This window comes from Raphanus sativus, chromosome 7 (genome assembly GCF_000801105.2).
Source record: "Raphanus sativus cultivar WK10039 chromosome 7, ASM80110v3, whole genome shotgun sequence".
NCBI lineage: Eukaryota > Viridiplantae > Streptophyta > Magnoliopsida > Brassicales > Brassicaceae > Raphanus > Raphanus sativus.
The window spans coordinates 17,664,358-17,735,683 of NC_079517.1; the positions used below are offsets into that span (position 1 = coordinate 17,664,358).

A 71,326-nucleotide genomic window follows, 5' to 3' on the forward strand; every position below is an offset into this window, starting at 1 on the left:
CTGAAAAATATGGTACCAAACACGCTGTTTGATAGATTAAGAAAACTTGCGTCTTGTCTTCATTGCGTAGCCCTAAAACCCAGGCTATTTATCGTTTACTTATGGTGTGGTTACCTTTTTTTTTGAAACTCTAAATGAGCTCCAAGTTGTGACTTCCTCATTATAATGAACTTTTATAATCCACCAGACCACGTTGTATCTTCAAGGTGTGGTTACTTTCATTTCTGTCAACGTACAAATTGCATATATTAAAAGAAGATACAGCTGCAAGTTTCATATAATACAAGATACAGCCATATATAAGATCAAAGTCAGCCAAACTAATGCGTCATTTTTTGTAAAATATTATGTACATTATATATAAGTATTTTTACTACATATAAGTGAAATATAAAAGACTAGATGCAAGACACCGATCATAGTATTAGGAACAAAAGTTCCACGTTGGCATTGGAAATGATATTTAGTAATATATAAGATAAATGGATCACTTTTTTATCGTTAATTGATTTTAAGTTGGAAGTTCATCTAACTTAACATAATATCAGAGTACGATCCAAATAATCTAATCTGATCTATCATCGATCCAATCTAAAATCGGCCTATCGATCCTTGCCGAAATATTCTGAGATTGACGTTCAAAACCAACATCTCAAAAGAGCGTAATAGGGACAAAAGCCACACATTGAATATTAAAAGAGATATTTAGTAACATATAAGATAAATTGACCACTTCACTAATCACTAATTGGTTTTAACGGTTAGAAACCCATCTAACTTAACACATAGTATTATGAAAAAAAAAACTCCATCACGTCAAAGATCTACCACCAGGTTGATTGAAAAAGCCTGAAGGCTGGTTTTATAGAAAGATATAGAGTATCATTGATATTATTAGCAGATATTGTATATTTATTATATAAGATATTACATATATTTGTATCTACATAGATTAGGAAATATCATTAGTATAAATATGTATGTAGTCCTAACTATTATTCTTATGAGGGTCAATATAATATTCTTCCCATCTTCTACTCTCATCATATTCTCATTATGGTATCAGAGCTAAAATGATCTAACGATCTGCTCCGTTTATGTTTTCTTTTTTTCAAGCTACAGAGCTTTTTTATTTTTTGATTTCAAGCCATTGAGCTTCTATTATATTTTCTGTTAAGTTATATGCTTCAATGATTCATGTTCATGTGAATCTTTGAATCTAAGCCATTGAGTTTTTTGTTATTCAAGTCTATTATAGATCTCTGAATCCAAGCCTAATGCTTCTTATATTCATGGCTCATTTTTATCTTTATAATTCTTAAGCATTGTGGCTTCACTTCCAAAATCAAAGCTTAATGCTTCTTTTTTTTTTTCCTTAAAGCCATGAAGCTTCTTATTATTCAAGTTTCCAAAGACCTCTCAATCTTTTTTTTTCTTTTGAAAAAAAAAAACAAAAAACATTTTCTTTATTTTATATTTCTTGTGTATTGAAAAAAAAAACAAAACATAAAAAAAAAATGATTTTGTTACCAAGCCAAAGTGCTTCCTACCATCATCAACAAGCAAAACATGCATTTCCAACCATCATTCAAGCTTAACGAGCCTCTGAATCTATAAGCCTTTGAGCTTCTATTTTTTTTTTTTTTTGGTTCCCAAGCCAAGGTGCTTCTTCTCCTCCAACTCAGCATTTCATCAGAACGAAATTATGAGTCTCTGCTGCATTTCCAACCATCAACGCTTCTAGAGCGTTTGCGCTCGTCAATAAGATCACAACCACAAAAGTAGGCACGTCGTTATCATCACCGTCCATCCATCTCCTCGCCACTAGCACATCCATCTTCCGCCTTTGATCCAAGTACTCAAATTACCACAAGTCAATCTCAAGCTTGCCATTCCACTACAACTCTATTACCACCTTGGGATTGAGGGGGCATATAGAAAGATATAGAGTATCATTGATATTATTAGCAGATATTGTATATTTATTATATAAGATATTACATATATTTGTATCTACATAGATTAGAAAATATCATAAGTATAAATATGTATGTAGTCCTAACTATTATTCTTATGAGGGTCAATATAATATTCTTCCCATCTTCTACTCTCATCATATTCTCATTAGGTTTAACACCTGAAGCAATAAAAACAAAAGTAATAATAGTAATATATAATAATAAATTTTGGCATCCTGATTCCTGCCTCAGATTTCGAGTCAATAGAAATGTTCTTAAAGGTAAGATAATCCGTATAAATAAAAACACTAAAAAATTAATATCTACGATTACCTTTAAAAGAGATATAGTAATATATATTCTATTATGTTATCATATATATCTATTTTATTAAAGTAAAAGTACCTTTTAGTTTGTTTGGCAACATGAATATCAGAGCTAAAAATTTTAAATGTTGTTTGAACACAAAGATAACATCTATCTTGAATTTATAGAATTAAACTGTTACTATATAATTGGGTCATATTTGTTATTATGAACCATTTTGATAATTAGATTATTTATCGGGTTATTGTAATTACTGGTTTTTTATTATAGTTATTGGAATTTATAATTTGTATATAATACATAGGTAAAAATATATCTCTATCAAACAAGATTTGTTGTCCATTAATACCATAAATATGTCATTATTAATTTAAAATTTACATTTTTTTACATTATGGTTAGAATATCAAATAAACTATAAAAAATTAAACTGTTACTATAGAATTGGATCACATTAATTAATTTGCTATTATTATCTATTTTGATAACTAGATCATTTATTGGACCATTGTAATTATTGGTTATTTATTATGTTTATTGATATTTATAGTCTATATATAATATATAGGTAAAAATATATTTCTCTCAAACAAGATTTGTTGTCCATTAATACGATAAATATGTCAGTATTAGTTTAAAACTACATTTTTCTATATTAGGGTTACAATATCAAATAAACAATGCAATATATATATATATATACTAAGGTATTAGTATTTTTCGTATTATCTATTATATTAAAACAGAAGTCATGACTTCTTTCATGTGTGATTTTTTAATTTGGACCATCACTTAGAAAATTTATTAAATGAATTAATAAGACTAATATTAAATATAAACTTTAAAATACTTTAATCACAATATCTTTTGATATCTTTTCATTTTGAATATACATATATATATATATATATATATATATATATATATATATATTTAAATTGTTTTAACAATCTGTTTTAAAGGATTTTTCACAAGATCTTCATTTTCGAAAATATATTTAAATATTTTTACTAATTTCGAAATTAGTTTGAAATAAATATATAACATATTATATCATATTTTATCTATTATATAATCAATCAATCATATTTAAAGAAAACTATTAGGGAGAATTGCCAAGTGTGACTCAAAACTTGGAGTCAAACCCAAAAGAATACCCCAACTTGGGTCAAAGGCAAAAGTAACCTAAAAGGTTATTGAAATTACAACTATCTCCTTGTGAACAAACAAAAAAAAGGATTTTTTTACGTTTCTACCCCTCGCAAGTCGTCTGTTTAGACGACTTGAAAATAAGTCGTCCAGACGACTTAACTTAAAGTCGACTTAACTTAAAGTCGTCTGGACAGTTATTCTTAAACATAATTTAAAAATTTTGTAAAAAATATTTTGATAAGTGAAAAATTGGAATTATGTAATTAACATATGTCTTAAGAGATATAAATTAATATATAACAAATTTCAATTGTTTTTAGCCCAGATGAGTGAAAGTAGTGAGTCATGATATTCTTTAGTTTATGTTTCATCAACATATGTTGTAGTATTGTATGTGTTCTTAGGGTTAGATTTTGGAAAGCAAAAAAACCGTTTTTGAAAATTTTTAAAATTACCTAAGCGTGTTCATTTCTGTGTATAGTAAATACTATTGAAGTATAATTTGATTTTATAACGTGGTTAGTAAGTTAATTTAGTCATTTTAGTTTAGGAGTTCATTTTAGGGTCTGGGACGACTTAATATTTAGTCTTCTGTGCACAGACGACTAAATATTAGGTCGTCTGATGTACATTATCAGCCAGAATAAGTCGTCTAAACCGGACCAAACCTTAAAGTTTACCAATGTACTTTTAAAGCTAACCGGATTATTTACCCAATATATAAGGTGATTTTTTTTGTTTCATTTTCCGCTAAATTCAGAAACCCTAACAGTTCTCTCTCACCGGCGATATCAAAGGCGATTCGAATTCCCACTATTTCCGAACAAACCATCGTTCTCAACGTCGGCTATCTATCTCACTTTATTCTCACAGTTGTCGCCGCAGCTTCTTCTAACCCTAGCGCCGCCGATTCCTCTAAACCCTAGCGCCCCCGCTTCCACTATTTCCGAACAAACCGTCGCCCTCGCCACCGTGCTCACCAACGTTCTCACCGCCGCTTCCTCTAAACACTAGCTAGCACCGCCGCTTCTTCTAAACCCTAGCGCCGCCGCTTCTTCTCTGTAAACCGTAGCGCCGTTTCTCTGTAAACCCTAACGCCGGTAAGTCATCAATCTCGAGGAAAAAATGAACATAAAATGTTGTCTCTATCAATTTACTCATTCTCACCGTTTCACGTTTATTTTTTCAGATCTATAACCACAATGACGAGTACTCCAACTCCTTCTGCGACTAATCAGGTCTGCTTGAAATTTTTCTACTGGAATACTTGTAAGTAAGTCGTCTGGAAAGTCTTCCAACTGGACTACTTAGTAGACGACTTAAATATAAGTCGTCCATTTGGAAGACTTTTCAGACGACTTAAATATAAGTCGTCAACTAAGTCGTCCAGTTGGACGACTTTCCAGACGACTTATATTAAAGTCGTCTACTAAGTCGTCTGGAGTAACAATTAAGGCGTGATTGATTTAGCTTGTGTTCTGACTTCTATTGTTGTCTTTGATTATTTTGCAGACAAAAAGGATGGATATTCCAGAACTCCCCCGTAGGTTATACACATTAGGGGAAGAGCCAGAACCCCAGCATAGCATTTCGTATCATTCGGATAACAACAGGTTGCATACTGCTCTTAAGGGAGCTCTCACTAACAAAGAATTTGAAGAGCTCAAGGAATCGAGATTGGGAGTTTTCATCAAGTTCAAGGAGCATGGATTTGGTTGGGCTTCAAGGCTGGTTCACCACATGCTATGTTTAAAGCTGGACATTAAGAAGAAGTACGAGATGTGGTCTCTCGTTGGTCCAGAACCTTTGAGGTTTTCACTGTTAGAGTTTGAAATGATCACTGGTCTAAACTGCGAGTACATCGAGGACCTTGAGACACCAAAATGTGAAGTTACCCCAGAGATGGTTTCTTTCTGGGGGATGATGGGAGTTCATCTGGAAGCTGGGCCAACTACTGATCAGATAATAGATGCACTGAATAGATGCGGGGATTGGTCCACGAAAGATCGCAAGCGGCTCGCGTACCTTTCCATCTTCACTGGATTCATTGAAGGGAGAAAGTTTTCAACCGCTACACAAGCTACTCTGGCAAGGCTAGTGATGGATTTAAAACGGTTTGAGAATTATCCATGGGGGAGAGTCGCGTTTAAGGTGCTGATGGACTCTTTGTGGAACAAAGATCTTACTGGCTGTTACACCGTGGATGGGTTTATACAAGTTCTTCATGTCTGGGCGTACACAGCTCTGCCGGGAATGGGTGCTAGTATTGGTAGTCCCAGAGAAAACAGTCCGCTTCCACCGATTCTGGCTTACGAGGGCAGCAGAGGCCGCAGATTCATGAAAACTGCTATATTGAGTCAGGTACCTTTCCATCTTCACTTAATTAAGTTGTCTGGAAAGTCTTCCAGCTGGACGACTTAGTAGACGACTTATTATAAGTCGTCTGGAAGGTCTTTCAGCTGGACGACTTAGTAGACGACTTATAATAAGTCGTCTGGAAAGTCTTCCAGCTGGACGACTTAGTAGACGACTTATTATAAGTCGTCTGGAAGGTCTTCCAGCTGGACGACTTAGTAGACGACTTATAATAAGTCGTCTGGAAGGTCGTCCAGCTGGACGACTTAGTAGATGACTTATAATTAAGTCGTCTATTTAGTATTTTGTTTCAAATATCTAACTCGATTCTTCTTCTATTTACTGCAGACCCGCGTGATCAACTTTGTTGAGAAGGACATTAGTGAAATGTGGCCAAAATGGGACTCTGAGGTTGAGGACGTGCCCACGGAAAACATCATTAAAGTCATGTATGATCGGAGACCGTGGAAGTGGACCATGGATTGCTGGGAAGTCACTGGTACAAAATGTAAGGTTGTGACTCCATCGAAAAGAGCCAAAGAGATGGTTGTGGTGGAGGTGGAGGAGGAGGAGGAGGAAAACAATCAGAGACCTCGGAAGAAAGCTCGTAAAGAGGCTCTTAAAGAAGCTCCTAAAGAGGCTCCTAAAGAGGCTAGAGAAGAGGCTAGTTGGGTGACCAGAGAGGAGTTGGAAAATATGTTCAAGGACGTGATGTCCGATAGATTGGAAGCTGTCATGAAGGACGTAGTTGACATGATGAAAGATGGGTTTAAGAACTGCATCAGGGAGATTAGGAAGATGTCCGATAGATTGGAAGCTGTGGAGAAGAAGGTTGGTGTCACCAATCAGGCTACCCCTACCCCTCAAGCCAAAGAAACCGGGGTTAGTAACAAACAGCCTACCCCTCAAGCCAAAGAAACCGAGGTTAGTAACAAACAGCCTACCCCTCAAGCCAAAGAAACCGGGGTTAGTAACAAACAGCCTACCCCTCAAGCCAAAGAAACCGGGGTTAGTAACAAACAGCCTACCCCTACACCTCAAACCAATCTGCCTACTCCTCAAACCAGACAGCCTACTCCTCAAAAGGATCAGCCTACACTTCAAACCAATCATCCTACTCCTCAAACCAGACAGCCTACTGCTCAAAAGGCAAAGCCTACTCCTCAAAAGAAACAGCCTTCTCCTCAAACGAAACAGCCTACTCCTCAAAAGAAACAACCTTCTCCTCTGTCCAAAGAAGTTAGTATCAACTTACGTTTAAGTCGTCCAGACAACTTACGTTTAAGTCGTCCAGGGTCAACTAGTCGTCCAGACAACTTTTATTTAAGTCGTCCAGGGTTAACTTGTGTGCAACTTTTATTGCAGAGATTGTTGCCGGAGGATACAGCAGATGAAGCGATCTCGGTATATAAGATCTTGCCGGAGGATAAAGCAGATGGTGTCACCTCCAAAGAGATTGTTCCTCTCACTTCCACTGACCAACCGAGCTTCGCTTCCAACGATCAACAACCGAGCTTCGCTTCCACCGATCCAAGCGTTCCAGTTTCAGAACCGAGCCTGGTTGTATTGGACAAAACAGCTTCCACTGCTTCTGTGCATGCAAGGAGTGAACGAACGAAGAAACTTGCTCCCACGCAGATATCTCCTTATACGGCAGAGAGAAAGAAACTCCTTAGAGTGGCAAAGTATAGTCCATTTCCCACACTCAGACCTAAGTTGAAGGAGCTTGCTGATTGGTTGAAAACTGATCCGTAAGTGATTGCTTTACCCATAATAGCTTGATTTAGTCTACCAAAACTGATTGCTTTTTTGTTTGCAGTCATTATTTCACTAAGCAAGAGGACAAACCACGTACATCACCAACTTGGTGGTATCACATCCTCCGGACACCCAAAGGATGGCTGGAAGACGTAGTAAGTCTTTTGCTTATCTTTAAGTCGTCTGGTAACTTGTCTTTGTATAAATTTGTAAATATATAAGTCGTCTGGAAGGTTTTCCAGCTGGACGACTTACCAATAAGTCGTCTGGAAGGTTTTCCAGCTGGACGACTTACAAATAAGTCGTCTAGGAAGAATGCTACCTGGTGGGCCGTCGAGTTTTTATGACGGATCAATGCCTTCATTTTGCCAATCAAACAAGAAGTGTGGGGAGGACATTGATGATATCTATGCGCCAGTGAACTTGGACAACAAACATTGGATTGCTATTTGGATATCGATCCCTAAGAGGCACATAGTCGTCTGGGACAGCATACCTTCATCTAGCGTCCCAGAAGCATGGGATGAGATAATGGAGCCTTTTCTCGAGATGGTCCCTTATCTGCTTGTTGAGTGCGCAGACACCGACGAAGGAAGGGTCAAATACGGGTTGGAGCGATACACATATGAGAGACGGCTGAAAGATGTACCCACGGCCAACAATGGTGATTGTGGCGTGTACGCTCTAAAGTACATTGAATGTCATGCTCTTGGGGTCCCCTTTAGCCCTAAAGACTTTGCTAGGTCCAATGCGAAGGTTATGAGGGATAATATGGCGGTGGTTATATGGACGGAGCTTGTTGATCAGCATTTGAAAGAGAATGAGGATGGTGATATGTTCGTGGGCATGTATGATTAGATTTGTGTATGGCTTTGAACTTGTCTTTGTATAGATTTTCTAACTTGTGTATGATTTGTGTATTTGTATTTGAACTTGTCGTTGTATAGATTTTCTAACTTGTGTATGATTTATTTGAACTTGTCTTTGTATAGATTTGTAAATATATAAGTCGTCTGGTAGGTTTGGACGACTAACAAATAAGTCGTCTGGAAGGTTTTCCAGCTGGACGACTTACAAATAAGTCGTCTGGAAGGTTTTCCAGCTGGACGACTTACAAATAAGTCGTCTGGAAGGTTTTCCAGCTGGACGACTTACAAATAAGTCGTCTGGTAGGTTTGGACGACTTACAAATAAGGTAGTCTAAAAATAGTAGAAGGTAGTCTAAAAATAAAATACACTGGACGACTTAGTAAAAGGTCGTCTAAAAAAATACACTTGAAGGGATAGTAGAAGGTAGTCTAAAAATAAAATACATTGGACGACTTAGTAAAAGGTCGTCTAAAAAAATACACTTGAAGGGATAGTAGAAAGTCTTCTGGACGACTCACAAATAAGGTAGTCTAAAAATAGTAGAAGGTAGTCTAAAAATAAAACACTGGACGACTTAACAATTAGTCGTCTGGACGGGTAATCAAGACTGGACGACTTAAATTTAGGTCGTCTGGACAACTAGTCAACTGGTTGTGTACATTGTGGTTTCGTATGGCCAGTTTCCTTGCAGTTTGAGCATCTCCGTGCCCTGTGTTTCTTCCTGGGTTTGTGTCCTCTCATCCTAGATAGCTCCGACCAAGATTGACATCTTGATTTCTTCTGTCTCCCCGGACCACGCTTTACGTTTGGAGGAAAGCATTCTCGTTCCTCAATATGTTGTGACACGATAGGATATATATTCTCTGAGTATCCTGCATACAGATGATTCTTTGAGTAAAGTGGACATACAAGTGTGGAGATATGCAAACCAGCATGTGTTCCAGCAGCTATAGCATGAGAGCAAGGTATTTTCTCCACTCCATAGACACCACAATCACACTTTACATGTTCCAAATCAACCACACAGTCCATTTTGCCACCTTTGACAAAGAAACGCCATCCATCAATTGGTTCGACCGTCATCGTATCCGCTATCTCTGATCGAACAGCAAGCAAGTATTCAACACCCCGGCTATGTTCAGTTGGGAGACTCAAAGCATCTTGTCTCCTTTTCCAATACCATTTTCCTAACTTCTGCCTTATGAACTCCAGCAGGAACGAAATCGGAAATCCTCTTGCTCGCTTCAGTGCGGAATTAATAGATTCAGCGATGTTGCTTGTTTTTATGTTGAACATGTTCCCCTTACAATAAACCCTTGACCATAGCCTGGCGTCGGCCTTCTCCAAATACGTTGCAAGTTCCGGGTTTGCACTCCGTATCTCAGCCATGTACCGGTCAAAATCGTAAACCGTGTGCGCATAAGCAGCCCCTTTCACCAAGTACATGAGATGTTTCCCTTTAAACTTTTTGACAATGTTATCTTGAAGGTGATAATAACATATTCCTCGGGTTGCCCAAGGAAACACCTTCTCACACGCACTTTTAATGGCCGCGTGCCGGTCGGAGACTATCACCAGAGGCTTGTCATGAGAAATACAACTAGCCAATTTTGTGAAAAACCATTCCCAAGAAGGTTCATCTTCAGCATCCACGATCCCAAAAGCCAATGGGAATATCTGAAAATTGCCATCTTGTGCGGCTGCAACTAACATAACACCTCCATACTTTCCACTTAGGTGAGTTCCATCCACCACAATGACCCTTCTCTGATACTTAAAACCTTTGATAGAAGCTCCAAAAGAGAGAAATAGATACTTAAATCTTTTCTTAGAATCAAGTTCTATAGCCGTGATAGAATCATGATTTGCAATGGAGATTTGCTCGAGATATGAAGGCAGACGCGAATACCCTTCTTCTGCTGATCCTCTCACCAATTTTTGTGCATATAACAGTGCTCTGTATGAAGTGGTGTAATCAAGCGTCATGTCAAACATGTTCCTCATTGCATCAGTGATATGCTGTGGAGTTATCCCATCAATGATTCCAACACGATCAATGAAAAGACTACCAACATACTTTGGAGTACAGTGTCTCCGCTGAGCGATTCGGTCTCCAATTGAGCATAAATGTTTTTCCACATACTTTGTTACCCAAAACGTGTTTATCCCATCTTTCACACTCGCTCTGATCTTCCATCCACAACCGCTAACCCGACATGTTGCCACAAGGAAAGTTTTTGTTGATTTGTATATTCTGAAAGAAAACTTACCCCTCACTGCTGTCAACCGCAGCTCTGAAAGCAGTGCATCCTTGCTAACAAAACTCTGGTTGACATAGATGCTGGTACAATCTGATTTTCCTCCTTCAATAGCATTTGTCTTAGCATATGTCTTTTCAATTTCTTCAAAACAAATATTATCATCATCTTCCTCGTCCTCATCTTGAACATTTTCATAAGGACTGTAATCCCCACCATTCTGATCCGTTTTACCAACAATAGTGTTATCAGCATCCTCCTCCCCATTTTCCTCCTCCCCATTTTCCTCCTCTCCATCTTGATTTTCATCTTCAACAGACTCATTATCACCAACATCTTCAAAACATTCATCAGCTTCATCATTATCACCAACATTTTCTTCCCATTCACCAGCTTCATCATTATCACCAACATCTTCTTCCCATTCACCAGCTTCTTCTCTTTTCTCTGAAACCGTTTCCACCTTGCTGCGGCTTGATACACAAAGACATACTCTATGCGTTTTGAGTATCTCGAGCAAGTTTCGAACTTGTCTATCACTTGTAACATGAATGGGAGAACTGCCTGGAGTCATCATCATTTCTGCTGGTAATGAGTAGCTAATCTCCACAGTCACTGATCTCATGTCCAGGTTATAATCTTCTTGACCCATTGCAACAAGTTCAGCATGTGTTGAATCTTCATTCAATAAAAACAATCTTGCTCCTTTGAGATCATCAACCACAAAATCCCAACGGAAATCTCTCAACAACCATTCTCCATACACTGCATGTAACTTAAAAATCATCTGCAAATATTCAAAATAAAACACATTAGTAAACATAGAGAAAATGAAGAAGTTCAATAAACATTATCGCAGACGACTTAGAATTAAGTCGTCTAAAGAGGTCACTTTTGCAATTGAAAATTAAAAGGGACGACTTAATTCTAAGTCGTCCGGCTTTGTTTGTTAAAAAAAAAAATTCAGACGACTTATATATGTCGTCTACGAGAAACGGGCTAGTTTTGCATTTGACCGAATCGTGTCAGATCTTTGACTATTTCTGGACGACTTATAATTCAGTCGTCTCTGGAAAGTAAAAATTTCAATATTTTATTCAAAGTAGACGACTTATATGTAAGTCGTCCTAGGTTAGTTTTGTAATTGAAAAATAAAACTTGAAATTTAACTTTCTCCAGACGACTTAACTAAAAGTCGTCCAGCTAGACGACTTAATTTAAGGTCGTCCGGGATAAGCAAGGTTTGACCAGAAAATTGGGAAAAATTCTGGACGACTTTGCTTTTCCCGAACGACTTTAAATTAAGTCTTCTGACGAGACGACTTTATATTATGTCGTCTGGTAAAAGTTAAATTATGAAGTTTTATTTTTCAATTACAAAACTAACCTAAGACGACTTACACGTAAGTCGTCTAGTTTAATAAAATATTGAAATTTTAACTTTCCCAGAGACGACTGAATTATAAGTCGTCCAGAAATAGTCAAAGATCTGACACGATTCGGTCAAATGAAAAAATCGTCAAAGTGTTTTTTTTTCAACAAACAAAGCTGGACGACTTAGTTTAAGTCGTCCGTTTGACCAGAAGACTCATCAGTAAGTCTTCTACATACAGATGACTTACTTGTAAGTCTTCTACGCGAATAGATTTTGAAAAAAAATTCAAATTCGTACCTTAAACTAGGTGAGATGACTTCATTTGCACACATGGTCTTCTCCAACCACCCAGAACCTCAAACGAAAGCAACCGTAAGTCAAAACGAAAGAAATATGGCTCTGTCAACCATCGCCCATATTTTGAATCAAAAGCTTGAGTTTTTTGGATGAATATGGAGAGAAAGTGAAAGAAATGTTGTTTTTAGTTCATAACAATTGAAACAGAGAGAGTGTAAAGAGATTTACGTGCATTAAAGGGCATTAAATGCTCCAAACAGTTCGTACAAGGTTGTTCCCACTATTCATGGCAGTGGCAATATTGTAAATACTTGAAGAAGATGAGGTTGAGACAGTAAAGAAGCCATTTTCGAAAAACAAAAAAAAATAAAAAGTTAATGGCATTTTCGTAGATAAAATGTAGGTGTGGGGTTAAAAACTAAAAAAAAAATGAGTCAAAAGAAAATGTTAGTTTTCTGTTTGACTTCAAGTTTTGAGTCACTTTTGCAAACACCCCAAACTATTATGTTAAGATATATATAATAAATTTGTATTAAATTGATAAATTTATATATTTTATATATTTTATTTTTGTAAGTATAAAATATTTATGTTCAAAATAAAAAGTTAAAAACTAATACATTGGTAGACGGGTTAACATTAGCAAACTATATAATACATTTATAAAATCTTATATATTAAAACAGAAGTCATAACCTCAATTCATCTGTGATTTTTTAAAAAATATACACTTATTAAAAATCAGTTATCACTCATTTATTATTAATAATATGGCTTAATAATATATCACTCCATAATATAACCATCGACTCTTATAAAACTGGATTGGTTAACAAACCGATATTTGATTCCTTATTATTATTTGATTCCTTATTAAATATAATCATACTATTTTAATTCTAAACATTTGATTTTCTTTACCTTACCATTAATTCAAATATTTATGTATATAAAATAAAAATTAACATCCGCACGGTTGTGCGGGTAGAAATCTAGTGAAAACTTATAATACAAGTATGAAACTCCTAATCCTAAAGAAAAGATGGCCAATTTAAGAAAACATACATAGAAGATCATCTTCATTGACAAGTACGACAGCACTCCAAGAGTCAATAAAAAAAACTTATATATATATAGAGCTATGTTATAGCTAGGGGGGTTATGTGACCCCACTTCATTTATAGATTTTATTTATTTAGCTGAGTGTTTAATTAAAATCTAATAATTTGGTTATATTTTTCACCATGCCCCACTGGTTTGAGAGAGAAAATTATTTTTGCCCCCTCTGCAAAATATCATCATGGCTCCGCCACTGTATATATATATATACATATACCAGACCAAGATCTCTACTCGTGATAGCACTCCAAGAGTCAATCTATTGGTTCAGGCCACAACACCCTGCATACAAACAAAACGACACCATGCTCACGAAGCATATCATCAAGTGTACCATAAGACAACAAGAATATTTTGTGACAACGCAATCACGAAATAAACATGGCGAAATTTGTGACTAACCTGCAAAAGTATTTTTTTGCCACAATTAGTCACAAATTTTTTTGTATGTATTATAAAATAGTCACGAATAGCCCACAAATTCTTGGTCACTATTTGAAACCCTAAACTATTAATTCATTTTTAATCCCTAAACTATAACAATAGAACCTAAAACTCTAATATTTTCAAACCTTAATGTTGTCGCAAACATTAATTTCATGAAACAAGGGAATTGTTTAAATCACATATGAAAGTTCAAATCATCATATCCATCTTAGCGGATTTAATAACATCATATGTGACGGTAACGATGGCCAACAAACGTGACGTCCAGAAAAGAAAATGGACTTTGAAAAGAAATGTATTTAAAATGATCATTTCTCTCTAGGTCTTGGACTAAAACAACAACGTAAGGAACAGATTTGTTTTGGCCATGTTTTCGCGATATAAGTAAATCCAATTGAATTTTTAAAATAAGGAGCACATGCAACTCTGGAAATGATTTTCATATTCAATATCTTTTAAAAAAAGAAATAAAATATTATCAAATTTTAATATGTTTAAAAAATAATAATAATAGTAATTGCAAAAAAAGTTTCTTTTATAATACCATCAGCAAAATAATAAATCCTAAACCATGAATCCTAACCTAAATCCTTGGTAAATCCTAAACTTTGGATAAATTCTAAATCTTTAGATTTTTGTAAAAAAAAAAAATTTAACACAGTCATCAAAACACTAAACCTTAAACCCTATATACTAAACCCTAAATTTTTTGGTAATCCTAAATTTTTGGGTAAACTCTAATCCATAAAATTTAAGATTTACCCAAGGGTTTAGAGTTTACGCAAGAGTTTAGGTTTAAGATTTATTGTTTAGTGTTTTGCTGATGGTATTAAAAATAATTTTTTAATGTTTTTATTTGTAGTTACTATTATTTTTTCTTTTATTTTTATCTTTTAGTTTTAAAAATATAATATAAATTACAAATATTTTGTTTTCTTTTTTTTAAATACTAAATATGAAATACAAAAAATCATATTTGCTAGTGAACCTACATATTCACTCTATGGGTAAATCAAAGAATTTTTCTATATATACATAGCCGTGGCAACACGGGAAAATCAAATTGGGAAAGTCGGTCTCCATCTTTTCCTTAAAAAGTCAACAGAGAGTGAAAAGAGATGGATAATAATAATCAGGAAGAGGCTTCGATCATCGAAGTTTCAACCCTTACTTGCATAGATCTCGCAAGCTCTGATCTTTATCAATCAGCTGTTTTGCTTAAGCAGGTATTTTGGGTTTTTCCTCGAATATGTTTACATTCGGATCATTATAACTTATGTCGAAACATTGATACGTTGTGGGTGATATTGCTCAAGGCATGTTCGGATAGTGAATTTTTCTATGTCATAAATCATGGTATAAGCGAGGAGTTGAACGACCAGGCTTTCGAGCAGAGCAAGAAGTTCTTCGCCCTTCCCCTGGAAGAGAAGATGAAGGTCTTGAGAAACGACAAGTTTAGAGGCTATGCACCAATATGTGATCAACTCTTAGATCCTAAAACCCAAGTGCGAGGTTTGTCTGATTATCTTTCACTTGATTTGTCTAAGATTATTGTTTTATAATTTCATGGGGTTTTAGGGGATTACAAAGAGGGTTTTACCATTGGAACTGAAGGCCCCAAAAATGGTGCCCATCGTGATAAACCATTATATAGCCCAAACATTTGGCCTAATCCTGGTTAGTTTTTGTCGTATATCTGTTTGTTTATCTGATGTTTTTATTCTTTGAACTCTAAAGTTTTTGGTAGATGTTTTGCCCGGATGGCGGGAGACCATGGGAAATATTATCAAGAAGCATTGTAAGTTTGATCATGTTTATTTCTTTTCTTTAGATTTGTAAATAATAGGTGAATTTTGTTCATTTCCGATTATAAATAATACTCCTTTATATTAAACGAGAGATTAACATTAAAGGTCACTTTTTGAGTTTGTCTTACACCATAAGTCATTTTCAGCTCTTAGAACACTTTCTCTAACTTATCTCATTCTATATCAACTAAACCATAACTAGATAATAATTTTGTAGGATCCACTTTTCATCTCTCTTGCTTTTTTAACTTTTCACTTCTTTTTTTTTTTTGAACACAGCTCTCTCTCTTCTTTTTAATCTTGTTTTTTTTGGGCAATTGATTTCATAAAAAAAACACAATCAACAAGACCAAACTTCATGTTCCATATGCTTTGTAACTCATCCGCCTCGCTCTGGGAAAATATTTTGTGGTGGTTGTGATGCTCGTAATCCGCCGCACTGGCCAGCCACGATCAGCTCAAACAACAATGGCCAAATCTCACCTTTTCACATTTGGTCCTTTAATTATTCATTTATTCTCAATTTGATCCAAACTATCAAATTTGCGGATACACCCATATTAATTGTCTAGAAACTTTTAATTGTTCAATCCGACCCCTTACAATATGCACATATGAATTTAAAGAGCAAAATTAAATGATAAAATCATCAAAATCATTAAGATATGAACAACATACAAATTCATGGGTAACCCTATTGTGGTGTGTACAATTAGGTTGTGTACATTATGAACCGGTGTACACGTGTACATTTAAATATGAATGTAAACCGGGGCTTCTAGCTCAGTTGGTAAAGGGTTCACAGCTGTGAGTTCCGCCACCTGGGTTCGAATCCCGGCCACTGGGGAATTAACATTTCGGCATCGCCAGGGACAGAGAACCGACATGTGGCAACACATGACTAGTCTGGACCACTTCTGTGGGGCCAGGATACCTCTGTATAATTCAAAAAAAAAAATATGAATGTATTCATAAATCTCGTAGTCCAGATGTACATTGGGTCGCACGTACGCCGGTTCATGTTATCATGTTATCCATGGTTTCTTGTACACATCTATTTCTTTTTAATTAGCTGCAACATCAGTAGAAGCATTTTTCTTGGTTTCTTGTCCACATGTACATGTAGTGTTTGTTGATGTAGGAGGCATGAGCTTTGCAACTTGTACACACCTGATAAATCTCAACACGTGTACACACTTGATAAATCACTGTTCACATGTACATCAGTTCACTTGTACACACGTGATAAATCTCAACACACACTTGCACCTTTGACAATTTACACAAATAAAAAAATATTGTTATCTTTGAAAGCTTAAGGTCATACAAAAGGAAAAAGCTTTGTTAGTTCATGATATCTCATGATATCTCATGATTTTAATAAGTTTTAGATTTATATTTTAGCTAATTATGATCATTTTAGATTGCATTTAAGTCATTAGATTGCATTTGCATGCATAATTGCATATCACATGGTTTAAAGTTTACAATTGGAAGTTTTGGGTGGCACTGCAAAGTTATTTCTGCAATTTTCATAGTTCTGAGGTCAAAAAGTAAATATTCGAAAGATGAAAGATCAGGCTTGCAAAAAGGCCAAAAATGGCCATTGGAGCTCACGATGATCTTGAGTCCGGAGCCCGACGATTCCGACGACGAGCACGACCCGATGGAGGAGCTAAACAGAGATACAAGAGCTCACCGTGAAGCTTGGTCCGGTGATTCACGGTGGTGGGGGATTCGTGATTGGTCCCAATGGTTTCCACCACGAGCTGGAGCACGGCTGGTTGAACACGGGCTGAGCTCGAGACTGCGGTGGAGAACTCGCGGCGGAGCACGGCGGAGGAGGAGACGAGTGGATACAGCTTAATATGATGTTTGTGTACATCAATTTTCCAGCTTCTTGTAATCGACCCTTCGTTTTCCATCTCCATTAATTTGATTTATTTTTGACTGAGTCAACTCAGTAGTTATACAGAGGTTTCACTTTGGTCATGGGTTCGAGGTGATAAAAAAAATGAGAAAGAGATCTAAATTAAAAATTGGAAAATAGTTATCTTGAGTCAAATCACATAACTTCGGTTACTCTAGTTAAAGATTATCATGGTTGAGAGTGAACCACAAAAGCTTCTTTCCGTGGGCATCCAACTTGTCTTTAAAAAAAAGTGCTCTGGTATAAAGAAGTGACTTATCTTGATATTAATAACTACTAAAGTGACTCTCAAGGTAAATTTCTCTTATTTTAATAGAGTTTTAAAGTTTTTGCCAAAAATTAAAAAAAATATAAATTTTTATGCAATTTCTTTTGGTTACATAAAATTATTAAATAAAACTAATTCAACCAATAAAAAATATACAGTATTTTGTAATTGGTCAAAAAATTCAAATAATACTAAATTTCACATAAAATTGTGAAAACATTATTTATTTTGAAACAATAAATCTTTAAATATCAGTTAAATTGATACGGAGAGGAGAGAGTAGGTTAGACTATTATTTTATCCGATGAATGTGACATCTCTCTCCCTTGTAAAAATAATTTCATTTACCGTTATAGAATTACATAGGCTGCTTCAGTTTTTTTTTTTTTTTTTTTTGGCTGCTTCAGTTTTGTATTGAGTAAACATGTTATTTCACTATTTTTTCTTTCTTCATCCTTTCTTCCTCCTTGTATATGGGTATGATGATGAAGTAGGGCTATATATATATATATGTTGTGTCTGTGTAATAGATTAGTCATGAAAATAAATTAAGTTTCAGTACATATTTGATATTCCGAACTGCAACATCATGTCAAAATTTATGACTATACATCTTAAATCAATTCACAATAAATAACGAAAAATGGACGATTATGTGATAATTAAAATATACAAGTTGACTTGTATTATTCAATGTGGAACTATTAATGGAGAAAGTTTTTCAAACGGCATAGTTTTGATGAGCCATTCTGCATGATCAGGCGGGTTTGTAAGTCTATTGCGAGAATAATTGCTTTGGCACTGGACTTGGATGTGAATTACTTTGATACGCCTGAGATGCTGGGAAATCCAATTGCAGATATGATCTTGTTTCATTATGAAGGTGATTCTAATCTCATTAGCTTTGTATGTCAGCGCTACCTACACTTACCCTCTTTAATTATCTTATTTATTTTCTTTACTCTTTCAGGGGTGTCTGATCCCTCAAAAGGAATATATGCATGTGGAGCACATTGTGATTTCGGAATGTTGTCTCTCTTAGCAACTGATGATGTAATGGGACTTCAGGTATGGTAAATTTTTGCTAGTCTTATATAAATTCTGACGTTCAGACCGGTCAGGTTATGAAAACTTGCATGCCAATATGTAACTGTAGATATGCAAGGATAAAGACTTGAAGGATCAAAAATGGGAATATGTACCATCGATTAAAGGGTATTATAATGAGATATTTTTGTTTATTGGGTCCATGATACATTGATTCCCATTACTATATTTCTATTCCATTATATTAGTTTTGGTTTTGGCTGTTATATGTTTTGTTTTTTCGTCTACAGAGCCTATATTGTGAATCTTTGTAATTTGTTGGAGCGCTGGAGTAACGGCTTTTTCAAGTAATATGTTATTTTAGCTTAATTTTCTTAAAGTTTTCGTTTTTGGTCATAAATTTTCACATTTTCTTATATCATACAGATCGACGTTGCATCGGGTACTTGGGACTGGGCAGGACCGATATTCAGTAAGTCTCTTGTTAATAATGGAAAACAAATCAGTCACATTCTGCATTTAATTGATACTGTTTCTTCAAAATCTAGTTTTTATTGAAACATGTTCGTAAATGAATTTGGAAAACTATACAACACTTTTTATTTAATCAAAGTCAAAGTGTTCCATCGCAGATTCCTTTCTTCGTAAAACCGAGCCAGGACTGTATAATAGAGTGTCTTCCTACCTGCCAGTCCGAAAACAACCCACCCAAGTACGACTTAGCATCTTCACCTTGTTACATTACGACCTTTTACCGTTTCAGTGTCTTATAAGATAATGTGTTGTGTTCAATGTATAGATATCCAGCGATCAAATGCTCAACATACTTCTCCCAACACTACAAAGCCGCACATGCACACCACAAACAGACCTAGGCGAAGTTTATTGTTCACCCGGACCACACCATAATTCCCACTGTATAAATTATTTGGTTTTCTTGTTGGATATTGTTGCTGAAAGTTCCTTTCTGTTTAGGTTTCTGTCGCCAAGGTTTATATATACTGTACCTAATTAATTGGATTAATAAAGATCACTAAGGAAAAAAAAAGAACTTGTGTTTCTCGAATCAGAACTGCTTTTTATTCCAATTTATAAAGTAGAACTGCTTGAACAAATATATTGTAATGACCCGGTATTGGATAACCGGTATGGTTTAATTTTAAATGATTATGTGTGAAAACCAAAGCCAATTTCATTAACTAAAATGTGTGAATATATATAAGAGTTAGCTCATGTTTATTAAAGATCGTTCATATAACTCGTGATCTAATTTAATCTCGATATAATATACTGCTTTCGGTTAACAAATTGGATTTTTTCAAATATGGAAACAAAATATTTTCAAATATTTTTATAATTGCACTTTCAATAATTTTGGAACTGATTATCTTTATCCGTAGAATCTGTATTTTACTATACGTGGAATACAGTAAGCATGTTTGAAATCAATTTCTACTGATTTTAGATTTACAGTAATGTGTAGATTTTGATTTTTACAGGTTTTAAATTTATATTAATGTGTAGATTCCGATTTCTATAAATTTTAGAGCGATAGGTTAAGCGCGGGATGTATATTCCAAATATTTTTATATTACTATTATTTATGTAAATCACGTATTTTAAACATGATAGATTCAATGAAAAATATATTACATTTTCTGTAGATCACGTATTAATATTATGTAGATCAAGTATTACTATTATTTTACTTTATGTAGAACAAAATGTGAGATTATGATTTGAACATTTTTAGATTGTTCACAATGTGTCGGGACATCAAATAATTGTGGGAACTAATCTTGAATGACGAGGAGGAACTTTTTTAGATCGATTCAAAACAAAAAGAGTAAATTATGATAGGGTGAATTTGTGTAATAGCCAAATTAAAAAAAAAAATTAAGAATATGGCTATGATGTTGACATTATTAGATCTCCTAGTTTTTTCACCATTTTCTTCCGGTTTTGTCCATTTGTGAAGCAAGTTGACGGTAAGATTATTGTTGTGGCGTTTATGATATCAACGTGTTGACTATAATGTCATTTTATAAATAGAATAGAACATGCTATAAATGACATAGTTCACATTAATGAAAATTATTTAAATATATTATACTATGTATGTTTACAATTAACAAATAGCATAAACGTAACTTTTTTGACAGATAATTCAGCAATATATTACATGATTACTAACCTCTAAAAGAAAATATAAATCCTTAACTCAAATATCAACATATGCAAATAGAATAGTAACAAACAAAAGTATGTCAAAATTTAAACGTTCTATTACATAACACCAAAATAGTATAGAACACCAACTTTATCTCAACTTCTAAAATCTAGATACTAAACCTTATCTCAATTCCACCCAAACTCTTAAACCCTAAACCTTAGATCCTAACCATATCCCTTCACCTTATAAATATTAAACCCTAAATTCTAATCACTAAACCCTAATCCAAATCTAAACCCTAATCCAAATGTAAATATTAATCTAAATGTAAATCCTAAATTCAAATATCAAAATATATTTCTAAATAATATAGAACACTAAACCCTAAATTCTAATTAGTAAACCCTAAACATAAATATAAACATTAACTCAAATATAAACTTTAGACCCAAATATAATGGAACAATAATAAATAACATATTACAAATGGTGAAACTTTGAAATGTTTATTCCTCACCTTATAAATACTTAACCCTAAATTTTAATCACTAAACCCTAATTCAAATGTAAACCCTAAACCCAAATATTAAAATATTTTTTTAAATAAAGTAGAACACTTTTTATTAACATACAAATAGAATAGAACAAAATAAAATAGTATAGGAACATGTGGTGAGAATGGAAGAAAATGAGTGGTAACCGGTAATCGAAAAAGAAGAAGGTCACTTAAATTTTTATTAACTGGATGATAAGGGTAATATAGTATATATTATAAGAATAATGGATGTACTTTTTTTTTGGGTTAGATGCTAAATTATGGTTTATTTTGTAGCCATCTCACTTAATTTCCCATTATGATATGTCTTGGGCAAAAAAATTTATGGCATGTACGGAAGGTTAAAAAAAAAAGCAAAAGTATTTCTAAAATATATAAAGAAACAAGAGAAAAGTGCCCTTCTGAGTTCTGAATGTTTATTTTGATGAAGTTATACAAGTTTATACAAACTGGTAATGTATTTATTAACTTGATGCCGAAGAAAGATTTTTCATTAGAAATTTGATTAATCAGAGAGACATACAGTTTATTTTTCTTGATTGCATGTCTAACTAAAATCCTTTTTGGTCAAACAAATGTATAAATATAGAGATAATCATGAATACTTGGTCTGTCTTTATCCTTTTGGATCATGGCTATCACTCCAGGTCCTGACTGCCACTGCAACTGCCTGTTTCACTGATTCAGCATCCATGCTTTCACAATCATCATTCTGGGATTAATTCAGATTAGATGGAAATTATAAATTATTTTGTGACAAATTATAATGAATGGACAAATATATAATGATGACAATGGAGATTAGTGTGTTTACATTTGGTGAACCAATGGCATGCAAGCTAAATGAGTCCATACATGAAACCCTAGCTTCAACAACCTCAAGTCCAAGATCATCAAAAGCTTCAAGAACACAAACCAACAAGCCTGCCTCATTCTTCCCTGACATTACCTTTATCATGAATCCCTTCTCTAGGGTTTCCACTGTAACCTATCGTCAGTACAAAACCCCAAAATCAACTGAAGCATCTTAATGTAAATGCGTCAAAGACTAAAACATATATGTTTACATACCATGGGTTCGGTATGATGACATAAATATTGCTCAGACGTGGTCTCATTGTTGATTTTTTCAACTTTCTGTTTAAGCTTTTTAATATATTTGGATGCATCCACTATGATCGAGGTTTCACTTTCCTGCAAAACGTGTGATTCAAGTTTAGTGTGAGAAAAATGTCCATTTCAGTTAACACATTTTGGCTCTTTAATTTTACTTATCTTGTTATAAATATATAGTTGATTATGGTTCGAACGAAGTAAGTAACTAACTATATCTTGAAGATAAACAAAAAAAATTCAAGTAACAAATATCACTAATTGATTACTCAAAAGCAATATCCCAAAAAGTACAGTACATACAAAGAATAGGAGTAAAGTTTGATCTCTAAAGAATTAAAGAGAGATAGATGTCACGGTTAAATCGTATGTACATACATATCTGAATATGATTAACAAAATATTTACTATTTATGGTATATAAAAAAGTATGACTGATGGTTATATAGTAGAGGTCGAATCATATCAAAATAAGAAACAAAGTTAAAAAGAGAGTGATTGTAAAGCTCTTTTCAAAAGAAAAAAAAAGAGACTGATGGAATCTAATTACAGCATTAGAGTTAGTGATTGAACGAAGCAATTGAAACTTTTCACGAAGAGAGGAATCTCTCTTGTATTCCCTCGAAACCATCCTTCAAATTTTTAGCTTCTTCTCCTCCTCCTCCCCTACGGTTTCTCTTCTATATATATAGTAAGAAAGATAAATTAGAGATCAGAGTTTCTACAACGTTTATAAGATCCTCTCGTCTCTCACATGTCTGCCTTATAGTCTGATCTCTTCATCGCTAGAGAATGTGATACATACGGACAAATCCTTTGGTATCTCGTGAATTGCTTGATTGCCTTTATGTCTTTTTTTTGTCACAATTGCCTCTATGTCTAGATACACGTTATTCCATATTATATATCTATACAATTTATACTTACGCGAGAATACTTATATACGAAAGTGAATGTGTAAAGATCAACACGTGTGAGGGTATATTCGATGTAATGATCTTGTACCTAGAAACAGTTATTGATAAAACGTTGTCGAACCAAATGGAAGTGATCATAAAGATAGACATACAGTCAGTCAACATGACATTCAAGATCTAACACACTATTCTTTTTTCTTCATAAGAAAAGGAAACCATCTCGCATGCATCAAGTTTTTAGTATCCCCAAAAAGACCAGTTTTTAGACTTATATACTCTATATTTAACTAAATAAGTTGCAATTTATGGGATATATATTAAGGTTGTATGTCTTCAAACGGTAACTAACTAAATACAGAATTTTTTTTTTCTTCATTGTTTTAACAGAATCTAAAATAAATTAAGTCTCAGTATCCTTTTCTAACTAGAAATAAGCTTATATTTAAAAAAATCTAGTGGAAACCATTACCCATGTGTTGCATCTGAAAATATGTTAAATTTCGGTTCACCAGTAAAATCTCATAACATTCGTTGGGTTGGAAATAGTAACAAAAAAAATATACTTGCAATCAAGGTTGACATTTTGGTATGGTATATCTTTTTGGTTTAAAAAAATTTATTTTTCTAGATAAGTATGTATTGGTATAAGGAAAATGAAATTAAATTTTAAAGCTGTTATAAATATGGATTTAAGAGATCGTAAAGTTAATTCATATACATAATAATATATAAATTCCAAACGGATATTTAACTCAATTCATTTTGCTCTTTAATCTTTCTTCGAGTTTGATTCGTGTTTGTTCACAATAGTATGTTATTTTGTAGTTGCATATATACTCATTGAATTATTAACTAAACCCGTTTAATTGTTTAAGACACAACTTCAATTAAATTACATAAAATTTATGCTTAAAATCAATTAGTGATAAATTGATTAATTCAAGTGATCACTCGGTTTAAACTTCTGATGTAGAATTTATCGTGAACTAAATTCCACTAAAATGAAATAAATCATTTTATGACTCACTTTAGTTAGGGTCAACAAAAATACTTTAGTACCATGTTAAATTTTGTGTGCTTCCAAATTAATAGTTAAAACTAACTGGAGATAAATGAATTGATCCAAATATTTTATATATTATTGTTGATCTCTTCAAACTTCTAATGTAGGATCTCAACAACTTCTATGTGTGAACCGCAAATATTATATTGCATCCTCAGAATATTCCAACTATAGTTTAACCGGTTTCAGTTTTGGTGAGAACTGATTCGTATGCTTATAATCTACATTTATCGTCCTTGTCTCGTTTTAATTAGTCTTGACAACTCTTTTCACAGTTTTATACTTATACATTTGTGCGTGTGAGCGATTTTTGAGTATATAAGGTTTCAAGAAATGAGGAGAGGACAAAAGTAAAAGGAATAAGGGAACCGTGAGCTCGTAATGGAGCTGGAGGAAACAAAACTTTAAAATATTTTATACATTATTATAAATTATTGAAGTAGGAGCATCGAAAGAAGTGAAGGAAGAGGATAAAAGCAAACAGAAGAATGTTGTTGTGATTTTGGAATGCCTCCAAACACTCCTCACGGGGATATTTATGAGTTCCCCTCATCACTCTTACTGATCACTACCCAATTTCAAATTGTGTGTATATATGCGTTTATATGATATACATATTACAATACGTATATGAACCTTATATATGTGCATGAAGACATAACACATACATGACGAGGCACCGATGCAAGGTGACGAATCTATTCTTTCTTCACTTTTTATTGTAAAATATTACTTGGATCGGCATTAAGATTTTAGGGGACTATATAGACAATTTGGTAAAAATTTATATAATTTTCTTACAAGTTTGAAACTTGTAATGTATGCAAATTTTTCCAAAAGTTTTAGGAGTTATGGACCAACAGTTTTTGAAATTTATATGCATGAAAGATACCAGATACTATGTACCCAAAATTCCGGTTTAAAAAAACATTAAAATTTTACATAGCTTATGTAGTTGCGTCTATGTTATAAAAATGTAATAGGAGTAGAGAATATGGAATTGTCTATTTATTCCACAAGAACATATAAAAGTACCCATATCAATTCACATGTGTGCCGATTAATCATTCACAAAATAACACTCTGCAATATAGACAAACCCTCTCTTCTGACGTATAGCCTACTCATACATATCCTACTATTTCTCATATTCTTTTACTTTTACAGTCTGCTTTCTGCCTTTTTTTTTGTGACAAAAAAAAATGTAGGATTTTAATTGCTCGGATTTGCCAAAGAAATGGCACTCACGTGACTTTTACTTTGGGAAGTACATTCATATTCACATGCACAATTTGACAATATGAGAAAGTTAAAAACCCTTTAAATCTTTAAAGCTGAGAAATAAACGTTTTCGTTGCCCATAGAGAAGTTTGAAGAAAGAAAGGGACGTGAGCAAGAGATTTTGTACATCAAAAGTTCGTATTCAAAGGAGATGTTGTCTCGTCCAATATATTAGTACTACTGATGCGTATTTATCGTGTCATGGACTTGTGTCCACGCATTTTTGTAAATATGAGAACGGAAATAGATTAATCGCGTGAAAAATAGTAGAGTGATCACTCATTACAACAGAAAACGTCAACCACAATAATTAAAAGTGATAAAATTGCGCAGTACGTACTGAAGTATATGTGTTAAGATCATCAGTTCCTTTCCTTAATGTGATAAGATCATATAGTTACTTTCCAAAAAAATTAAGCATGACGTATGTATACACTATCTAAAAGTAGAAACCGACGGTGTAAAAACGGATTATAAAGTCATTTTCCTTTAAAAGGTGTCATTACCAGTCGAATAGATTACTAAATAATTTCCTTAAATGTCATCCTTAAATAGCTGTAGTAAAAACACAAATCTGACACGTGAGGTTGATAGAACTGTGGTCTTTGGTTAACTGTAGAAAGAGAGAAAAAGAGAGGAGTGGTGAAGAAGACAAAAGATGATCACGGTATTAATGTCAATTTCTTTTTTCTTTTTGCTTGAAGAAGGTCAAATGAACCAAGCGAGGACGGCCTAGTGATTTTAAGGGAGTTTCGGCCTTAATACGAATCCAGGTTCGAATTCCGTTGGCCATTGGAAAATTAACATTTTGGCATCACCAGAGACAGAGTGCCGACACGTGGACTGAAAACGTAGGCTGCAAAAACGTGACTAGTCTGAATCCACTTCTATAGGGGCCATGATATCTCTGTATAATCCAAAAAAAGAAAGTCAAATGATTTTTTAAAAAAATATCATGCCGAATAACATCGGTTATTTATTTAAATTGCTTGAAACTGCATATTTTATATAACTTTTTAAATACAAAAAAAAACAAAATCTAGTCTATTAATTTAAAATCTTACTTTTTATCTACTATAAAAATCCAATTCATTAATATCATCTACTTAATTAAATATATAATAGCTATACAATAACATTTAACTTTTAATAAATTTGCAACATATTAATTCATATTTCTCGGTTTATACATCGTACTAAAACATTGTTCCATCATGTCTACCAACTAAAACGATTATTTACATTCTCCATCAACCAAATAAAACGTGCATATTAACCAACATGTATAACATCTTAAAGATGCAGTATGCTGAAATGATTTGTATAAATTGAATAAATGAGGTAATACATGTGTGTTATGAAGATGGAGATGAATAAGAATTCAGGTTTGTGATGTGCGTAAGCTTGTTAAACTTGGAAAAGAAAAGAAGATATGTGTTTGAAGACATATGGACATTTTCCGTAAAGTAAAAGAGAATTTGCTGAAGATGAGGTTTTTCATTAAATAAAATGGAAAATTGTTTTAAATGTATTTGAAAGATTTGGAGAACAAGTTGAACTTGTAAAGTAGGTCTGGGAAATCGGGTGACCATCTGGGTTCAGGTAGGTTCTAATCGGGTTTTGATTTTTCGGGTTTACCAAAAACAACTTCATTTCGTTATTATAAATATTCGGATCGGTCTCGTTCGGGTTTCATCGGATTCGGATCGGGTTTGATAGCACATCCTAAACCCAGTTTGAACCCATATAATTTTCGGGTTCGGTTCTGAACCGGGTTTAAGGTATCCACACTACTCACCAGAAAGTTCTATACATCTGCATTTTTATTTCATTAAACGCTTACATACACTGTAATGCTTAAAGGACAATAAAAAAGTAAAAAAACTTGCAGACTTTGTTAACATGATCCAAAACAAACGCTGGCAACACTAACCCATTTCTCGTTCTCGTGCAAACACAACCTGAAGCATACTTCAAAGAACCTGAATAACACAACCATTTTACACATCACAGAACTTGAATAACACAACCATTAATAAACGTAGACAAAGAAATGAGAAAATCCAAAGAACCATTATTAAACTTCAATGTAGATCAAACTTGTTCTTAATAGAACTTAAAATCAACTGTCAAATAAGAACCCATCTCTAACTAGACCAAAGCCAAAAATAAAAAAACCAAAACCAACACCGAAACAGAAACAAAAAAGACTTCAGACTTCAAGAACAATCATCAGTCTTTAATTCTCACACTCCCAAACTCTGAAACAACAAACAAAACAATAAGTAAGTGCATAAACAAACAAATAAAATGTTAAAGGAAGTAAGATAAATAAAAACATACCTTTCTCAAGCTTGTCTAGCATTTCAACTTCAGCTAGAATATGCTCATTTGTCTGGACGTTTTCATAGAACTTAATATCAGCCTTCAGCCACTGCTCACTACACATCAAAACTTATATCATGTAGTGGGTTAGACAGCTCCTATATGCTTTAAAAAATTTACCACTAGTGCTAAAAGCACTTCCAGAAGCCACTTTCAGCATCGCAAGCAGATCCCAAGCCATCTCTGCCATAACCAGAAACTTGATTTTGTACAACTTCCACCAACCTAATATGTCGAACTCAAATCCCATCATAAGCTTTTGATTCTCAACAGGTTACTTCAAGTAAATTTCCAGCACATCCCTTGGCTCATTTCCTGATTCAGCAACCAATCTTGTATTCAGAATCCATCCTTTCATAACCATAATCTTCAACAACCAAGTTCAACCTATCCATCTGCTCTTGAGTCTCCTGAATTCTCACAAATGGTGTTTGCTTCGTCTGAGAGGATTGAGTACTAACATCTTTAAACCGGCCAACATACTCCTCGAACATGATTTTAAGGAGATTACGCACAGATTCACTCATTTATTTGGACTCAATACTATCTTTCCCATACGGTTTCTCAAAGAAAAAGTTTTGAGTAAGTCATCTTCTTCCTCGGGTCAATGATTGATGCAATGATCGACATCATATTCATGTTTTTAATCCTTCCAATATTTCAAAAACTTGTGCAGCATATCTTCAGTCTTCAACTTCAAATCAGGGTCTAAGTTTCTAGCCAATGCAGTTAAATTCCTCTCAATTGCCACTATCTCACCATAGCATTTGTAAGAATTGGTTTTTGAGGAAGCGGAGACAACCAAGGTGATATTATAGAATATGATCAGAAACCTCTTTAACTTCTCCACGGTATTCCAGTCAGAAATAGTAGGTGGTCCTTACCTATTAGCCCCATTATCTACTTATAAGAAGTAGTCACTGTACATCATATCCTATGTTTCCATCCTATCAAAAGACACTTTAAACTGCAAATCTCTGGACAACATCAGAAATGTTGAGTTCCACCTAGTCTTAACATCTAATTGGAGACTTCATCATGTCATATTTCCATTAATAACCTTCTGCTCAAAGCATTCAACTTATTGGTAGAAGAACAGACATACTGGACTACATTCTGGATGGCCATAACAATTTCGCCTAAATTGCCACCCTCCTAGCTATCCAGTTGATGATGTCGACACAACACCTCATATGCATAAATTTTCCATCTAAAACCAAAGAATCAGGCGCGACCTGACTAAACCCTTTGGAATCTCCTACTAGATGAGGTATTAAAGATTGCATTGTCTACCATAATACAAAACAGTTTCTCAATTTCCCAGTCAGCTAAGCACTCTACAAGAACATTAGAAATATCGTCTGACCTTTATGATCCATGACCAATTCTAATCCAAGAATGATTTTCTTCAGGTGCCATGTTGGGTCAACAAAATGTGCAGTTACAGCCCGTAACTTGCACCTGCCAACAATACAAAAACAATTCGATCATAATGGAAATAAAATGTTGTCGTGTTCAATTTCATTTTACAGAAACAAAAAAAAAGCTTACCTGTCATCTGAAAAACCCAAATGTCAGTAGTGAGGGAAACTCTCTGCTGGTTAGTGTGCAACCATTTCTTCAATGACTCTTTCTTCTTAACAAACATCTCCACAATGTCTCTTGTAGCAGTTCTTCTTGAATGAGGCTTGTAAAGATTAATTTTCATGTAAATAAAAAATATAATTAGTTTCAGAAATATACAAACTCATTACAATACAAATAGTCAAATATACAATGGTTTACCTTACTGCAGAAGTGTTTCCATTATGTGCTTTCTATGGAAGAAATGGGCAATTCAGATAACATTAGTAACTCATTAGCGGCTTCTCTAAAAACTGGATTAGGTACTTTGGTGCTTTCAAAGTGCTGTTACTCAATTGTATCATGAAAACCTACTTTGACTAACATCTAGCCATTACTCACCTCTTAATGATTGCGACGAAGGAGGAGGAGAGGAGTTTTGGTGTTTTGTACCTCAGTGAAGAGCACAACTTATATAAGAAAGGAGATTCTAGGGTTTGCGAATCGCAGAACTGATTGGAATAGAAATCAGAGAGGATATGTTTAGGAAAGAGGATCATGATTTAGGGAAATCTCGATCTTTAGGAAAGAGGATCATAACAGGATCAAAGGAAATCGGAAAGGGAAAACAAAGAAATCATATATTTAGGTAACTCGATGCTCGGGTACCCATTTACCCTATCAGGTTGGTGCTATTTACCTGACCTAACCCGTAACCCATTCAGTTATTTCTCAAGATCCAAACCCGACCCGAACCAGTTTTATCGGACAGGATTCGGTTTTAATGCCCTGGCCTAACATGGAGAGCAAGTTCTAGTCTGCTATATAAAAAGGGACGTGCGTTATGAGAAAGCTATACCTCACAGAGAGAGAGAGAGAGAGAGAGAGAGAGAGAGAGAGAGAGAGAGAGAGAGAGAGAGAGAGAGAGAGAGAGAGAGAGAGAGAGAGAGAGAGAGAGAGAGAGAGAGAGAGAGAGAGAGAGAGAGAGAGAGAGAGAGAGAGAGAGAGAGAGAGAGAGAGAGAGAGAGGTTTCCTTGGTGTTTATTACTGGTTGATGTCGAATTACATTCTGAAGCATTGTCTGATGGAGTCCAATGTGAACTTAGTTTGGTGGTGTTGGAGTTGGCGCTTTGTATGGTGGAGTTAGCCATTCTGTGGAGCTCGTGGTAAGTTTCGTGTGTGCTTGAGGGATCAAGTATTTTCTGTCATTTGTGTGTTTTGGGTGCTGACGTACTTGATGAAGTATTTCCGAGGAGATGGAAGATTGAAGTCTAGACTCAGGGGGAGTTTAGCATATGAGGTTTCATTGTGGTGGTCTTTGAAGATTGTAGTTGTAGAAGACAGTGACCTCCGCTGAGCCGGATGGTGATATATGCATGCGTGTTTGGTTCTTAATCTTTGTAGATTGCTTACTTAAAAAAGAGTGGTAAACACTAGTGTGTGTGTGTTGTACCATCTAGCAATTGTAGGTTGTTTCTTCTTCTAAATCAATGAAATCTGGACGAGGTCTCAACATATAGGAATCAAACACCATTAACAAAATTTGTGTACCATTTATTTTCTGCACTTGTTTTTCGTCGCCTCATCTTCACTAACACATTTATGGTGGATCATCCTTGACATACACAAAGAATAATCTTACTCATGCTATTAACTTCTATCCTGCTAACCTTATCACATTGGATCAACAGACCATTGAATAATCATAATTCATAGTTTATCTTTCATGAATAACTTATCACATTTAAACATTCCAATCTTGTGATGTTATGTGCCCGGCTAGATTAGAACGTGAGTTCCTGTCTCAACCATCTTATTTTTCTCACATTGAATTATCTCATGTTTATAATTTATCTTAAATATTTCTCAGTATTTCCTGTATATCAGGGTTTTCATTATTCACAGGAGATGAAGAATATAATCTCATTTGTTAGTATGTAATAACAATTAATAAAAAGTACAATATGCATAAAATAAATCATTATATCTTAACGTGTCTAATAATAGACATAAACAAAAAGATTAGAGGTGTACAATATAAAACACTGAAATACAAATCATATATTTAAAGTATTATTGTAATATCAAAATTATACATTTATAAAATAAATAATTATTCACACGAACGTGTGGATAAAACTCTAGATTTTAAAATTTTAGCTTTACTTATAAAATTATTTTGATTAATTATAAAATAGATAGTAAAAAATAATCAGACAAATTTGTGGATTTAGTTCTATGATTTTATCTATTTACACTAATTTAAATCAAATTAGACCAACTTGGACCGGACCGATCGTAATCAATTTAGAATAGTGTAAGCTGATTTGAGCTGTTTGAATCAGAATTTAAAAATTATATTTCATCTATAACCAATTTGTTGATTTGACAGACACTCAGACCTGTCTAAACCAATTTTTAGAACATTGATAATTACTTATCAAACTAGCTACTAATTAAGGGCAAGAAACTAATAAATTACACTATATTTGAGTAGGATACTAGATTAACACCACGTCCACGTGAGAAGAGACCAGCAAGACGGATTCCACTGTTTTAGGGAAAAGGTTCGTGTCATGCTTTAAGTATAAAAATCTTGATTCTTGATTATGTTAGCGAGCAATTCAGTTCAATAGAACTTTTGACAAAATGATCTTTTAGACATGATGCATCATCGTCCATGTCTCTCTCAATTGACATGGGAGTTAAAAGACAACTCACTAATTATTATAAACTCCACGATGTGAAACTGCATGGACTGTAAATGAAAGTTTAGAAAGAACTGAAAAGGACAAATTAAACATTGAAAACATATCTTAACACGAATGTATCAAAACAATACCCATTCCATCTGCCCCACTCTCTTCTTCTAAGTGACAAAAAATTATCTTAGAGAAATAGGTCACGGGGGCGGCTTTGGGTTATATATCAAACAAACATCACTCATTCAAAAGGTAATTTTTATTTTTCACATAGCATATATATATATACATAGAGAACTGAAGAAAATATCTGATTAGCTTGAAAAATAACTGTTTAGCATTTTTAGTTTTAGGGTATATGGTTGGGTGTACCTTACAACGTTTTCACCGCTAATTTTGTATTATTAACTAATCAATTTACAACTTTAATTTTTTAGAAATTAATTTAAGCACAATAATGATATTCCGACAGTTTATGATAATGTCTCCCATTAAAGTTCATGTAGATTTGCCATTGGAGTACTGTTTATGTGTTCTATTTTATTTTATGTGAAATATGAGAATGAAAACTAAAATTATGTTCAAAACAAAGCAATTGTTGATTGGAAAGATTACATAATAGAGTAATGATTTTAATAGTAATTTGATTCTTCTTAATTTTCACTTGAGAGCCTATGTTAAAAATGGGCAAAAGTGTCTTTTTCAATCTCATTATTTTGTGTCGTGTTTTTTATACCCAAATAAATTATAAGCGTAAAATCATACCTAAATTAAGAATTTATTTAAAATTTCGACTTAGACTTCAATCTGTATCATGAAAACCTATCTTGACTAACATCCCGTTAGTCACAACCGTTATGTTAGATGACGTCGTTTTGTAAATGGAGAATCTTTTTAAAAAGTTATGTTTGCTGGGAATCGAGCCGTGGTCCCGCAGACATAATACTTTTTTATTTACCATTGTGTTACGAGAAATTCTTTGGTTCACCTCCTAAGGTGAATTTGTAGTTTCAACAACCAATATGATTTAGTTGTTTTAGATTCAATATCTTTTTAAAAAATAAACAAAATAATTAGAATTCATCAAATTATATTATGTTTTAAAAATAAACAAAAAATAGTAATAGTTAGCAATTTTTAAAAAATATTGTTCACGCCGTCAGCAAAACATTAAATCCAAAATCCAAAATTTTAAACCTTAAACCCTTGGATAAACCCTAAACATTTGGATAAATCCTAAACCCTGAATCATAAACATTAAAAACTAAATCTTAATAACACTAAACCCTAAATCTTTGGATAAATCCTAAACCCTAGAGTTTATGATTTATCCAAGGGTTCAGGAACCCAAAGGTTTAGGATTTATGATTTAGTATTTAGTATTTAGAGTTTAGTGTTTAGCATTTAGGATTAAGGATTTGGGGTTTAGGATTAAAGATAAAAATACATAAAAATAGTAATAATTTTTTTAAAAAAATAATATTGTTAAAGCCGTCAGAAAAATACTAAACCCTAAACCCTAAATCGTTGTGTAAACTCCTAAACCTTTGAATAAATCATAAACTCTAGAGTTTAAGATTTATCCAATGGTTTATAGTTTAGGGTTAAATATTTAGGTTTTAGTGTTATTAAGATTTAGTTTTTTAATGTTTATGATTTAAAGTTTAGGATTTATCCAAAGTTTTAGAGTTTATCCAAGAGTTTAGGGTTTAAAATTTAGAGTTTAATATTTTACTGACGGCGTTAAAAATATTAAATTTTTTTTTTGGTAATTACTACTATTTTTATTATTTTAAAGACATAATATAATTTGACAAGTTCTTATTCTTTTGTTTCTTTTTTGAAAAGATATTAAATCTAAAATAATTAAATCCTATTGGTTGGTGAACCTAGGTGAACCCAAAAATTTTCTTATACTACAACACTTATATTATTTTCTTATTAGATTTAAAACATTATATTTTGATTTGTATATTGTAAAGAAAAAAATATTTTTGTCTACAAATTTTATTTAGTAAAATTTATAAAAAAAAACCTTTTGTCAACATTTAGTACAATATATAATTGCATCAATAATTTATGTAGTTTAAGTTTTTTTTACACTTTTGCACATGTAATAAAACTAAAAATAAAATTTCATAAATTATTCAACTTAATTGAAAATGATATTTCTTGAATAGTTATGTAACTTTAAAAATTTTAATCTAAAAATATATATATAATAGTGATTATAAATTTTTATTAAAAATCAAAACTTAACTTTTAAAATAAACATTGTACACCAAACATTATATTAAACTTTTAAAATAAACAATGTATACCAATCTAAATAATTTATAATTACATCAATAATTTATGTAGTTTAAGTTTTTTTACATTTTTGTACATGTTAGTTAAGGTAAGTTTTCATGATATGGACTAAATTATGGATCAGAAATTTAAATTAATTCTTAGTTAGTTCAGATATGATTTTGCACTTATAATTTATTTGAGTTGGAGTTTCTGCTCTGGGTTCGAATAGCATTGGTCACCTATGTACGCTTTAAGTGGCAAGAAAACCTGGATTTCTATAGACCTCATAGAATTAGTCTTTAGACCTAGAAAGCATTTGTGATCCCACAGTTATCGAATTAAAAAAGAAACTTATAATTTATTTGAGTACTAGTATTTATCCCGTGCTTCGCACGGACACGTTCAATATGAGAAATTTATTAGATATGAAGTATCACTTCGCTACACACACAACACTAATTTTAGTTTTTAAAATTATTTGATTTTATAATTTTCAGTTAGAACTAATTGTTTTCTGTCAAATATTTTATGAACCTTAATAACAGTAGTGCATTCAAATTTTAACACCTAGGTTGAAATGGGGAGGGGTTACACAATAATTTTGATATTATTTAAAATGGTTATATGTTTGCAATATTTTCCAAAATATTGAGATTAAATTTTATTTTAAGATTTAAATTTTAAATTTTAAATTTTTTTACAACTAAAATTTTGATTTCCAATCTTACTGATTTTTTTTTAACTCACATTACTTTTTTTTGTTTTTAAGATTTAAAATTATAAATTTAGCTTGTTTTCTTGATCTATTTTAATGGGTTCTTGGAAATGTGTTTTATCTAAAAATATTAACTATTTTATGTTTAGATATTTTTAAAGCAGCCTACGAAATTTGTAAATGAAAACTTGAGAAATTTAAAAATTAATTACAGATAATGATTAAATTTTTTTTTAAAGAAAAAGTTGCAAAGACTAAAAATTAAATAAAATTATTGTTTACCTGAAGTCTTCAACTGTCTATCGCATTCGTTGTTAACCTTCGGAACATATCTCATCCAAGTTTTTCTTTGATTGCTCATATCTTCTTTTTCTTCTTTTAGCTTTGATTTCTTATACATATCTGTAGCAAACTAAAATAGTTTCAAAAACTGAATAGTACAAAAATTGATTCTAAATTTTGTTTGTTTACTCAGATTTTGCAGCACAAGTTTCATATGAATTCAAAATGAATCTTAGTGAGAAACATATTATATAAAAATAATTGAGGAGATGAAGGACAGAAGTTTCAAATTAATGCTGAAAAAAAAAGATACGAAAAAATCTGTAAGAAGACCTGTTTGTAAAAAAAAAAAATTGTTGTTAAAATGATTTAAAGTTTGGTGCACAAAAGAGAAGAAATTATTATAGTTTATTCAAATGGAAGTGGGGATCGTGGATTGATTGCAGAAGAACGGTTTAGATCTATTTTTTAACTTTCTTTTGATCAACGCTATTTATTTTTTTTTATTTGAGGAAATTTAATTGTATTAATAATGTATTTTAATTTTGTTTTTAAAATTATATTAAAACACAAGCAGGGGCAGACCCACTAAGGATGGAGTGGTTGCAAATGACACCACAAAAAGTGAATAAAATTTTGATTTGTACATAGATTCTAAAGAAAATTTATAGCTTAGAAGGTAAATTCCTCCCAATGAACCTCCAAAAATCTGGGTTTGAACTTTTATCTACTCCTATTTGACTTTATTTATTTTACTTTAACATATATTGACTCCACATAAAGTTGGTGCTGGGTCCGCCACTGTCCGCCACTGAACACAAGCCATGTGTCAGAATTTGATTGGTCATGTGACTTGTGTTTTAGCATATAAAAAATAAAAAGACATCACACGAAATTTTCACGGTTAGAAATGGGAGTAAAACAGTAAACAAACTCACAGTTCTAGTAACAAGTGTAACAAAGTTGGGCTTTTCAAAACTAAAGCCCATATTCCGCCCACCTATATCTACTGAAAAGTCATTTCTTCTGTGATAAATCACTCCGATCGTATCTCCGTGGAAGCAAAATTCAATAGAAGAGGACACATTCGAAGAAGAATCGAAAGGTGGAACTTCAAGTGAGAGTTAGGGATGGGTGATCATCTGGGGAGAGCAGAGGAATTCGAGAAAAAGGCTGAGAAGAAGCTCAACGGATAGGGAATTTTCGGATCTAAGTATGAAGACGCTGCCGATCTCCTCGAGAAAGCTGCTAATTCCTATAAACTCGCCATTTGCAGTTCGACAGCAAACATGATACTGCTAATGCCTATCCTGAAGCTACTAAATGCTACAAGAAAGTTGACACTAATGGTATGCTGTAAAGCTGCTATTTTTTTAAATTGGCATGTTAGTGATATAGAAGTGGTTATCAACTTTCTTTTTTTGTGTGTATCCTTGTCTTGTATGCAGAGGCTGCATCTTGTTTAGAACGAGCAGTAAATATATTCTGTGAGATAGGAAGGCTCAACATGGCTGCAAGATACTACAAGGTATGTGTGTCTCCTTTGAGCATGATAGACTATTACACTCTTTTAAGTTCATACATTGAGTCAATAGTTAAGCACTCTATTCATTGTTATGTATACTGAGATCCAGTGGATTTTTTTTTTCTGTGATTGGTTTGTACTGATAGGTACATTATGGTTTTGTACTCCTGACAGGAAATTTCTGAGTATTATGAAGCTGACCAGAAGATCGATCAGGCTATTGCTTACTATGAAAAGGCAGCTGAGTTCTTTCAAAATGAAGAAGTGACCACTTCTGCAAACCAATTTAAAGGTGGCACAATATGCTTCCCAGTTGGAGCAGTAAGATTTATATGAACCTTCCCTTTGTTTTTTTACTTTCTCGTCCTTTGGTATTGACATGCTTACAGTACTCAGCTGAATTTCTTACATTGTTTGTATTCATGATGTGCACTATGCACGGGCAGCAATGATGGGTGTTATTTACTTTCGTTTGGATGGATGTATTGATTGATAAGGTCTTGCTTGGTGTATCTTTGACAGATATGAGAAGGCTATCAAAATTTATGAAGATATAGCATGCCATTCACTTGGCAATAACTTGCTTAAGTATGGAGTTAAGGGCCATCTTCTCAATGCTGGCATGTGCCACCTTTGCAAAGCTGATGTTGTTTCCATCACCAATGCTCTGGAGAAATATCAGGTCTCTAACATCAGCATTCAGGTGTGGCTTTTGCAGGAACTATGACATGGTTTGCTAACTTCTACTTTTCTGCAGGATCTTGATCCAACTTTTACAGGAACACAAGAATGCAAGTTCTTACCGGTAAGGCTTAAAAACTGAGTTTTGTAATGATTATGGGGGTGTAGCTTAGCGTAATGTATGTTTTTAATTCCTATGGATAGGACCTTGCTTCTGCTATCGATGAAGAAGACATCGCAAAGTTCACAGACATTATCAAGGAATTTGATAGCATGACTCCTCTGGTACGGGCCCATTACATACCAACAAAGTTTGAATAATTTTAACCTTTTTGTCTAAATCTTTACAATGGAATTTGTATTTTTTGCCAGGATTCATGGAAGACAACTATGTTGTTGAGGGTGAAGGAGAAGCTGAAGGCAAAGGAGCTTGAGGAGGATGATCTTACCTAAACATATCTCTCTGTCCATCCCGGAGCTTTGCTGGTGTGTGTATCTTCATTTATGTTCATGTCACTTCATGTTCGACTCTTGGGTTGATTTTATTGTCTCTGGTTATGAGTTTCTAACGTTTGGTCAAAATTGGTTTGTTTGATATCAAAACACTACATTTTCTCTGCTTATCATTACTTCTATGGAGATTTGCTTTGATTTATTTACATAGTAGGTGTTTTCCTGCACCCTGTGCAGTGATAAAATTTTTGAAAGTTAAATTTTATATATAAAAATGTAATTTATTAATATTATATATTTTTGACCAATAATTAATATAAATATCATTTAATTAAACATAAAATTAAGAGAAAATATTTTTTTTATTTTAAATTATATTTAAGAATATATATATATATATATATATATATATATATATATAAAGTTAGAATCTTAGATAAAAAATTATTTATTTCTTTTGTTTAAATGTATTAAATCAACTTGTACAAAATTACTAAAAATCATATAAAAATTGTATAGTTATTCAAAAATTAAAACTAAACAATATTTATATAATTTGTAGATATCTAAAAGAAACTAATGATATTACAATTAAAAAATTATAATTTTTTAAATGCAGAAAATGCAGAAAATTTAGAAAATTTTAGATAATAAAAATTGTATAATTATAAAAGTAAAATTATATAATATTTCGAAATTAAAAATGTCATATTTGAATATATTTATTTTATTGATGATTTATGAGTTATTACCATATTCTACAAAGTTTACCAAAAATATAAATCAATATTAAATGTAATATATGAGTTATTGCCATATTTTAAAAAAATTTCCAAAAATATATTTCAGCATTAAATGTAATTGTGCATGTCATATTTAACCATATGACATATCATCAATTTTAATAGCCATATCACATTTTTTTGTAAAAACGATTGTAAAGAATACATGTGGTGTGGAAGCACCTTAGCCTAATGGTTAAGGTCTAAAGGCTTCTACACCCAGGTCTGGGGTTCGATACCCAGACTATGCAATTTATTGCAGATTATCTCAATTCCAGGTTTCAAGTCTCGGAGAGAGCACGATTTATTAGACGACAGAAAGATCTTCAACATGGTGCAAGTAAAGGCAATTACCTTAAAAAAAAAGAATACATGTGGCAAATCAATTCGCAAATAATGTCTAGGGGATATAATAAGAGTGTTCAGACAGACATATAGTATAGTAAGCAGATACTCTTAACACAAATTCTCAATGTCATCGACCATAACAAGCAAAGCAATGATAAAAGCATAATCCACTTCTGGATTTACACTAACCCTAAAGTTATATTTCCCTTTGCAATAACTTCCCCATGTAAACTTATGCGTGACCTGCAAGCATCCCACAATAACATAAAAGATTTCAGTTCTTGACCGATCTGTAGCAAAGGAGATATTAATAAAGAGATGTGTCTTAATCTTTTTACCCCTACCCCAGCGATGAGAGCATCCGATTTGAAAACTTTGAATGAGATATTAGAGTATCCACCTGAAGCATGAAAATCACAAGTACTGCTCTTCTTGACGTTATTATTCTCAGCCAAGAAAACATCCACAGCTGTTTTCAACGACATGGCTGACGATTGCTGTACCGTGAACAGCAAGTCTTCTTTCTCTTTGCTCTCTCCTCCATGCACTTCCCATTTTCTCTTCAACCTAATCCCCTGTACACATACATACACAATAAGGTATCACAATCTCAATGGCGGGTTTAAAGATTGAATGTTTTTATAAACCTTTTGGCGCATTGTGAGGACTGTGAAACCAGCAGGATCACGCATAACCCTTTTACGGTTAAACCCCCAAGCTTGTCCATCAATTTGCAAGAGAACGTTCCCACTAGGATCAAACACTTGGTAATGATCTTTTGATAAATTTTTAACTTTCCTCTTCACCATTAGTTCCATTGGGTATGGATTACAGAATTGGTCGCCTACTACGCTTATGGGAGGATCCCCTACTTGCCATTCTGTTTTCTTATACTTTGGCATTGGATTCTATATTTGAATAAACTCGAGAAGAAGAAGAAGAAGGTTGCAAAAGATTATGAAAGGCTCTTTGCTTTAGAGCCCTTGATAATCCTCACTTATGATGATAATATTATCAAGAACTGTTTTTTCACATTTTCTTTTGCAATATATCTGTTAGAAAACAAATTTTACAACTTTTCAAAATTGGTGTTATTACTTTCTCTGGTTATGAAATCAGAATTTTATTCCCAACCATAGATTGTTAAACCCAAAAATAAATTAGTTCTTTAAATTTAGAACAAATAACTAAGCAAGCGGCTATTTCCAGGTTCAATGAGAGATTCTCCACCAAATCATTTACAGGATGCTCTTACAGTTAATCTTTTTTTTTGTAAAACCATATAAAAATTCATTTCAAACTAAATGGATTTCATACAAGCTAGCCTCAACGGCTAACCTTAGTGGATCCTTAACTTCAAAGAAGCTGAAGCTTTGCACTCGTGATCGGGCGTCTTTAGCAAGACAATCCGCACGGACATTTGCTCTTACAGTTAATCATTACCGAACAATATGTTATTTTTGTTATCGAACGGGGGATCGAATAGAAGGGAGGTATTTGTCATATCCGGAACCCAAAAACTGGATATAGCATTAACAGAGGGAAACAATATTTGGACATATAAGACATTGTGCTAAGATCGTCCGTCTTCTTGTTATCAAGTTGATTCAAGAAGATTTCGAAAGTAATATACTTGCTTTTTAGTGAAAAAAAAATCTGTATTGGTACATGCTTATACATAAAATAGATATTTGGAGGAAAATCTTATACGTAAAACTATTACCAAGACCATATGAACACAATATGCTACCGTATGTGCATGCTTATAAAATTGATTTCACGATTCAACACTTGACAATGCTAATGCACCAAAACCAAATTTGATAGTTATGATTTCTTTCATTGTGGTGACGCATAATCTGGTTAACAAAACCAATATTGATGTTGTCCATAAATTTATTATGATAGCATAGTCAGCTATATCATTGTTAGGAAACCTAGTGAACTATCCTCAATCGCTACTTACACTCAACGTATCTGCACTGCACAGACAAGACCACTACTTATGGCCAGCTGAGATATGAATTTTTTTCAAGTAAAGACTCTTGCAGTTTCCCATCATCCTAGCCAAATGTTTATTTAAGGTGTAAGAAAATACTATATTGATACCATCACTATCTCCAAGAAGGACGAATTGTGAAACTATTCTCAACAACAACTATACATTGATAACTAGTGAGCCTCACCAGTATCATTGATTATCAAGCTTGTCAATATTCTCCTCTTCAGAAACATTGCACTCCACAGTAGTTTCTTCCAACGCCTCTGGAACATCCTTAGAGGTTGGTGCGCTTTTCTGAGATTGCAGACCCGTGGAGCGAGCAAGATCAATCCATTGCTGCAAACATTTTTTTTTATGAAAAGTTAGGGTCAAGATAATAAAGTAAAGCAAGAGGAAACCAAAAATACAGACATGTGAGTCTGACCTGTGTTCCAAAATATGAGTTAAGTGTCCTGACAACAAATGAAATCGTATTCACTAGTAGAGGTTGTGAAGAAAGCTCATCAGATATGCGATGCTCTATCAACCCAGCTATTATCTGCATTTTAAAGACACTTTTTATGTTAAGAGGTTAATCTCCTTCACCAACGCAGCATGGAACATCATTCATACCTGGTAACGAAGATTTGCAGATGTCCCAAGAAACCCTCCATAAACCATTGCTGTCTTCAGAAGAGGAGATCTCTTAGGTTTCTGAGCAACAACCAACTCTGGTTTAATCACTTTTCGAACACCGTTCAACGCATTTGAAGCTCCCACAGCCGCAAAACTAGAAACAACTCCAACACCAGCAAGCTTCAATCCACCAACAATAACTGCAGCGACTCTAAGATTCAAGTTCCACTCTCTTCCAGCAAGACTTTTCTGAAATGCGTTATCAGGTATGGATCCTAGGAGACCTCTCAGGGCTTCTATGCTGTCTGGTCCAGCGGTCTCATCAGCATATGAGAGAAAAGACAAAGTTGGTGCAGGAAGCCAAACCGTGAAGAAATCAACAACTGATCCTCTCACTGTATCGGTTATAACATAGTCTAGTTCTTCAAAGAAGTTCTCTTTTCTCTTCTCGTACTGTGCTATAAGTGTGGTTGTTATTGATATAGCTTCTTCAATAGCTAACCTGTTAAGAAACTTGGGGTCTGCCAGCAACCTTTCTCGGAAACCCTGTATCACAAGTAAAACCATTATTACTAAAAACTATACAACATTTCACAAAAGATATGTTATACTCCCTCCGTTTCATATTACTTGTCATTCTAGGTTTATGCATACAGATTAATAATACATTTAATTTTACATATTTTCAAAATAAAAACACTATTACCAATACACCTAACCATATATCTACCAATAGAAAAATAGAGTAGAAAATATTGTCAATAAATTTTGCATTGAAAACCGAAAATGACACTTATTTTGGAACGAAAATTCTACTCTAAAACGACAAATAATTCGAAACGGAGGGAGTACCTGGAAGCGCTGAGCAAGCTCAGAGATAAGAGGATACTGCTCCAAATCAAACAAGTTCTGAAGAACCTCTGGTGACACCAAACCAAGGTCCAATCCATTTTGAATATCCTGTAAGTTGTAGTCAAAGTTTTAGCTCAAATGAGAACAGAAGTGAACTGCTTAGTGCAAAATCTACCTGTGGAAGAGCGTCTCGCCTCCTACCAGCTGCATTCATCACTCGAGCGATCTCTGCCCGGTCAAAGCAGTTTCTACTGCAAGGTCTAGCCGCAGAATACCACAAGAAATCAGCAACTGGAGTTTCGCCTTCCCTTCGCAAGTACTGTCTTTCAGGGTCAAGCAACACAACGACTTGGTTTTTCTTTGGGAACTTCCTCGAGATCCTTGCTGGCAAACCTGTACCTCTTGAGCCGTACTCAACATGACTTGCTCCTGTTACAACTAACAGTAGACCAGTCCCACCTCCATCAGCCACTGCTTGTAAAATAACTTGCGACATTGTATGGTCTTCCACAACTCTTGCTTGTGCCGACAGATAAGAGCCCGGTCCAAAGGGAACGATCTGTGTAGGGAGGCTCATGTCGAATGTAGACCTACGTGAAAACGAAGAGAAGCCTGAGATGAACCCGGAACCAGCAGGGGGAGTGTATAGTTTACGCTCAGACTTTGAAAGACCACGGATACCCTCTGCTTGGACAGTTCTTAAAACCTATATAAGATTAAGTATAATGCTGTTAACATGCTACTAACACTATCAATATGTAATCAGCTAAACCAAACCAAAGAGTGTAGCTACACCCCAAATCAAACGTAAGACTACTTTTTTTGTAAGACAGTACCTTGAGAGGAGTGCCACAAGCAATGAGTCTAACAGCGTTATCACGACAATAAGTCAAAAGAGGTTCATATTCTTGCCAACGTTGAGCAGGCCAATCTGTCACATAAGACTTCAACGTCTCTCCGTCAATCCTGCCATCCGAAAAAAACAAAAAAAGTTGATTCCAATCAAAATATTTAAAAAAAAAACATGAGCTGCAAAACTCAAACCTCTTATCCAAGTAGTGATTGAGCTGTTGCTGCAAATCAAGAGGGAATGCTTCTAATGCGACAGAGATTTGACGCTCTCCGCTCTCGAGGCATCTCTTCCTCAAGTTTCTGAGGATTTGGAGTTCGAGTTCCTTGTCGTCTTTGGTAGGCACCTGCTCGGCTTCCCCGAGGTACACAACCCTCGCGTTCATCAGCTTCTCCCACACTTTCTTCTTGTCTTTCCCCATTGCCATCGGTTCACCGATAGCCGTCGCGTCATAGATTCTTGACGTTATAGTCTCTTCCTTGCTCACTGACGTTGGCGGCGGCGGCGGCTGTGGAGGAGTAACAACCGGAGGATCTGCTGCTGCTGCTGCTTCCGCAGGAGATTTAACTGTGGCCGGAGAGGTCTCCTCGGAAGCTAAAGAGAGAGAAGGCTTTAGAAAGAAGGAAGCGGCAGCGGAGAGGAGTGGCGGCGCGAGGAGAATAGCGCGGCGGGAGAAGGCGGTTGAGGAAGGAGGGTCGGAATCAGAGAGAGCAACGATGGATAGAGAATTGTTCTTGGTCGGAAGATGAAGGCCATGTCGGCGAGGACGTGAGGAGGAGGAGAGGCAGGGGCAGTGAAGGGGTGGTTGAGAAGCAAAGAGATCATTCGTGGCCGTGAGTTTCATTCTCAGACAATGAGTAACCCCGTTTGTACACGTCAGCTAGTTACATCGGTCGAACGACGGAACTAAAAGAAGAGCCATCTTAAGATTCTTAACACATTCTGTCATTTTTTCTCTGATAATCGGGGAGATAAGATAGCCACGTCATTTTCTCATTTATACAAATATTTATTTTTATGGTGCAGAAAATCCATATTTGTTTCGGAGACTTCAAAGTTCCAAACTAAAACACCAAATAACTAGTTTTAGTAACTTGTTAAAAAAAACTAGTTTTAGTACCAAACCGGAACCGATCTAAAAATACTCAAACCGAAACCGATCCGAAAATTTACAAGTATCTATTATGTCCAAAATTTATAACCCGAAAGAACCGAAGCCGAAAAGAACCGAAAAGAACCAAAACCGAAAAGATCCGAATCTGAAAAAAAACCGATCCGAATGGATCCGACTCGATAAAACCGATTAATACCCAACTTAAAAACATGAATATCTAAAAACTATGTTCCTATTTTCTATATTTTTTATGATTTAGTTGAAATATTTTTTTTAACAATCTTTGTTATTATTTTTGTAACATTTTCAAGTAATATGAAACTTTAAATGTAAAATTTACAATTTGAAAATATTTTATTTTAATTTTAATAATATATTTTAAGTTATTTTATAAAATTTAAGATATACATGACATTTTTTTGTCATCAGATATACATGACATATTTTGACTAAATTTGATGAATTTGCGTATTTTTTATCTTTTTGATCATAAATACCCGAATATATCTGATCTCGGCCCGATACGGACCCGAAAAGTTATAGGTATTTTACAAGTATTTTAATTATAGATCCGAACTGATACGGACCCGAGAATAACTGACTCAAACCCGGACCAAAAATTTAGAAGTACCTATTGGATCTATATGTTTAGGACCCAAAATATTCGGACCCGAAAGGAACCGGACCGAACGCCCAGGCCTATTATATATAGGTTTATATAAAATAAACATATTTTTTTAAGTTATATTATTTATTTGGATTTGTGTACATTGTTCATTTTAAAAGTTAAGTTTTGATTTTTAAGAAAAAAAATTATAATCACTATTATATATAGACTTTTAAAATTTAAACAGTTAAAATTAGATAAGTATTTTAGAAATGCCATTTTAAAATTAGATTGAATAGTCTATGAAATATTATTTTTTGTTTTATTTAGTACTGCCAGAATGTTAAAAACTTGAAATATATAAATTATTGATGCAATTATAATTTGTACTAAATAAAATATATATATTTTAAATCTAATAAGAAAACAATAGATGTGTCGTAGTACAGTGATATATAAGATTGTAAAATGTTTGCGGGACCACGGTGATTCCCAGCAAACATAACTTTTTAAAATTTTCCTCCATTACAAAATGACGTTGTTTTATCTAAAATAACGGTTGACCAATGCGATATTTGTCAAGATAGGTTTTCAGTCTACTAACTGAAATTAGAGAAATAAATTCTTAGCTCAGATATTACTTTTCATTTAAGATTTGTTTGAGTATAAAAAGGTACAACACAAAATGTCGAAAAATGCACTTTTTCCGATATATTTGAATAATTTTTTTTTTTTTTTGAAAAAATCATTCATAAATAACAGGACAAGAGGGAGACCTTAATCTTGTTTGGAACAACAATTCTGACCTCGTGGAACACTGGGTCTTCGTGGAACTTCAAAGCAGTTGTAGCTTCCTTAATCATATTATAGAAGCAGTGATTTAGATTCCTTAAGCATGCAAAAATATGCTACCAGATATAAAAAGATACAATAATAATGAGATGCAATCAGAAAGGAAAAAGACAAGAGTGTGGAATGGATGCTTGATTCTTATTGCAATTATCGACTATGTGGTTTCACTTCCATGAATGAAACAATAGTAGTGAATTACCCTTCCAACAAATTCTCTGAATAACATATTGAAAGCATCTACAAAAATGCATTAGCATTATAATAAGACAAAACCAACTCTCTTACCACATAACTAAAACAGCAGCATCGGTATGTAACAGTCAACCAGTGTATTGATTCAAAATCACTATTTATGAGCTGCAGTCTAAATGCACTGAAAGTATACACAAGACTATAGTCCCAAATTTTGAACAAAGAGTCTAGAATCGTTGGTAGCATACCGAGAAACTGCAAGGCAGAGGCTGAAGGGTTCATAATAACATGGTCAATATGTTCCCACGACTTTGCGATTGGAAGCAACGTTTGTTTGAACCTCTTATTCGGGTTTCATTCTTTAGTCTGACAATCTTTTCCTACCCCAATAATGTATCAAAGGCGTTATTAACTGTTAGAGTGTTTTGGAGAAACCTTCTGAGACACTTGAGTTTTCAAGTTGGGGTTGGATCAATTTTTATCTTGTTTGGGTAAAGGAATTTGGATTTAAATACATATCTATAAAATTTCATATTCACATAAATATTTATATAGTTTTGGTTCAATTTATCTATTTAGTTTCAGGTTGATTTGATATATTCATCTACGACCTTTCAAATTTAACTAAAACTCCAAAACATAAACTAAACACACAATTGAAATTAGAAAAAAAAATAAAGTTTAAATTGTTGTTCAATTAGAAAATATAAAAATAAATTTATGAATATAAAAATTTGTAAGTTATAAATAAAAATAAATAAAATTTAACTATAAAATTATAGCCATGAGTATTTAAAATTTTATATTTATATGGATGCATAGATACCAGTTTTGTTTACATAATATTTATAATGTCCGTTTATGCTAATGACAAAAGAAATTCACTTAAGTTTATTTTTATCGGATTTATATTCTTATTCAAATAGTTTTTGTGTTGGTATTTTAGATATAAAATTTTTAATTATAATTTTATCAAAAAAATATAGACAATGTTCAAAATTTGTCGAACTATAGTTAGATATTTTGTAGAAAAATTAGAATATCCAAAATCATTTTAGAGCATTGCTTGTATATCTCCATAAATTTTTGACCTTATTTATTTATATTTTTTTAAGACCAGTAAATTATACATCATCATATAGTTTCTAATTATCACACATGGTATCTACGACATATGCAATATTGATGAATAATTTTATAGATAATGATTCCACGATGAAACTCTCCTCAAAATACTTCGATTGATAGACGGTACTTCCTTTTTTTTTTTGAACACAACTTGATAGACGGTACTTCATGTATGACATTTTTTATGGATATGTTTTTTTTCTGCAACACATCATCACAAGTCTACAGTACTTTAGAATCTCTTATAAGCTTTGTATCGTATAATCTATAAGATATTATATTATTTGGAATTCGAATCACAAACCTGGTGTAAAGCCTTTAAACTTTATATTTTTCGGATTGTTTTCAGTTTGGAACTTCTTTTGTTCACGTAAAATGCCTAAGATATCAACAAAATAATAAAACTGATGGAGGAAAATGAAAAGGAAAAACATTATAAAAGAAATAGCAAAGCAGGAGTCTGATCCCCTGAATTGACGGTATTGGGCCGGCTCAACCTTCATTGATCAGAGGCCCTAAAGTATCTACACGGAGCTCTCTGATCTGCGATCCACCAATTCCACTTCCTTCCTTTCCCAATCTTAAGATCCCAAACCTCTCTCCCCCAGATCAGCCGCACCTAACCTCACGCGCCACCGCCATGTCCACTCCACCCACCCTCCCCGTCTCCAATCAGCCACCCGCTCAATCCCAGCCGCCAATCAACACCCCCGCCTTCCGCACCTTCTTCTCACGCCTCTCCACCTCGATCCGCGACGGCTTATCACAGCGCCGCCCGTGGGCGGAGCTCGTCGATCGGAGCTCCATGGCGCGTCCCGAATCCCTCACAGACGCTCTGTCCCGGATCCGTAAGAATCTCGCCTACTTCAAGGTGAACTACGTCGCCGTCGTCTCCCTCGTCCTCGCCTTCTCCCTCTTCTCCCACCCCCTCTCCCTCCTCGTCCTCCTCGGTCTCCTCGCCGCGTGGATGTTCCTCTACGTCTTCCGTCCCTCGGATCAGCCGCTCGTCGTCTTCGGGCGCACTTTCTCGGACCGAGAGACGCTCCTCGCTCTCGCCTTGTCCACCGTCGTCGTCGTGTTTATGACGAGCGTTGGATCGCTTTTGACGTCCGCGTTGATGATTGGCGTCGCGATTGTGTGTTTGCACGGTGCGTTTGTGGTTCCGGATGATCTGTTTATGGACGATCAAGAGCCTGCTAACGCTGGGTTGCTCTCCTTCCTTGGTGGTTCCGCTACTTCCGCTGCTTCAGCTGTTGCAGCCAGAGTTTAAACTTAGAGAAGAGGTGAGGATTATCTTGACAATTGTTGTTGTTGTTTCATCTTCTAATTTGGGATATTGTGTTATGATATTATATGTTAATCGCATGGGAAGCATCTTTAGCTTTGATTATATTTCTGATCATTTGGTCTGTATAATTTGGAGTTAGAATCTTTCATGTTCTGTGGTTGGAATAGACATGACTGTCTTGGTTTTGCTTTTGTCTGAAGTTGATCAAAAAACTATGTGTTTCATTATTTGGTGATGAGGTGATCTAATCGGGTTTCACAATATTAAGAATGTGTGATACTGGTTTTGATAGTCTTGATTTATCTCAATACACCACAACTTCCATCATCCTTCACGTGATTTATGTGACTATCATTTTTGTAATTTAAAAATCATCGCTCTTATATAGACTTTCAGAGTTGACCTAACTTATTCTTACTCACACGGTTTACACTTTAACAGTATAGAAAATCATTTACACTCTGATGTACAATGTTGTAATCTAATTTGTGTTACTTCTTATGCTTATTAAGTAGTAGGGTACATTGTGCATAGTCATGCCTATCCAAGTGAGTTTTTATAGGTTTGTTATGGAAAGTTTATTGTCCCATTTCTTTGTGCTACATTTGGTGTAACTATTCTTCGGATACAATGTTCACATTTGGTGTAATTATTCTTCGGGAATTTGTATCTATTCTCCCAAAAGAATTGTTGAGACGAACAAATTTTGTGAAAACATTTACAAAATTTATGGGATACCATATATGAATTTAGGTTAAGATTTATGTCTTGCAACCATTTTGTATCCATGGGAATGATTCGTGACATTCTCTGGAGATAAAATGGTCAGTTTTAATAATACGGATGCAGACAACAACTGTTTGAATTCGAATACGATTGGACTTTTAAACTGAACTCCGAAAGCTACATATCGAACGGGTTACTGTACCAATCACCACCTGTCTTAAAGGGAAAATAAACTATCTTAATAAAGGAGAGAAGTAAAGAGACATCAACGTCAATATTCGATTGGACCTCGTAAGTTTGAGCCCTTCCCTTCATATTCAATTGGAAAAAATGTTTTACCTTTTCAAGTTTCAAAGTGATTTTTTTACGCTCCATGACACTTTTGACACTTTTTATCTTTGGAATTACACCATCAGACAGTTTCCACTAGAGAAGCACATTATGTCTGTCTAAAGTCTACTTTACCCTCTACACAAGACGGATCTAACTAAAGCAGTACTAACCACGGTTCAATATTTTTTTATTTTTTTTTAAGTTTGGCTGGACAAAACAAGGAGTCGACTCTTCTTTCTTTCATGTTATTTGATTTTTCCCAATTCAAAAAATCTCTAATTTCTCTCGATCTGTAACCGACGAAGACAAGAGAAAATGGCGAAAAAGAACTCCAAGTCATCTCAGACGAAGGCGAAGAAGAAGTCTGGTGCTTCCTCGAATTCAGACACTCCGCTGTCTTCCTCAGGTTAGATAACGGGGCAACCTCTGGTTTGTTTCGATCGGTTGCTTTGTCTTCTTATACAAAGCTTTAATCTTTACGATAATTAATCGATTCCCGGCCAATTTCAGTTACAAAATTCTAGGGTTTTCTCTCTTCCCACTTTTTGGAATTTGTCTGGGTTTCTCGAGTCCATGGGTTTTGTAGTTTTCTTATTCAAAGTTTTGATTTGAGTTTAAATTTGAGTTTAAACACCATTTACGTGTACTGTGTACACAATTCCTCCATCCATATTTCCTTAGTAAGCAAAACTCTTCTCCACTCTATGTCTCCATTTCTTCGATCCATGTTTTCTCAATCCACACTTTTTATGTCCACAAAACAATTATTTAACAAATTATAATTTTGTAAAATATCAATATATATATATATATGGATGTCAAAACAAAGATAAAAAAGTATACATTTTTATTTTATATATTATATATATTATTACGTATTAGATAAGAAAATAATGAAGTAAAAAATAGGATGGGATAACTTCAAAAAAAAATTACAATAACGTGAACCGTTGGATTGACCTTCTGATTTACGATTTTGTGATCCTTATAAAAATCTACTTTTCTATAAATCTAAACTAATGGATGCACTGTGACAAAAAAAAACTCTTTATTAGGCCATGAAGAAAATATGTATGTTTTCTTTTATCTCCACACAGCTGACAGAATTATATTATATTAATAAAACAAACTCTTCTATAAAGAGCTTTAACCATAGCGGATGGGTATTTCGGTAAAAATACACGAAGAGAAAGAAGTGGGAAATATCCTTCAAGTGGGAAGTGTCTAATAAAGTTAAAAAAAAAAAAAATTGTCTGATTTGGTACTCAACTCTTTCAAAGTCGTGTGTATTCTTCTTGAGCTTTACATTATTTTGCTTCCCACCTTAGTAGTTTTGTCATTCACCATAACAAACTGGCTTTGTTAAAAACTTAAAACTTAAAAGGAATACATTCGCACACTTGACATCAGCAGATCTAGTTATCACATGTCTCGCTGGGACCCACAAATATAGCCGTTAGAAGGAGAAGTGTAGGAGAGCGGTTTGTTATCAACAGGCAAGCTCCGGCGCATTAACCGAAGGCTGGTCTGCAAACAAAATTGTCGTCTTCTTTATTTTTTTGTTTGTTTAAAATGATCAACACTTAATATATTTCTCAGATTTGGTATTAGTATTGCCTAATGTAAACTAACACGAATAATTAAGAGCAATGAGGTTCTTTTACAGAAAATTTACAGAACTTAGAAGTATATATTTGAAGCTAATACTTGTATTATCTCCAATATGAATTGTGATAACTGTTTTTCTTTAACATAGTTTTGAAACGTTTAGCATTGTTCATATTCATATTTATAGAATCCGCAAGGTGTTGGTGTTGTCTCCTTAACTAAGGAGGTAGAGTATACGGATAATATTTTTCATATAAATTAGGCAGTCTGTTAGTGTTATTCATAGAAATTTTATTATCAACAAAACTTTAATTTAATAAAATGAATAGATGACAAAACAACGTGATAATTCTCATTACAAAATAGTTATCTTTGTGAGAACAAACATTTTTGTATTATGGTTCAATGGTTTAAGTTGTTTGATATTCATTACCAAAATAATGTTATGAGATCTTTAGAACTAGTCCAAATATTCTAAGTGGTAGAAGTATATTTTAATCATACAGTTAACCAAAATGACAGGAGTTAGATCAACCCTAAAAAAAAAGATCAACCCAATGGAAAAACTAGCCGTTGGAGCTCATTTAGTAATTTTTTTTTCTCATTTAGTAATTAGGCAAAGACAGAGAGCCTTTGCTCCACCCACCAACCTCTTATTGCCATCACCTGATCTGAGATAATAAAAAGATAAAAGAACATAAAGATTCTCTCTCTCTCTCTCTCTAAGATGGTCACGTGCTGCATTCTTTTCCAACTAAACCCATCTCTCAATTTACAAAACTCTTTCAAACCCTGTTACATCTTCCTCAAAACTGCCCATTGATTAGGTAGGAATCTCAGTCAATCTTCTTCAATGGGGTTTACTACCAAAGGTCAACCCTTTCTCTGTTTCACACCTCTTAATCTGATCAACACCAACACTGATCAGCTTCAGGCTTCACTTCGAAGCCACATTCTCCTTCACCTAGTCATATACATCCTCTTCTTTATCTCTCCAGGCTCTAGCCAAGCTTGGGACGGTGTAGTGATCACACAAGCTGATTACCAAGGTCTTCAAGCGGTCAAGCAAGAGTTTATTGACCCAAGAGGCTACTTGAGAAGCTGGAACGGTTCTGGTTTAAATGCTTGCTCTGGAGGTTGGGCTGGAATCAAATGTGCTCAAGGTCAAGTTATAGTGATTCAGCTTCCATGGAAGTCTCTTGGAGGTAGAATCTCTGAGAAAATAGGACAGCTTCAAGCTCTACGTAAGCTTAGTCTCCATGACAACAACCTAGGAGGCTCAATTCCATTGTCTTTAGGACTCATTCCTAATCTCAGAGGAGTTCAGCTTTTCAACAATCGTCTCTCCGGCTCCATCCCTGCTTCTCTAGGTCTCTCTCCTTCCCTTCAAACCCTTGATCTCAGCAGTAACCTTCTTTCTGAAGCTATTCCACAGAATCTTGCTGATTCTACTAAGCTTCTTAGGCTTAACCTTAGCTTCAACTCACTCTCTGGTCAAATCCCAGTGAGTCTCTCTCGTTCTTCTTCTCTTCAGTTTCTTTCCCTTGACCACAACAACCTCACTGGTCCAGTTTTAGACACTTGGGGTAACAACTCTTCTCCTAGTCTCCGTGTCCTGTCTCTTGACCACAACTCTCTCACTGGTCCATTCCCATTTTCTCTCTGCAAGTTACTTCAGCTGCAAGACTTCTCCCTTAGTCATAACAGGATCGGTGGAACCCTACCTTCCCAGTTAAGCAAACTCACTAAGCTTAGAACAATGGATATTAGCAGTAACATTGTTAGTGGTCAGATTCCTGTAACCCTAGGGAACATTTCTTCTCTTACACATCTAGATTTTTCTCAAAACAAACTCACCGGAGAGATTCCTGTTTCATTGACTGATCTCAAAAGCCTTACCTTTTTTAATGCCTCTTACAACAACTTATCTGGTCCTGTTCCTACTCTCTTGTCCCAAAAGTTCAGTTCCACCTCTTTTATGGGAAACTTACAGCTTTGTGGATACAGTGTTACAACCTTGTGTCCTGCTCTAAATCCTCCTCCCCCGGCATCATCCCACAGGAGTCTGAGTACCAAAGATATCATCCTCATTGCTGCAGGAGCACTCATCATAGTTCTGGTTATCCTTGTATTTGTTCTCCTCTGTTGCTTGCTGAGGAAGAAACCAGACAAATCCAAACCTAAGGGGGAAGAGGCTGGACCTGGAGCTGCGGCTGCAAAGACAGAGAAAGGAGGGGAAGCTGAATCTGGAGGAGGAGACCCAGGAGGGAAGCTAGTTCACTTTGATGGGCCGATGACGTTCACTGCAGATGATCTTCTGTGTGCAACAGCAGAGACTATGGGGAAAAGTACTTATGGAACAGCTTACAAAACTACACTTGAAGATGGAAGCCAAGTTGCAGTGAAGAGATTGAGGGAAAAAATCACCAAAAGTCAGAAAGAGTTTGAGAACGAGATTAATGTACTGGGACGAATCAGGCATCCGAACCTTCTTGCACTTCGAGCTTATTACTTGGGACCCAAGGGAGAGAAGCTTGTGGTTTTTGATTACATGCCTAGAGGCAGTCTTGCCACATTCCTCCATTGTAAGAACCTCCAACTTCGATTGAAAAAACATAACATTTTTTGTAACTAACGTTTTAATGTTTTTGAAACTGCAGCAAGAAGACAAGATGTTTATATCAACTGGCCTACAAGGATGAGTTTAATAAAAGGAATGACTCGTGGGTTGTTCTACCTTCACACGCACGCAAATCTCATCCATGGAAACCTAACATCAAACAATGTACTTCTGGATGGAAACATCAACGCAAAGATCTCAGACTACGGTCTTTCAAGACTAATGACAGCATCAGCAGGATCAAGCGTGATAGCAACAGCTGGTGCGTTAGGCTACAGGGCACCTGAGCTTTCAAAACTGAAGAAAGCCAACACCAAAACCGATGTGTATAGCCTTGGCGTGATCATATTGGAGCTTTTGACTGGCAAGACTCCGAGCGAGGCTTTGAACGGTGTGGACTTGCCTCAATGGGTTGCTGCTGCGGTTAGAGAAGAGTCGACTAATGAGGTTTTTGATGTGGAGCTGTTGAATGATGTGAACACTGTGGGAGATGAGATGTTGAATACACTGAAACTGGCTTTGCATTGTGTGGATCCTACACCGTCAGCAAGACCTGAAGCTCAACAAGTTATGACACAACTCAGAGATATTAGGCCTGAAGAGACATCAGAAACAACATCTGAACCGTTGATTGATGTTCCTGAAGCTTCTGCTTCCACAAGTCAATAGATAAGAGTGGAGATTTTTGATAGTTGTTGAAATTCTTTGATTCTTCAAGTAGTCTTGAATTTTAACCATCTTGTCTTTAGTTTGTGTCTGTGTATTGGCTATGCTTCATTGTTCATTAAACAGAGTTCTCTGTTTTGTCAATCTTGACTGGAAAACTGAGAGCAGAAACTAAAATTTGGGTTTGTAAGAAGGTACTATAGGAATACAGAGAGATGACTGATGTAATACATACAAAGTTGCCAAATCATTAACACATACAAAGTTGCAGAGAAGCGTAATCGTTTAAACTTGTGTAAGAGAGTGACAAAGATTTTTTTTTTTTTTTTGAGAGTGACAAAGATAAAACGTTTCTGCTTTATTACTGTGTATTTTAGATGATTTACCATGAGTGTTTTATAATTTAATTTATAGATGAGAAGAGGAGAAAACACTATAGAGTGGTTGGCTATCCTTGTCTAAGATGACACAACTGTAATTTCTGTAAAGATTGGAGATAAACAATTTAGAATGTCTTCTTTTCCAGGTACAAACTAAAATCTTGATTTTGATCATGGTTATCTGCTTTTTTAACTTGCTTTAAGTTTAGGCTACGGTCATAAGGTTTTTTTTGGTTTCAAGATTACGGTCAAATTTCCAAATTGGAATTGGTGTGGGCACGGACCAAATATCTAGAATTTGGAGCGAATATCTAGAATTTTAAGGATATTTGTGATCCGATCTATCCCATATGAATACTAGATTTTTCGATTCAATCTGATCCGTGATATTTTGGATATTCAGTGTTACGGATATCCAGAAATCAGTATATTTTACCGAATATCTTATTCGATCTCTCGATCCGGTAAAAAATAATTAAAATTTTCAATTTTTCAAATATATTTTAAAAAAGGAAAATTTTAATATAAAATAAAGATATTTCATTACAAAATTGTTTAGAAAATAGATACTTTTGAAAATTTAGTGACCAAATAAATAATTTACTGGATAAAATAGCTAAATATATATATATATATATATAGAGATATTAAATTATATATATTTTTATATATACATAAATATGCATATGTACATTACGGATCATATCGGATATTCGTTTAATTTTAAATGAGTATTTGTTATTTATTCCTTATTTGACAGATATTGAATTTTAGTATTTGTTTGATTCGTAAATTTGTAGATATCCGGAATTTTTGGATCGAATAGAACCGAATAGCGGAACGAATCAAATTTTACGGATATTTCGTCTACCTCTAGTTACCATTAAAACAACTGTATCGTATCTTTTACCTTTTATGACGATGGTTTTTATAGCATCACAAAGCTCTAGTAGTTTCCAGTCGCCATGTTTTTAGCGTCTTATTCTAGAAACAGTGAATGGAAAATTTTATTCACGCTAAATTGTATTTTCTAAGACAGTTGACGCTGCTGCAGCATCTCCAAAAAAACAGGGTTGTAAATCTTCTAGATGGAGTTTTCATAATCTCTCACTCGGGTCTGATTCTAAATTAGACCGGTCTCATTGTTATCTTTAGAGCCTGTGAAGCTCAACCACAAAATAAACGTTTTTTCATCCGGATGAGCCATATAGATGAACCATTTCAATGAATTTTATGTTATGTTCTTTACTTTTATTTCCATCCAAATGAGTTTAATAAACAAATTACAAATATACAATTGCTTTGATTTAAACATATGTTTAATGTTAATTTTAAATATATTAATTTTTATTATTTAGTCTAAAATATGGTTACACTAAAATTATTTTGAAATTAGCATTTTGACATTAATTAATTATTATTTCATATAAATTTATAAAATTTTATGTAGTTTTGCATTAAAATTTTACTATAATAATAACTTCTAAGAAACAAAAAGTTTGATAAACATATACTTCAAAAATTTTAGAGTTTCAAATTAAATAGTGTATTAATAATAAGCTGATTATAATATTCGAATAAATATATCTAAAAGTAGTTTTCCTGTTTTGACAGAAAATGAATTTTTTTTTGTTTTAGGAGAAAGCAAATTTTTTTTTAAATTTTGACACGAAAATTTAATTTTCCATTTTTGGAAGGAAAATAAGATTTCTGGTTTTGGCAGTCCGGTTTTGTCAAAGGAAAAAAGGTTGCGAGGTTTTGTTGGAAAAATAAGATTTTGGTTTTTGCGGGAAAACACGTTTTGGCGTAAAAATGTTTTTTTGCAATTTTAACAGGAAAATATTTTTTGGCGGGAAAACACATTTTTGCGGTTTTGACGGGAAAACATTTTTTGCTGAGAAAACGCATATTTGCAATTTTAACGGAATTGCATTTTTGCGGGTCTGACGAGAAACATGTTTTTGCGGTTTTCCAGAAAATGCATTTTTTGTTTTGGTGGGAAAACACATTATTGCGGTTCGTTATTTTGGCGGGAAAACGCTTTTTGCTGAGATAACGCATATTTGCAATTTTTACGGAAAATGCGTTTTTGCGGGTCTGGCAAAAAAACACATTTTTGTGATTTTGGCGGGAAAATGTGTTTTTTTTGTTTTGGTGGGAATATACATTTTTCGGTTTGTAGTTTTGGTCACAAAATTTGTTTTTGTGGTTTTGTCATTTTTCGTGAGTGATAAAATAAAATTAGATTAAATTTGTAAGTTGTAAATTATATTAGAGATATAATAGATATTATGTCATTTTGAATGAATCATCTACATTCAAATAATTCAATTTGGATCAGCCAATTGATTTTCAAAACTAAGCCTAAATTTTTAAAACTCATTCCAATGATCCGTCTAGAAGATTTGTGTGTTTTAATGCCTAAACGAGAACAATACTCTTATTTTCATCCGAATTTGCTCATTCAGATGGAGAAACGAACAATCCTTGGTATAAAAACTGTTTATTCAAATGATCCAATCAGATACAATTTTGATAAATTGGCATAATTTTATCATAAACTAAATACTTATAGTCCTTTTGAAAAATCTACATTTTAATGACCAAGAAAAAATCCTATTTCGCTTCTTCCTTATTACAGGGAAAAAGCTGAAAAGTTGAAAGAGAAACGTCAAAAACAAGAGGGGGACATATCAACGCAAATACCAACGCAGCAATCAATACAAAAAATATCTTCCAGCAAAGCAATAACACCACAAGCCAACCACGCGCCTCCATCCAACTCTCAATCTCATCCACCCACGTGTCGAGAATCCACAGCCTCATCATCCACATAACCTCGCTTTATAGTCTCCTCTCCGCCACAAGTCGCCTCCACACAAACCCTTCCTTCTTCTCTCTTCCCATTTCTTCGCTTCAGAGAGAGAGAGAGAGATTCAAAAATGCTTCTCAAAGCTGCTTCTTCGTTCTCCCTCATGAACGTTCACGGTGTGAAGAAGGACATCTCTCCTCTCTTCACCTCCGGGAAAAACCTCTCCTTCTCTGTTCGCGCCTCCACGCAGCCACTAAGCGGCGTCGTTTTCGAGCCGTTTGTGGAAGTGAAGAAGGAACTCGATCTCGTCCCTTCGAGTCCGCAGATCTCTCTTGCTCGACATATGTACTCCCCTGAGTGCGAAGCCGCCGTGAATGAGCAGATCAAGTAAGCTCTCCCTCCTTTCACGTGTTAGGATTGTAACGAACTGTGTTAATAAGTCTCATGCTTTGATCTCTTGTTTTTTTTTGCTGCAGTGTGGAATACAACGTGTCTTATGTGTATCACGCTTTGTACGCTTACTTCGATCGTGACAACGTTGCTCTCAAAGGTCTTGCCAAGTGAGTGGGAAGCGTTTGAGAGTTTTTACTAAAGTTTTGTGTCTTTGTTTTTGATTAATGAGTGAGTTGTGTTGTGTTGTTGTCAGGTTTTTCAAGGACTCGAGTGTGGAAGAACGAGACCACGCTGAGATGTTGATGGAGTATCAGGTCCTTTGCTAATAATGCGTTTTTCATGTTTCACCAAATCTTTGATTGATCTTAGTTTCTGACACCGTTTTATGGTTTATGTTGTAGAACAAACGTGGTGGGAGGGTTAAGCTACAGCCTATGGTGATGCCTCAGTCTGAGTTTGACCACGCTGAGAAAGGAGATGCTCTCTATGGTAAAGCTCTTTCTCATTTCTGAGGATTTTCATTTATAAATTATTAGTTGTTTCATATTAGCTTTGGAAAGGTTGTGACTTTTTCATAAGAAATGGATACCCTTTTTGTGGAATATTATGCATAGTTTGCAAAATAATTATTATGATTGTTCTTTGTTTGTTGCAGCCATGGAGTTGGCTCTATCATTGGAGAAACTGGTCAATGAAAAACTCCTAAACCTGCACAGTGTAAATACTCCTACTCCTTGGATCTAGTTCTTGTTTTATTGCAGTCTAATGTTTCTAAGAAATAATACAAATTTGTATTTGAATAATATGAAACAAACAGGTGGCTTCCAAGAACGATGATGTCCAGTTGGCCGATTTCATTGAGAGCGAGTTTTTGAACGAACAGGTAAAACATACAAACAAATGAATGAACACGTTCTATGTTAGTGGGAAAGATGTAAAGCCTGTCCAAAAGGGAATCTAATGGAGTTAAAATTAACAATTACTTGCGCAGGTTGAAGCAATTAAGAAAATCTCGGAATACGTCTCTCAACTCAGAAGACTCGGCAAAGGACATGGTAACCATTAGTGTTCTCACTTTAAAATAATAAAACGCATTATTCATTTCGTTCACTTCATGGCTTACACTTTGTTTTATGTGTTCAGGGACATGGCATTTCGATCAGAAGCTTCTCTAATAAACTGCTGCTGCTTAAGCTATTTTTGGTTGTATCTCTAATAAACTGCTGCTGCTGCTTAATCTATGGTTGTTGTACTCTCTTTAGAAACTGGTGTTGCTTAATCACTTTTGGCTGAGGGTATTTTTATGCATTTAGTTTTGTTTGCTCACAAACCTTTGACTAATAAGTTCATTTTACTTGAGGTGAAAATTAATGTTAACCAAATTCATATCTAATTTGGTTTGGTCAACAAAACATGATTTTTTCAACCTTTTTTTTTTTTGAACAAACTCTTTTCCATTAAAACTTAAGAAAACAGAGTCCAAGGTTCATTACAGAGCAATTCGCCATGTGGTTACATGATTATCATTCCTTACCCTTGTTTCCTTTGCAAGTCTATCAACATAGGCAACAAAAGATCTTTGAACATACAGAAAAGAGTAGTGGCTTCCCTACTCTTGCTTCCTTTGCAAGTCTATCAACGTAGACAAAAAAAGCCTTTTTACATACTGGAAAGAGTAGTCGTGGCTTTGAGGCTACCTTATTTTCACATTGTCAGCTAGTATTGTGATTGCCTCATTACCATACTATTCCATTTGATCTTCAGCTGTTTGATGAAGATTTAGGAAGTCAAACAACTGCGTTTACAATAAAAGTGATTTGTCTATATGATAAACAATTCACTCAATTGCCTCTGCCTCCATAGATGTGTTAGTAGGGAGTATTGATGATCGTCCTTCCTTGCAGAATTTTTAGGGAAACGGTACAGGTTTAGTAATTCAACCATTTACTCAAATTCACATTGCAGAGAGGAAGAAATCTAGTGGTAAAGGAGTGTTTGGTAATCACTTCTCATTCCACATTGATTGGGTTCACGACAAAGAGGTGAGAAACCACCTTCTTAGACCGGAAAAAATAGAAAGAAGAAAATTTTAGAGATTCAACAAAGATATGATGAGCATCAAACAGGAAGAAACCAAAACTCTTAGAAATTGGATCATACGTTGTTCAGTTGCTATACTGGTGGCAGAGAAATATGTGAAAAGGCGTGAACTTGCATAGGGCTCTGAACCAAGAATCTTATCAATCATTGTGAAATGGGATAACTGGTCTGGCCTCTATATTTTGTCCAAATGAGTTCATGATCATGTCCAACAAAAAAAAAAGCGAGAATTGAAATGAATACAGATTGACCTTTCTATATAATCTGGTGAGCAACATATCGAATGTTTATAGATATATAGTGGATGTGTGCAAGTTTTAGACAATTAAATGACCCAAAAAGCAAAAACAAAAACATTTGGCATCCTTTGCTTTCCACCTCACTCCAAAGTTCAAGAGTTTACAAAGACAGTTAAAAGGCCCTCTAATAACCATTTAAAGAAGAAAAAAGATAACATTTCACAATTACAGTTACTGAAAATTATGAACATTATGACATGAGAATAATAACATTTCGAGGCACCCGATCGATGGAGCATAGAGGAAAAAATAGGTTTTAAAAGAGAGATACCAAAAACATTTCTTTTGTTATCTTTTAGGTCACGAACGGGAAATAATACGTGTGTAAAGGAACTCGTTCCACGTATCAGGCAAACCAGGAAGACACCAATGGATACAATCAGCGTAAGTGTTTGGATCGGCTTGTTGCTCCGGCGTCAGCATTTTGCCTTGTCGGATTGTGTGAACCGACGTGTGAGCATCTTTCCTGTATTCGGACAGTCTCGTAATGTTGAGGAAGTAAACCGGAACTTTAAGAGAATGCGTGACGTTTTCCGCTACTGAAAACAGCCTGTAGTCTGTTCCTACGCTGAAGGGCATTGACATGTTGAGGATCGGTGTCGTCTCCAAAGCGCACTTTATCCCATCTGGATTCTCCCAATCCAAGCTCCTATGTTATAATAAACAACAGTATGCTTATGTTGTAGGCTTTTCATAGAATAAAAGACTTGTTATCTACTTTTTTTCTGGTATGCTTGATTCTCAAGTTAGGGCACTTGTGGTTTTATGTACCTATTAATGATTGTACATGTATTTTTTTTGTACTTTGGAAGGATTACTATCTAACTTCAAGTTGTGAGTAGTTTCATATTGTAAGCAAAGCATCACTAGCTATGATCACTTCATCAATTATCCAAGCTCCTAAGATACAATAAACAATAATATGCTAAGTTGTAAAATTTTGTGGGCTTTAAGGGACAAGGACTTGTTATCTCCATTTCTAGTAGTTGCTTGGTGTTCAAGTTAGGTCACGTCTGAAATGGTTTCACCAGACAAAACCTCTCAAGTTGTGAGTAGTTTAATATTGTAAGCAAAGCATCACTAACTACGATCAGTTAGTTCATCAAGCAAGTAAGCAAGACACAAGTTATCTTAAAGTGAAGTCTAAATGGCAGTCAAAGGATAAGTTACTTGATGTGGAGAGGAGACATGCTGGCGAAGAAAACAGTGGTACGTAGAGGATCTATATTGCGGTCCACCCAATCTCCCCAAGTCCTTAACACTCTCTGGTAAGCTACTGGCCGTGGGATCTCTTCGTACTCAGTGTCTCCTTTATCGAACGATCCTCGTCTGCTTGTTACACCATCTCATCAGTTCACAACTTTGTAATTTCCGTACACATATCGATACAGTCATTAATGTAGTAGCAGCACTTACAGAACTTTCATGGCGAATGTGTTCATCCACCAGATGTAAGTGTTGAATACAAGAAAGTCAACGCCTTTCCAGTTGACTCCATGCTTCTCTATTGACTCGGGCATTATTATACGGTTAAGTATACTGTGCATATTTGGATCATCTGAATTTGATTCCACCAAAAACGGCGCCCAATAAAACTCCACCGTTGCATTATAATCCTTTTTACATTTCAAAAACAATTTAATCACTAACTACTCTCATAATCCTATAAAACAAATTAATTAGTTGAAAATTACCTCGATTCTAAAGACAGAGAGAGAACCGGTTTTGTTCAAGCTCTTACGACCGGGAGGAACCACTGATTGAACCAAGCAAACCATAGATTCCCATTGATTCCGGTTAAGAGAGTCCCCAACGAACATCATTCTCTTGTTTCTTAGCTTCTCCAGCAGCAGTTTCGCTTTGAACCTTCACAAAACCAAGACAAATTAGACAAATTGAAACTAAACCAACCCAATAACCGATTGAAAAAACAGAGCATTTCCGGTTTACTTTGGTAAAGAGCAATCTCTGGGTTGCCATCTCCAGTTCTGATACAGAGAATCTTTTCTTCCGTTTCTCATGCACGTCACTTGCGCCGTCAAGAACTCACACTGATCCTCTTTGTACAACGGATGCGTCTCGTTATCGAAAACCCATTCTCCGGTGAACAAGTCGCACTCCTCCGGCGGCAGTTCCACGTCGTCTTCTTCCTCCGCCGCAGCAAACATCTCAATCTTCTTCTCTTCCTCTGTTTTCGATGGCTCTGCTTCTCTCACTGACTCATGATCAAGGTCTGGGCTTTTGAGCGGTTCCTGAACTGGGTCTGCGTTTCCCGCGGAATCATGAACTGGGTCTGAGTTCTTGATCGGTTCTTGGACTGGTAGTGCTGTGACCTCTGTGATCGGTTTAGCCTCCTCTTGGTTCTCTTGCACGTCGCTAGGTTTTGAGGTGGAGAAAGGGAACTCGGCGATGGATTTGACGTCTTCGTTGTACATAAAGATACCGAAGAGGAAAACAGAGAAGACGACTACGAAGATGGAGAGATTACTGTTCTTCCTCTGTTTCATTGTCACTCCTGTTTCGAACAATGGAAACTTTCTTCTCCAGGGTTGCATCTGAGTTTAAAGAAAGAGTTAAAGAAATGAACCCAAAAAAAAAATAGGGTCAAGGCTCTCTAAAATGTCAGTACGTTTGTGAGAGAGGGAGAAAGATCGATGGAAATATAAGAGCAACGAAATTTAAAATATATATTTAAATTGCTATTGTTGACGTTAATTAGTTTTGTGATTAATAGTTTGGTGAGATGGTTTTATCTTGAACTGGTTTCCAAAGCCTTTCAGATGAAGACTATATATATTTTTGAATACATTAAGTTGCTTAATGACATTAAAATGTAATCTAATTCGCTTAACTAATCTATTTTGAAGTTGTTGTTCTAGGAAAGTAGAGTTTGGAGAGAAGAGTGGATTCAAAGATTCTAAAGATTGTCTCAATCCTCACCTAAAGAAAGGGACTATAGAAACAATAATTGCAGAAGCATCATTTTACTAATTGCATTTATACTTCAACACTTTTGGAAGCATATTTCATGTCAGTTTCATTGGCCACGTTATTTCCTACTTGTATACCACCAGAGCTTATGGTCTATCCTTTTATCTTTTCTAATCATGGGATTATAATGTTTTTAAGATTTTGCCTGCTGCTTACTGAATATATAGCTTTCTATTCAAAATTAGGATCAAAAGTGAATTTTATGTTTCATGCAAAGTTCCAGTAAAACCATGTTCCACCATCATTCACGTATTCAAAATAAGTTTTTAGAAAAGATACAGTAGTAACCATACGAAATTCGATTATGGATTTTGATGTATATGCATGATAAATAATTTTTGGTTTAGGGTATCACTGAGATATCTAAATCGGGTCTCTCTTGGTGAATTCGGCTAATCACCACTTTAAGACCAGACCAATCTTTCGTTTCTGTAACAATCAATGCGTCCACCGCATGTTGAGGGTGAAGTATCCTTGTTCGTTAAGAGAAACATAAACATATATTTTCCACTTGAAAAAGTAAAGGAAAATAAAAAGGACAGCCACAGGTATGATCAACTCAAAATGATGCATGAAGCTTTTTCTTTGAGAAAAGTAAAGGCTAAGTAATCTTCTCACAACACACAGTATATACCAACCATTTTTTGGTGTAATACGGTACCAACCATTATCAATTCATTTTATTTACATCATCTTCTACATGTATATATTGCATTTCCTGGCAAATATTGTAATACTTTATTACGACTCCATTTGGTTTTAGTTGTTACTTCAATATGTGAATCTTTGCTTTGAACCAAAGCCAAAGTAACCTAACTCCAATCTTTGTTTGTTTTTGTTTGTGTAACCACAAGGTGGTGGGCTAGTGGTCTTGAGGCAGTTTCAACGCCGATAAGGACCCAGGTTCGAATACCCCTTGTGGCCACGAAATGCTTTACGCCCTCCCCAAGTTTAAATTTAAGCGCGGCGTTGGTGCTGGGCCCTTGGGTAATGGGTATTAGTAACGGCTGGTTTCGGGCCAGGAGTGACTACGGGCCTAAGGATTGCAGAAAGCTACGGAAGTGACTACGGGCCTATGGGTAGCGGAAAACTACGGAAGTGTCTACGGGTCTACGGGTTGCGGAACATCCCTGTTAAAAAAAAAAAAAAAAAAAAAAAAAAAAAAAAAGTAATTTTGTTTGTGTGAGTGAAACACATGTACTGTACTCGCCCCTTTTATTTCTATAATGATTTTGCTAGAAGTTCACCATGTGCTAATGATGTGCCTGAGTCACACGTGAGTCCTATAACACTTGTGGTATTTTCTTATTAAATCTAAGAAAACTCTACTATTTTGATGAAAACTTCAAAACTAGACTTTATCAAAATTCAAACATCAGTCACCGAACAAAAAAATTATTTGTTGGTTTCTTTTATTCGTATGAGTGACTAACCAATTACACGTTTTATATCAAATTGAATAATACGAAAATAAGGTGATCAACCAATCTGAATGATAGACCAAATATATGTGTGGTGGACTCAAGAAGGAAAGCACTAACAATTGGTTGAAGTAGAATAATTTGATGCACGTGTCCTATTATCAAAAGGTATATATATAAAAATGTATCTTTTTCATTTATGCAGCAAAGCTTCTGATGGCTTGTGTACCACCGTCTCACTGAAGTATAGGCGCGCACGCACACACACAAAGGGAGAGAGCATAATATCAATACAAGACTGCAAGTGATTTGGCTTTATCGGTACACCTGATGATAAGCAATATACTATAAAAGTTTTATGGTATAAAATCAATATATTCTCATAAATCTATTTAATAAAATGATTGGTAGAGTAGTACATTGATTCATATATAAAATATTAAAAATGACTATATGATATATAATTTTATATTTTTACTCTCATAATATAAATTATTATTATCATTTTTAAATATACTAATTTATTATAATTTTTATTTTTAAAATTAAAAATTTAGTTTTGGATCCTGATAGAGTTTCGTGATATTATTAAACAAAATAGATTAATTATAATTCAATTATTTTAAAATTTATATATTATAAATGCAAATATTATACCAAAAACTTCATATGAAAACATTGAATAAGAGCATTTGAAGAATATTTACATATTCTAAATAATATTGTAAATGCTTTTTAGTAATTGTTGTTTGGATACTAAAGAGAATTGAATGTTCAAGGGCTGAGAACTCTTTCTTTAAAACGGTTAAATGGGTAGTTAACAACATAACGCCTGTTTTGTCAGCCTGTTAAAAAATAACTAGGTGATTTTTCCGTGTTCATGCACGGGTATAAATATTTATAAAATAAATATACTATAATAATTGATTGATATATACTTTAATTTTAAATTAATTTATAATTTTATGCATAATATTCCATTGCTTTAATTAGACATATGATTTTAGATATGTTATATCTAGTCGATTTAGTTATCATTTAGGTATATTGGATTGCATTTATTTCTCTGAATTCAACTATAATATTTTTGTATTTTAATTATACTAAAATTTTGATTAATTTTCTTATTTGCATTTAGGTTGCTTGTTGTCTTCCTTAATTTTAATATAATCTTTTATTTTAGATATAAGGTTGATTAGTCGAGTCACGCATATTATTATTAGTATATAGAGTTACATATATTTTTCAAATTCAACCTGAAATATAATTATTTTTATTTTTTACGGTTTACGTGGTCAGACTAATAAACCTAATTAAGCATCCAGACTCCGTTTAGCAAAAATAACAATCGATAATTAATATATATAATTAAGTTCAATCAAATTAATTTTATTTATCGTTTAAATGTGCATGTATGATCATAATATTTATCAAATTATATGTTCATTTTTTAAATATATATATTAGAAAAGAAAATATGATCAATAGAAAGTTACAAACATAAGTAACTGATACATTTTTAAAAGCTCATGAGCACATATCAATATTTACAATAATTAAAATATTTTATAAATTCTAAATATTTTATTTCTTAGATTTATTGAAAGGTAAACCAATATTTATTTTAAATAATCTAAAATGAGAATTCATATTTACTTTAGTATTTTAATTATGGTTATATTAAACTCCACAAACATAAAAACATAAAATTTAACAGCAAAATTAATATTAGGAAAACATATATGTAATTGTAATAATGAAAAATATAATATATCTACCTCGTTAAAATATATAGTTTTATTTTATTTAAAATATTTTATAATTATTTGATCAAAAGTTGTTTATTGTTAAAACGAATATCAGTTTATGTTATTTAATTATTTTATGTAGTCATCTAAGAAATTAGATAGATATATCATATATTAAAATATTTCTATTACTTTGAAAATATATTTTTTGTATTGTTTAAAATTATGTTTCAAAATAAATAATATTTCCTTTTATAATATCCATTATCTTTCTGAAATTTATTTTTATGAAATCACATTTCATACAAATATATATTTTTCATCTAAGAAACAATATATAAAAATTAAGTATTTCATTAATTCAAAAGTATAATGTATGTTATTTAAAAATATTTTTAAAATAGAATATTACTATCTTGTGAAATTTCCTTTTTAATGAAATCATATTATATATACATATATTTTCGTTTTTAAATTCGATTTTTAAAATTTATAACTGTTTCCTTTTTTAATATATATGTTATATGGAAAATTTAAAAAAGGAAATTAAATAAAAAAAAATAGTATTTAAATTTAATATTTTTAATTCATTAAGGGTATCAATGTAATCAACCATCGTGAGAGTTAACGTGAGCGCGACACATAGGAAACTGATTTCTCAAATAATATTATAGAGATCCACTCCGTTTAACACACAATAAGCGACGTTAACAATATGAAGCCTGTTTTGAAAGCCCATTAAAAATAGGGAAAATTGCCAAAACGGAACAAAAATTCAGCATGGTTGTCCCTATAGTATAAAACCATCATTTAATTGTCTTTTTAGTATAATTTTTTTCATAATCCCAAAACTAACCTTTGATTAATCTAATTAAACACATTAAACTAATAAAAAATTTTAAAATAATAATTAAAACGTTTTAAAATGGAAAATAAAAATAATTTTTTTTAATAAAAATAAACTTTGTAAAACTTAATAAAAATAAAAAAAATAATTTACAATTTTTTAAAATAAAAAACGTTAAATCAACCTAATAAAAAACAGTTAACAAAGCTGTATTTTTTATAAAAAGTTTAAAATGTTTGTAAAATTTTTAATTTTATCAAAATTTTTAATAAAAAAAATTAATGTATTTTATAAAGTTTGTTTAAACTTTTTATTAAATTTTTTTTGTAAAGTTTTATTTTATTTTTATAAAGTTTAAAAAATTTATATAGTTTGTTTAAAGTTTTTATTAAACACATTAAACTAAAATAATTTTTAAAAAAAATAATTAAAAACGTTTTAAAAAGGTAAAATAAAACTTTTAAAATTTTATTTAATAAAAATAAAATTTGTAAAAATAAAAATAATTTACAATTTTTTAATAAAAACGTTAAATAAACTTATTAAAAACATTTTACAAAGTTTTATTTTTATAAAAATTTTAAAACGTTTTTAATAAAATTGTAGTTAAATAAAAATTTTAAAATTTATAAAAATAAAAATAAAACTTTACAAAAAAATTTAATAAAAACTTTAAACTAACTTTATAAAAAAACATTTTACAAAGTTTTATTTTTATAAAAAGTTTAAAACGTTTGTAACCATTTTAATTTTATCAAACTTTTTAATAAAAATATAAATTTTAAAAATGTTTTTAATAAAACTTTTAATAAAAATAAAATTTGTAAACTTTATAAAAATATAAATAAACTTTACAAAAAATTGCACCTAATTTCAAAATACCACATGTTGTATAGATATGTATCATAGAGAACAATAGTTTGTGAAAAAATCAAAAGAAAAACTATGGAAAAACCATAGATTAATGAATAAAACAAGGGAGAATCATTTTTAAAAATATTTTGACAAGCAAAATCGAAAATAATACGTTTTAGGAAGTTATAATATTTTTAGGAGATTTTTAGAATATTTCCTTAACTGAAATTTTCATTAATTTTCGCAAAAATCAGGTAATCTTATCCGTAGAAGGCGCCTTCTAAAAGTTTAGAATATTGAAAAAAATCCAGAACACGTTTTCTACTTTTAGTAGACGGAAGAGTACATTTTAGAAAACACATTCCGCGAAATTTAGAATACTTAATAAAAGTAGAAGATGGTTCCGGACGAAAAGTAGATAGCTTTAGGATTAGTAGAATGCGCTTTCTACTTTTTTAGAAAATTAGTAAATAGTAGAATGTATGTTCTAAAAATAGTAGATGAACGTGTTTATTTTAGAAATCGCTTTCTACTATACCATTTTCTGTAGAAGACACATTCTACCTTTAGTAGAACATATTTTCAAATTCTTATTTATCGACTTTTTGAAAAGAAAAAAAATACCAACATGTGTATATAGGTGTTTTATTAATTTTTTATATTTTTAATATTTTTTTGATTCACAAAAGTATTTATTTCATTAATTTTCAGAAATACAAAAAGTAAAAAGGAGAAAAATTGGACAAAAATGATTTATACCAAAGAGACAACACCCTTATTTTTTTGTTCTCTATTGGCAATTTTCCCTTAAAAATAATCCAATCCGTTTAACACACAATCAACGACACTTTTTCTGTTAATTGTGCATTCCACTTGTAGAACCTGCACGCTTAAGTGGTTTCAACTTTGAACAAACTACTTCACTAGTCTCTTCTTTTTTGGATAAATACTATTTCACTGGTCTCATTACCATATTTCTTCGTTGGAAGTGTTGGTGTTGATGAGGTAGCTCTACTGGTTAGAGCCTTGGGGGCCAATTGTCATGCTCCCGGGTTCGACGCCAGCCGGAGGCGAACTGCCTCTTCCATGTCACCATTAGTGGTACTGGGCTTCGGCCCAGGTTAATACCCTCCCGGGTGAAGTGGACCGCTGCCTGACCGGGCCCAGGGAATGACCCGCGAAGCGGGGAACCCTGGATTATCAAAAAAAAAAAAAAAAAAAGTGTTGGTGTTGATCGTCCATAATTGACAAATTAAAAGTCAAGATGAGGTCATTAAAAGCCCAAAATAGAGTTGATTATAATAATTTAATAGACATTATTTTTAGATATTCTTTCTTGTCATAGTGACTTCATATAATCCACTAGAAGAAACAACGAAAGAAACTAACAAAATAAAATAATTAAATTGTAAAGATGGCCCAAAGTCAAAATATAAAAAACCATATAAGTTTGTGTGTATTTTCACCAGTCGGCTGCTTAACTCTGTACATTTGCTCAGCCCACGGCATGATCTGAATCCTTTCATTCAATCCAATGTCGAGAACATGAAAATGATTGCTACTATGTATAAGAATAACTTTCTTATTGATTTTAGGTTAAACTCACTCAAAACCTCTCAATCTCGGTTACATCCCTGTCATCACTCTATGGGTTTATATATTAAGCTAAACAGATAATCTAATCATAACAATAAAGATACTGAAAGTGTAGTAGATAACTCCTAAAACAACTCTGATATCTTTATCTTCAAACTCGGATAGACTAGAATCTTCTTTAGCTTAAGTCGCAAGTCTTCACTCTTGAACTGTCTTCTTCAAGTTTAGATCAACATTCTCCCCTGTAAGCTTGATCTTGACTTGAGCCAAATCAGTAACCCCAATGAACTTCCTCATCTATGTGAACTTGACTTTGCCGAGGGCCTTTGTGAGGATGTCCGCCTTTTGTCTGCTTCCAGCTACGTGCTCAACATCAACTAGTCCTTTCTCAACACACTCACGGATGAAATGATATCTCCTGTGAATGTGTTTGCTTCGTCCATGGAAAACCGGGTTCTTAGTGAGTGATATTGCCGACTTGTTATCCACTCGAATGATCACTTTCTCCCCTGTTTTTCCTGTGATCTCACTCAGTAAATCCCCAAGCCAGATCACCTGTTTGGCTGTCTCTGTGGCAGCCATGAACTCCGCTTCACATGAGGATAAAGTGACAGTCTCCTGCTTCTGTGAG

General features: G+C 33.7%; 7 protein-coding genes and 2 pseudogenes across 9 annotated transcripts; 5 read left to right on the forward strand and 4 right to left on the reverse strand.

Annotated features, from left to right (window-relative positions):
• Positions 1–14,993: 14,993 nt before the first annotated feature.
• Positions 14,994–20,459, forward strand: LOC108836648 (2-oxoglutarate-Fe(II) type oxidoreductase hxnY-like; annotated as a pseudogene).
• A 1,678-nt stretch (positions 20,460–22,137) lies between these two features.
• LOC108831776 (uncharacterized) lies at positions 22,138–23,681 on the reverse strand. Of its 2 annotated transcripts, none has more exons than XM_018605289.2 (4): positions 23,362–23,681; positions 22,770–22,892; positions 22,513–22,686; positions 22,138–22,410 (listed from the first exon to the last, which is right to left on the reverse strand). In XM_018605289.2, the coding sequence occupies exons 1-4, from the start codon at positions 23,440–23,442 to the stop codon at positions 22,315–22,317; spliced, it is 474 nt and encodes a 157-aa protein (XP_018460791.1). In that variant the 5' UTR covers positions 23,443–23,681; the 3' UTR covers positions 22,138–22,314. The 2 variants fall into 2 exon arrangements, with proteins under 2 accessions (XP_018460791.1, XP_018460792.1); XM_018605290.2 differs by having other exon boundaries at positions 22,138–22,376; positions 23,362–23,645.
• Positions 23,682–37,046: 13,365 nt separating this feature from the next.
• On the forward strand, positions 37,047–38,880 carry LOC108831775 (alpha-soluble NSF attachment protein 2-like; annotated as a pseudogene).
• A 1,005-nt stretch (positions 38,881–39,885) lies between these two features.
• On the reverse strand, positions 39,886–40,823 carry LOC108835646 (protein LURP-one-related 14-like). Of its 2 annotated transcripts, none has more exons than XM_056990566.1 (3): positions 40,448–40,823; positions 40,145–40,375; positions 39,886–40,043 (listed from the first exon to the last, which is right to left on the reverse strand). In XM_056990566.1, the coding sequence occupies exons 1-3, from the start codon at positions 40,700–40,702 to the stop codon at positions 39,909–39,911; spliced, it is 621 nt and encodes a 206-aa protein (XP_056846546.1). In that variant the 5' UTR covers positions 40,703–40,823; the 3' UTR covers positions 39,886–39,908. The 2 variants fall into 2 exon arrangements, with proteins under 2 accessions (XP_056846546.1, XP_018464374.1); XM_018608872.2 differs by having other exon boundaries at positions 40,139–40,375.
• Positions 40,824–41,887: 1,064 nt separating this feature from the next.
• LOC108835645 (protein RETICULATA-RELATED 6, chloroplastic) lies at positions 41,888–45,070 on the reverse strand. Its single transcript, XM_056990971.1, has 7 exons — positions 44,314–45,070; positions 44,106–44,235; positions 43,445–43,975; positions 43,270–43,377; positions 42,415–42,963; positions 42,227–42,340; positions 41,888–42,138 (listed from the first exon to the last, which is right to left on the reverse strand). The coding sequence occupies exons 1-7, from the start codon at positions 44,961–44,963 to the stop codon at positions 41,992–41,994; spliced, it is 2,229 nt and encodes a 742-aa protein (XP_056846951.1). The 5' UTR covers positions 44,964–45,070; the 3' UTR covers positions 41,888–41,991.
• A 3,393-nt stretch (positions 45,071–48,463) lies between these two features.
• LOC108814523 (PRA1 family protein B1) lies at positions 48,464–49,489 on the forward strand. Its single transcript, XM_018587117.2, has one exon. The coding sequence runs from the start codon at positions 48,653–48,655 to the stop codon at positions 49,280–49,282; it is 630 nt and encodes a 209-aa protein (XP_018442619.2). The 5' UTR covers positions 48,464–48,652; the 3' UTR covers positions 49,283–49,489.
• A 3,146-nt stretch (positions 49,490–52,635) lies between these two features.
• LOC108817950 (probable leucine-rich repeat receptor-like protein kinase IMK3) lies at positions 52,636–54,815 on the forward strand. The gene is given in 3 exon segments (XM_018590778.2): positions 52,636–54,386; positions 54,388–54,552; positions 54,628–54,815. Coding segments are annotated over 3 exon segments (1,773 nt in total). The 5' UTR covers positions 52,636–52,820; the 3' UTR covers positions 54,670–54,815.
• A 3,698-nt stretch (positions 54,816–58,513) lies between these two features.
• On the forward strand, positions 58,514–60,168 carry LOC108817952 (ferritin-3, chloroplastic). Its single transcript, XM_018590780.2, has 8 exons — positions 58,514–58,832; positions 58,922–59,005; positions 59,092–59,152; positions 59,240–59,327; positions 59,494–59,555; positions 59,656–59,721; positions 59,830–59,893; positions 59,982–60,168. The coding sequence occupies exons 1-8, from the start codon at positions 58,576–58,578 to the stop codon at positions 60,011–60,013; spliced, it is 714 nt and encodes a 237-aa protein (XP_018446282.2). The 5' UTR covers positions 58,514–58,575; the 3' UTR covers positions 60,014–60,168.
• Positions 60,169–61,344: 1,176 nt separating this feature from the next.
• LOC108817951 (xylan O-acetyltransferase 1) lies at positions 61,345–63,912 on the reverse strand. The gene is made up of 5 exons (XM_018590779.2): positions 63,188–63,912; positions 62,932–63,103; positions 62,654–62,853; positions 62,408–62,566; positions 61,345–61,886 (listed from the first exon to the last, which is right to left on the reverse strand). The coding sequence occupies exons 1-5, from the start codon at positions 63,790–63,792 to the stop codon at positions 61,538–61,540; spliced, it is 1,485 nt and encodes a 494-aa protein (XP_018446281.1). The 5' UTR covers positions 63,793–63,912; the 3' UTR covers positions 61,345–61,537.
• Between the last annotated feature and the right edge of the window lie 7,414 nt (positions 63,913–71,326).

Bases quoted from the DNA above. Each gene is read 5' to 3' on its own strand.
- LOC108831776 (XM_018605289.2), bottom strand. From the start codon at position 23,442: ATGGTTTCGAGGGAATACAAGAGAGATTCCTCTCTTCGTGAAAAGTTT. The intron at 22,687-22,769 runs GTATGTAAACAT...TACTGACGATAG, and splicing joins GTCATCATACCGAACCCATG to GTTACAGTGGAAACCCTAGA. The intron at 22,411-22,512 runs GTAAACACACTA...AATTAATCCCAG, and splicing joins ATGCCATTGGTTCACCAAAT to AATGATGATTGTGAAAGCAT.
- LOC108835646 (XM_018608872.2), bottom strand. From the start codon at position 40,702: ATGCCAAAGTATAAGAAAACAGAATGGCAAGTAGGGGATCCTCCCATA. The intron at 40,376-40,447 runs GTTTATAAAAAC...GTATGTGTACAG, and splicing joins TCCTCACAATGCGCCAAAAG to GGGATTAGGTTGAAGAGAAA. The intron at 40,044-40,138 runs GTAAAAAGATTA...GGATGCTTGCAG, and splicing joins CTCTCATCGCTGGGGTAGGG to GTCACGCATAAGTTTACATG.
- LOC108835645 (XM_056990971.1), bottom strand. From the start codon at position 44,963: ATGAAACTCACGGCCACGAATGATCTCTTTGCTTCTCAACCACCCCTT. The intron at 42,964-43,269 runs GTACTCCCTCCG...CTTGTGATACAG, and splicing joins AGCTTGCTCAGCGCTTCCAG to GGTTTCCGAGAAAGGTTGCT. The intron at 42,139-42,226 runs GTCAGACTCACA...AAATGTTTGCAG, and splicing joins ACTCATATTTTGGAACACAG to CAATGGATTGATCTTGCTCG.
- LOC108814523 (XM_018587117.2), top strand. From the start codon at position 48,653: ATGTCCACTCCACCCACCCTCCCCGTCTCCAATCAGCCACCCGCTCAA.
- LOC108817952 (XM_018590780.2), top strand. From the start codon at position 58,576: ATGCTTCTCAAAGCTGCTTCTTCGTTCTCCCTCATGAACGTTCACGGT. The intron at 58,833-58,921 runs GTAAGCTCTCCC...TTTTTGCTGCAG, and splicing joins GCCGTGAATGAGCAGATCAA to TGTGGAATACAACGTGTCTT. The intron at 59,153-59,239 runs GTCCTTTGCTAA...TTTATGTTGTAG, and splicing joins AGATGTTGATGGAGTATCAG to AACAAACGTGGTGGGAGGGT.
- LOC108817951 (XM_018590779.2), bottom strand. From the start codon at position 63,792: ATGCAACCCTGGAGAAGAAAGTTTCCATTGTTCGAAACAGGAGTGACA. The intron at 62,567-62,653 runs GTAAGTGCTGCT...TGTAACAAGCAG, and splicing joins ACATTCGCCATGAAAGTTCT to ACGAGGATCGTTCGATAAAG. The intron at 61,887-62,407 runs GTAACTTATCCT...ATTATAACATAG, and splicing joins ATGTCTCCTCTCCACATCAA to GAGCTTGGATTGGGAGAATC.